This window comes from Mus musculus, chromosome 14 (assembly GCF_000001635.26).
Source record: "Mus musculus strain C57BL/6J chromosome 14, GRCm38.p6 C57BL/6J".
Classification (NCBI taxonomy): domain Eukaryota; kingdom Metazoa; phylum Chordata; class Mammalia; order Rodentia; family Muridae; genus Mus; species Mus musculus.
In genome coordinates this window covers 118002445-118071801 of record NC_000080.6, presented here as the reverse complement: position 1 = coordinate 118071801, position 69357 = coordinate 118002445, and the positions used below count along the sequence as shown (strand labels likewise).

Genomic DNA, 69357 nt, shown 5'->3' with positions numbered 1-69357 from the left:
ATGGTTACAAGTGGCAGGATGATAGGTGTACAAGTTAGATCATTTCCAGTGTCTTAAGATGGATCACCTAGGAGTGGCAGCTTCCCTTTCAGTACTTGGGATGCTGTGTGATGCATCTAGAAAGTTTACTTCTGTGGAAGATGAAGACTACTTAAATCCAATGGGGTTTGGGTGGTGGGCAGTATGTGGTTTTTCTTCTTGATTAATTGCCCTAACACTGTCCTTCAGGCAGCTGAGGGAGTTTCTTTTCTTTAGACATCCTTAAGTGCTTGTCTCTGACTCCTTTCTAGCCCTTGAGTTCTTACGAATGTAAGAAACTGTGAGAGACTTTTTGCTCTAGCATTTGTGGGCCAGTCTCTTCTTCCCTCCCTCTTGTGCTGCCCCCTCCCTCACTCCTTCCCTTTCTCCCTTTCCTCCCTCTCTCCTTCTTTCTTCCCTCCTTGTACATAGTATTTTAAAATGTTATTTAATAACTCTATTAGCTATTGATATCGCCTGGCCAGCCTCCCAATAATCGAGGCAGAGATCTATGGAATTTAAAAATCAGGTTTAGCACAATTACTGAGCAAATTACCCCTAATCTATTCTTCTATATGCTTTACTACGAATTCCTCCTTTGTGCTCCCTCGAGTGAATTTCGCCCAGGGTTTTTTCTGCCCCATCAGTTCATCCTCAGGGGGTATTTTACTTGGCCACGGGCTCTTGGCCTATCATGTCTATTGGACATGTCTCTCTGTCTCCTTCCGTCTCTTCTCTCCTTCCTCTCCTCCTCTCTCTCTCTCCTCTTGGTCCCTACCTTCAACCCCCAGCACAGGAACATAAACTCCACCCACCTCTATTCGACCCAGTAATTGGCTGTAGCCACTTTTATTTAACCAACAGCTTTAAATTGGGAAGCAAGGCTTATACAACATCATTTGCTGTATGTAAGCATCTGCTAGTCATGGCAACCAGATCATGGGGGCCAGCATTTAGCATTTGCATACGCAACACCAGACCAACCTCCGACACCTTCCTCTCTCCTTCCTTTCCTTTTCTCCTTTCTTTCGTTCCTTGCTACATAGTCCAGGCTGGCCTGAAGCTCCCACTTCTCCTTCCCCACCCTCGGTTCTGGGATTACAGCTGTGCACCACCATACCTAGCTTCTACATTTTTTTAAAAAAGGAAATCACATTTAAAGTGAAGGCCAGTGTTCGCCGCATCATTGTTATTCACAATAAACAAGCTGTGCCGGGACAAGGATGTGGAAACTGTAGCATTTATGCACAATGGATGTCATTCAGTCTTTAAACGGGAGAATATCCTGTTGTCAGAAGCAGCTTGGGTAAGCATGGAGAACACGGAGCCCAGGCCAATGTCAGGCGTAGAAAGGGCAGGCCTGTGTGATCTCACTCCTGTGCCAAGTCTATACGTAGTGCTCTTGAGAGCAGAGCGCAGAAGGGTGTTTACTGGAGGGGGAGGAGGGGGAGTGGGGAGATGTTGGTCAAAGCGTACAAGCAACACTGCATCGCTCTCTACTGGAAAGGCCTCACATGCTGTCATTACGGTTATGCAGACAGAACAAACAGCAGACTAGGAACAAGTTGGAGCAGCAGCCTAAGTCCTCGGCTTATAATACCGCAGCTGTCGGTTCCTCTTCCTGTGGGGAAACAAGCCATTGTTTAAGCATCCCGGCAAGGACTCACACGCTGTATTGGTTGTACCAGGTTGAAATGTTCTGATGAGTAAGTTCTAGGGACCCCATGTACAGCATCATGATGATACTTAATGACACTGTATCGTGTACATGAAACTTGCTAAGAAGTAAATCTTAATCGTCCTTTCAAAAAGATATATTAATTAGCTCCATGTTGATACTCATCTCACTTCCCATTAGGTGTGGATTGCACCACTCCATGGCCTAAGGTCCTGGAGAAGTACAAAGAGAGCTGGGCATTCGTATTCACCTCTCTGTGGGTTCCAGACTACAGATGCAATGTGTGCAGCTGCCTCCTGGTCTTGCCTTCGCCACTGTGGCGGACTATGTGGCCCGCAAACAGCAAGCCACAATAAACATTCCTTACGTTGCTTTGTCAGGTAGTCTTTCACAGCAGTAAGAAAAGCAACCAATACAGGGTGTGAGCCCTTGCGTAAACAATGGCTTGTTTCCCTCACAGGAAGAGGATCAGACAGCTGCAGTTATTATAAGCCAAGGACTTAGGCTGCGCTCCAGCTCCATCTTGCTCCTAGAAAGTAGTCTGTTTTGTCCACATTAATATGACAGCATGTGGGGGGATGTTCCAGTAGAGAGCAATGCATTGTTTATCCGAGACCGAGACCCTCATGCTCCACAAAACTAGGATGCCGCCTCCAAAACTATCTGATAGTGTTAGAAATATCCCATAAGCCAGACACGAAAAGCCAAGAATCCCTTAGTGGGAATTTTGCAGAGGGGAACATTCTGCTTCACATAGGTGAGTAGCTTAACGATTTCCCTTGGCTGAACATGGAAAGGCAAAATCAAGTTCGTCGTTGTTGCTTTGAATCTAAATGCACCTATGTCTAGTTTGCGGCTAAGGGAAATAATTTTCCCATACATGAACTTAATGTTCATTTTTGATAGAGCATTGTCAAGTAAACAGATATGTTAGACATAGGAGAAAGCCACAGGCAGGGAAGATGGTGAAACACAGGGAGGTCGCTTTCAGGTGCTTCTCCAGTAAGGGTTAAAGTCACTGACTCATCTGCCCGCAACTGACCCAGACAACAAACAATACTGCAAATGTCACCACAAACACACGTGTCAAACTATGCCATCCCTTATGGTAGATGGTTGCTTTATGAGGTCACTTCCAACCTAGTATCCTTGTAGCTTAGGATACTAGTAAGTATCATGCTAAGATACTTTAGTATCTCACTTTCAAGCAGTTTTAAGTTGACGGAAACCCAGAGTGGCAGGCAGAGACCTCCCACCCACATCCCCAGCAGTCTCCAGCCTCAGCATCCTTTCCTTGCTAGGGATCTAAGTCAGACCTCACATAGGAAGCACTTTTCTACCAAGCTGTGTTCTCAGCCCAGTTTGTCTCCACCATTAACTCTTGGACATGGTTCACTTGCTCCAGCTGATGAGCCAATGCGGGTGCATTACTAAGCACATCTCTTGTGTATATTCTTTATGTTGTAGTCTGTGGGTTTTGACAGCTGTGTAATGCATATCCACTGTTACAATATAGTATAGAATAGTTTTACAGCTGTAACAATGTCCTGTGGGTCACCTCTTTATCCTCCCCTTGTTACTCTGATTCTTGGCGACCGTTGATCTCTTTAATGCCCCATAGTTTTGAACTTTCCTAATGTCACGGAGTTAGAATTGCCCACTAACCACCAGCTTTACCCAAGTTCTTAGAATTTAAACTCAGGTCCTCATGCTGGTAAGCTCTTCCACCCACTGAGCCGTCTCTCTTCAGCCTAGGTTTTCAAACTCTCTCAGATTATGTCTCTTGTTATCAGAACCAATATGAAAAATAGTTAAATTAGATCACAAATTTCAGAAGACGTGGCTCCAATAATTAAGAGTTCTTGCTGTTCCTCTAGAGGGACTGGGTCCATTTCTCAGCATGCAGAGAGAGCCACCTGTAGCTACAGTTCCAAAGGATCTGATGCTCTCTTCTTGCCTCAGTGGGCATCCCCACCCCCCCCCACCCCCCCACCCCCGCCACACACGTACTGTCTCAGTCAGGGTTTCTATTCCTGCACAAACATCATGACTAAGAAGCAAGTTGGGGAGGAAAGGGTTTATTCAGCTTACACGTCCACATTGCTGTTCATCACCAAGGGAAGCCAGGACATAAATTCACACAGGGTAGGAACTTGGAGGCAGGAGCTGATGCAGAAGCCATGAACAAATGCTGCTTACTGGCTTGCTCACCCTGCCTTGCTCAACTTGCTTTCTTATAGAACCCAGAACTACCAGTCCAGGGATGGCACCACCCACAATGGGCCCTCCCACCCTTGATCACTAATTGATAAAATGCCTTACAGCTGGATCCCATGGAGGCATTTCCTCAAGGGAGGCTCCTTTCTCTGTGATAACTCCAAGCTTGTGTCAGGTTGACACACAAAACCAGCCAGTACACATACAAATACACACAGGTAAATATAAATAAAAAATGTTAAATAATACATTTTAGCTTTCAATTAGAAGAAGTAATAAGTCTTGGGGGTGAGCTCTCATCTCCAGCCCTACACAGCTGTACTCCTTGCTTATTGTTCTTCCAGTCACTTACTCTGACAGCACACACTTCCTGCTTTGGTATTACCATTTTACACACTGGCTACAAACAAGTAGCAAGTGGTGTTTCTCTCCCCTAAGGAAGATCATCTCACAACCAGTAGTGCAGTGTGGCATAGTCTCCAGACTTTAATATGGAGAAGAACTAAGAAGTAAATGATAGCTTTAGCTCTGAGCTGTCTCTCACATGTCATCTGACCTTTCCTTGCGAGGATTCTGACTCGATGCCTCTTTCTAACTTTACAGTTTAATAAAGGCCTGTCTCCAAATAGCCTGTTCTTTAGAACTCAAACTTATTTAAACGTGCCTTAAAGGATCGAGTGGCAGTCACCTTAACTGTGGATTGCTTGCTTTCTCACGTGTGATAAATACTTAATAAGAAGGAACAGTCTCCAGTTGTGAAATTGTAATAGAGGAGCCGTGAACCCAAGCTCAGTGCTTGTTTAAGGTGTGTGGGGAAGGCTGCTAGAAGCCATGTTTAACATGTTTTAGGTTTGTCCACTGGAAATTACATCCATATATACCTGTTATGGTGGTATGAATAAGAATGGCCACCATAGGCTCATATACTTGAATACTTAGTCACCGGGGAGTGGAACGGTTTGCAAGATTTGAAAGGATTAGAAAGTGTGACCTTACTGGAGGAAGTGTGTTACTGGGGGTTGGATTTGAGGTCCCCCCAAAACTCACAGCAGCTCCCCACCCTTCTGCTATGGGTCAGGGTGCACCTCTCAGCCACAGGCTCCAGCACTGTGATTGCCAGCGTGCCACCATGCTTCCCGCTGTGTTGAAAGTGGACTAAACCTCTGAAATTGTAAATGAATCCCCAAAAGTCTTAGCATTTTACTGCTGCAAATAGACACCATGACCAAGGCAACTCTTATAAGGACAACATCTAATTGGCCCTGGCTTACAGGTTCAGAAGTTTAGTCCATTATCATCAAGGCAGGAACATGGCCGCATCCAGGCAGGCATGGTGCAGGAGGAGCTGAGAGTTCTACATCTTCATCTGAAGGCTGCTAGCAGAATGCTGGCTTCCGGGCAGCTAGGCAAGGGTCTTAAATCCCACACCCACAGTGGCACTTCTTCTTCAGCAAGGCCACACCTACTCTAACAGAGCCACACCTTCTAATAGCGCCACTCCCTGGGCTGAGCATATAGAAACCATCACACCAATTAAATGGTTTCTCTTGTAAGAGTTGCCTTGGTCGTGGTCAGCAAAAGAGCAGTGACTGATATATATATATAATGTATTTTGATCCTATCCATTTCTTTCTCTCTCTCCACCCTCACCCATGCTGAAGACCTACAGAGCACACCTTCTCCAAGCTTTCTGTTTTCTTTAAATTGTATTATTATTATTATTATTATTATTATTATTAATCTTATAACCCACTAAGTCCACTTAGTGCTGCTTGCACATACCCAGGCATGGAGCCATCCACCAGAGCATGGGCAGTATAACAATAGCTACACTCCCACAGAAAACTGATTCTCCCTCAGTAACTATTGTACTTCTTTAGTGAGGAGTGCAGCCTCATGAGCTGTGCTCCTATCTCTGCTGGGATTTTGACCGTTCTGATCTTGTTAAGGTAGCACAGCTGCTGTGAGCTCATGAGTGCAATGTCATGTCATGCCATGTCCAGAAGATAGCATCCCCCGGCACCTTCTACATCCTCTCCCTCTTCTATGATGCTCTCTAAGCTCTGCAAGGGCAGGGTTGATAGAGACAGCCCATGTAGGACCAAGCACCCTATCAATTATTTGATCTTATTGTGAACCCTAAGATTGTGTTGTTTACTGGAAAAAACTGTTTCTAGTTGTGGTGCAGCTCAGCTCTAGCACACACCTTTAATCCAAGAGCATTCTATTTATTGTAAATGGGATTAAATAAAAGCAATCATAGGACGAGAGGTGGAGCAAGCAACCGGGTGATAGAGAGTGAACATAGGAAAAAAAAAAAAACCACCATAGAGAAATGAGAGGATGTAGGGGGAATGGATAGGGAGATGCACAGGAAGTAGAGAGAAGGGACATTCAGTTTGAGGGTTTTAGAGACAGTGTGGGGAAGGAGAACTTCTGTTTTCCTTTTGGGGTGTTGGCTGTGTAGGAAGGTCAGCTGTGTGCTTTCTCTACCTCTCCGAGTTAGCAGGCTTTCAACCCAGCATCTGGCTCTAAGTCTTCATTGGTAAAATTGAACGGATGAGATTTTATTTAAAAACAACACTTACACTCTTCACTCTCATGAGTTCTGGGTTTCTGCATTAGCTGCTGCCAACTGCAAAAAGAAGCTTTGTTGACCTAGGTTGAAAACAGCACAAATGTATGTGTAAACATAAATATTTAAAAGGCAGTTTAAACAACTTGATTACTTAGCAAAAACAGTAACAGTAGCTTTCCCTAGAGCTTATAACAATTCAGCCATCGGCTTTAGACCACGTCCACAGTCCCAGGCCTGAAATGTCTTCTGTTGTTGTGAGGGATCCACCAGAGACCACTCAGCCATGGGTTTAAGCCAATACAGAGAAAGCTTTTATTAGCCATCTGTTTGCCACCCAAGTGCAGCCCCAAGCCCTTCTCCAGGTGGGGTTTTAAGTACAAAACCCCACATTGTAGATTGACACTCATCAGTTAGTAAGAAGAGTTAGCTAGAAGCAGTACCACAGAAGCGAAGAAACAAGGTTAGTACGTGCACAGACTTTCCCAGAACGACGGACTTTGATGGGTCAGGTCTTTGTTCTTATTTTGGCAGGTGTTGCTGCCTGTGACTTAAATCTCAAGACCTGAATGGTCCTCTCAGCATGGTGTCAGGTGTGCTAAGGGCTGGGGGCCCATTCTCTGTGTCTCAGACTTCAAATTCAAACAGAAAGTTGTTGGTTGCTTCCAGAACAGACATGCCACCATTTTATACTAGTGGGCACTTCTTGCCTGGCAAGTGAACACTGCATATTGTAGCATTTGGGGTCCAGTCCTGGGTAAGACCGTTGATGTGTTTTTCTTTCATAGTCACCTGTACAACTCCTTATGGGACTGCCAAAGCTAGCAGCAGGAAGGAGGAGTGCTTGTCAGTTCCAGATTGATATCTCTGTGTTTCACATCAAAATTATGTGGCTCCTTCAGCAATAGGGTTCTACTGTCTAGTTACACTGGGCAACCAAGAATGATAGCAGCAACCTCTGCATTGTTTTGGGAGCATCTGAGGGAAAATTCCTGATCAGTAACTCATAGGGAAATAAATACCCTATACATTTGCATTGAGATTTTCATTTCATTACCCACATCTCCAATTCACAGTGTTGTCCATCAATGCACAATACCCCTGACAAAGTAATTAGCATACAAAGTAGCAGGTTTCTGTAAAGCTTTCCCACAATCCTTTGTTTTGGTTAACCCACCTCTGCCTCTTATTATATGTGTTCTGCCAGCCCGTCCAATTATTTTCTTGCCTGGGTTGTGAGAGCATAGGTCTATCCTTCATTTCAATGTACCCTCCCCCTTTTCCTGCCCCTGTCTCCTCACTGCCTTCCTGCTTTAATCCCTCTGCCCCTAGTACTTCCTTTCTCTGTTTTTGTTTTTACCTATAATCTACCCGCCTCCCCCATGATGCGTCTCTTTGCTAATGGCCCTTCATTAGTTTCTTGTCTTCCACATGTGCTACAAAGTAAACATTCAAAGCCAAATATTCAAAGCTCAGCTTCACATACCAGAAAGAACACACAGCATCTGTCTTTCTGGACCTTGGTTCCCTCATAAAGTGTAACTTTCTCATTTTAGTATATCCACCTGCAGATCTTTTGATCTGAATTTTCCTTGTAGCGGAGTAAAATGATACCGTGTACAGTTACTATACTTTCCTTCTCCACGTCTCAGCTGATCTAGGTTGGTTCCACATCAGGGTTGTTATGAGTAGAGCGGCAAGGAGCGGCACAGCAACATTGTAGCATTCATTGTCAATTGAATTCTTGTGATGACCATTCTTATTTGGGTAAGATGGAGACTTTAAGTAGTTTCACAGTAGGAGGTATCAGTATCCCCGATTTCAAATCATATTACAGCACTATGGTAATAAAAGCAGCATGGTACTGGCCTAAACACAGACATATAGATCTGTGGAATAGAATGGGGGACCCAGATATAACTGCACACAACTATAGTCACCTGATCCTTGATAAAGATGTAAAAATGTACATATATTAGTAAAAAGACAATATATTCAACAAGTGGTGATAGGAAACATGGATTTAATATGCAGAAAATGAAGCTGAATTATCATCTCTCACCCTGCACAAACCTGGGTTCCAGATGAATCAAGGACTTCAAGAGAAGACCTGGTACCCTGAAGTTGCTAGAGAAAAAAGTGGAAGTATGCTTTAACTTATTATAGGCACAGTTAAAGACTTTCCGAATAGGACTCCAGGGGCACAGAAAGCAAGATCAACAATCATCAAATGACATCTCATCCAACTAAAAAGGTTCTGTCTAGCAAAGGGAACCGCCAATTGAGTCAACTAACTGAAGAGGCAGCCTACAGAACTACATAACTTCTGATTTTTCTGTTTCTGTTTCCTGAATGCTGGGGTTACAGTCATGTGCCATTGTGGGACCCCGACTTAGAATGTTTCTCCCTGGAAGGTAAAGCCCCTGGATGTTCCCCAAGCTTGTTTTCCCTGATCTTTAAAAATACAGCCAGAAAGAAGCTCTTTGTTCTCTATAGTCAGCAAAAAGCCTTTTTGTTTCTGTGCCTTACAGCCAGAGATGCGATAATTGTAGGAAGACCTACAAGGACATGGAGATAGAGAGGAGGCTGCAGCCCACTCCCCCCCCCCCCCCCCCCCCGCCAGAAAGGAGCTGTAGCCAACTCTTCTCCCAACTCCTCCCAACTCTCCCCCAACTCCTCCCAATTCCTCAGCTAGCTGTCAAAAGCCCCCTACTGTCACCGCTCAGGGTTGAACTCCTCTGCCCTGGACTGCGGAGGGACTTCATCCTCAGCTAGCTGATAATAAAACCTCTTGCAGTTTGCATCAGGTGTGGTTTTCTCTCGGGACACTGACACTGGGGTGCTGGCCAGCTCATCTTGGGACTTGAGCGGAGGCCCAGCTTCGGGGGTCTTACACCATCACATCCTATTTTTGAAATGATGAAATGATGGGGATCAAATTCAGGATTCACAAGCGCCAGATAAGCACTCTGTCATCTGAGTTACATCCTCAGGCAGATGGAAGGTCTACACCAGAACATCACACAGTGTGATATCCCCTGCCTCTTTGAAGGCATTGGAAGCAGAAGCCATCATAAAACAAAGCAGCAGTCATGTTGCCATGGGGATAAGGAAGTGGAAGTACCTTTTGTTAAGAAGATGCAGAAGAGAAGCTGCCACATGGAGAGACTGTGAAGATTTCAGTTCAAAGGAGAGGAAGAAGGGAAGGTTTAACTCAGAAGAAAAAAAATCTACCTTCTCCAACTCAGAAGGAAGAAGAGGGGTACCTTGGATTTTGCACACAGACAGGCGGAGCATGTCCAGAGGCCAGCTGGGCATCTCAGTGTGAAAGTCAGCGTTCCAAAGGCACACTGCTTCCCTGCTCTCACTCACTGTATCTGCCTGCTCCTAACTCTTAGTTGGTGGAAAGATGAATTAAGATTGACTTCTACAGAAGATGCCCGAGACAAAGGTAGACAGAGGGAAAAGAGTAAAGATCAGAGAAGAACGTCAGAATCTTCCTTCCTCATCCTGGCTGCCTGGTGTGAGGAAGGAGCATCGATCAGGGGCTCAGAGATGAGATCTCTCCTGAGCTCTGTGCTGTTGTTTTAGACTCCGAAAGGCCATTCGTATTCTGAAATAAGAGTCTAAATGATCTTTAACTTGTCTTCAATGAAACACATATAATGACACAACTCAACGAGGCCGTGAATTGTATGAATTGGTAATACTCATTAGTGCTTCCGGTATTACCACTGGCACTTCCAGTACCGATTACTACTGTTGTCCTCACAGAGTTCCTTTTCCAACCTGGAGTGCCTATGAGATAAGTGGCCATCTGCATGTTGCTGGAAAACAGCTAAAACCTTTCTTTTCTTCTTTACTTCTTTCCAGTTTTTCTTCTTCATTAACATGACCCAAAGTTCTCTGAAGCCCAAAGTTTGAAGGTGTGACGTGGTTGTCAAAATTAAATAGGTTTATGAAATTCCATGTCCAATTGGCCCGAATTGTGCCCCTTCTAGTTTCCATGCTCAAATACAAATCCCCGATGTCACAGAGTGTGATCCATTTTGGATGCGATTTGCTAAGCTGATAATGGAGTAGGCTAGGCCCTTTATCCAATATGTCGATGCTCTTATAAGGGGAACTCTGGATACAGAGACACAAAAATAGAACACTGCATGGTGGATGACTCTGAAAGCCCGCTAACTACCAGAAACTTTGGGAGGGGCCAGGAACAAATCCTTGTGATACCTCATCCCGGGCTCCCAGCTGCTCTGCCTGTGTTTTCAGACTACTTAGTTGATGGATTGTTGCTACTACTGCCATATTCTTCAATTTACATTATTTCTGTGGTCTCAGATTTCCTTAGCAGAAATGTATCTTCTGGATTACCTATGAGCCTCGAGAGTTTATCTGTTATTTTCACTGCCATGCTTGAGTTTCAAGCTTTTTACCTGTGACGGCTCCTGGTCCCCCTGTGTAGCATGGTCTTACTTATTCACTGATTGCTAGGTCTTCAGAAAGGACCAACTGTTCTCACAAGAAGTCCATTTCTCCTCCATTACAACTGTACTCCACTGAGATCGGATCTAGCCTTCAAGTCATTGCACAACGTGAAATCTGTTTCCATGGCACGCAGTGAGCTTTCATAAACTACAGATTTCACGGCTATAAAAATGTTGTGGTACTATACATATCTTTATAAATCAAAGCCTAAGAAATTACCTTGATCTGTACTGCTTTTCTGTTTGCTTTCCTTTTTTTATGGTAGGATGCTTTTAAAAAATGAAAAATTCATAAGAGTAAACTTTGTACATTCTATGCAGTTATCTATAATGATTTATGAGAACATAGCTCTTTTCTATAGCTCATCAAATGAATAGAATGTTTAAGAATTAATTTTCCCCCCACCCCCCAAGAATTACTTTCTTGGTGTGTGTGTGTGTGTGTGTGTGTGTGCGTGCGCATGGGTGTGTGTGTGTGTGCATGGGTGTGTGTGTATGTGTGTGTGTGTGTGTGTGTGTGTGTATGTGTGTGCATGGGTGTGTGTGTATGTGTGTGTGTGTGTGTGTGTGTGTGCGCATGGGTGTGTGTGTATGTGTGTGTGTGTGTGTGTGTGTGTGTGTGTGTAGGTGCATGGGTGTGATTGATTCCTTGAGATTACTGAACTAGTACAGATGCAATGAAATGAAACAGCGCCATTTGCCAAGCGAGTGTCAGGTGGACATTGTGACGTGTTCCTTTCTGACAGCCATGATAAAACAGTGAGTTTTTATCTACATCAGATTTAGGTCAAGAAGTTTGGGGGCACTAATTTTTTTTTCTTGTTTTAAATGATTGCATTCCTTTGTGTCAGTTCTTAAAGTTAGTTATTTCTCACATCTGGTTTACCCCCATGCCTCCATGGCTTATTACAGTTTGTCCTCATATATAGCCATTATAATTAATAATGGAAGGTCTAAAGTTCTTAGGTTGATCAGAACACATCTGTAATAGCATCTAATTCCACAGGATATAAGAAAGAACAGTTGCTTCTATTTCTGGATAGAAATATTGTATTGTGGGCAAAAATATTTTTCACATGTTAGAGTTAAAAATACTGATTTTGTTGCCAGGAGAAAATATTGAAATAAATATTTATAATTAGATTCTAGGGCTAGATGTGTATGAGTGTGAGAGTGTGTTTTTCAGAGAGAGAGAGAGATTGAGATTGAGAGAGAGAGAGAGCAAGTTGGTAACAGAATCAAGATTTTTCTCAGTGGAGATTTTCGGTACTCTACTGTCTTACCCTTCACAGCTGTCCATTGAAATAATAATGAAAATAGTGTGCAATTATCAGGTAACTGTTTCCTAAAAAATAAACAATGGCATAATGCTCAGTGGTTTGCCAGGTTACAGGGTCAAGGCTGATGTGGTTCCAGTTGAATGTTTTTTGGAGATAATAATCGTAGCCACTGTTTGCTGGACACCAACGTTTGCTTCCCTACTCTTGCCAGGCTCTATGTATACAGTGCATGTTGAATCCTTAGCACGAAGCCTTAGCACGAAGTTGGTACTATTCTCTAGGATTTACATCTCAGAAACCCGAGACTGATGTAGAGAGATGGCTCTGTTTAAAGAATATTTGCTGCTCTTGTAGAGGACTAGGGTTTAGTTTCCAGCACTTGAATGTTAGCTCACAACCATCTGTAATTTCAGTTTTAGAGAATCCAACACCTTCTGGCTTCCATGGGCACCAGGCTTGCATGTGGTGCACATACATACATGAAGGCAAATACTCATAAATATAAAATTAAATGTCTCTTTTCATCTTCTCCCTCCCTCCCTCCCTCCCTCCCTCCCTCCCTCCCTCCCTCCCTCCCTCCCCCTTTCTTTCTTTCTTTCTTTCTTTCTTTCTTTCTTTCTTTCTTTCTTTCTTTCTTTCTTTCTTCCTTCCTTCCTTCCTTCCTTCCTTCCTTCCTTCCTTCCTTTCTCTTGAGATAGGTTTTTCTCTGTAACCCTTGATGTCCTGGAACTTGCTGTGTAGACCATGCTGGCTTTGAACTCAGAAACTGGTCTGCCTCTACCTCCTGCGTGTGGGAATAAAGGTGTGTGTGTGCACAGCTGGCTCCCATAACCCTTAGCGCCTGTTTGTTCTTATGCACAAAGTGACTGTGGGAGCTCTGATTGCCGTGCTCACCTTTGACTGCTCCTCTATATTGTGCACCGTCATAATTAGTCACCATTAAAGATTTACAGCTTTGTTTATTAATAACACGAATTTTACATATCCACGGTTCAAAGTCAAAATGTACAGACGCATGGAAAGCAAGCAGGTGGCTGTTTCTTCCTTGTTTCTCAGTCTGTGCAAGTCCTCGTCCCAGAGGCAGCCACACTTCCTGCTCCTTGCTATGCATTAGATTTCCAGAAAGGCAGCAGCAGATAAACAGAGACGCAGAGACCCGCTCTCAGCTCACACACCTTTACCAGAAATCAGAATAAATACAGAGTCCCTGTTGTTATGTTCCCTGACAAATATATACATCACACACACACACACACACACACACACACACACACACACGGATATACTTATCCTTTTGGGACCCCATGTGGATAGTGTGCGTGCGTGCGCGTGTGTGTGTGAGTGTGTGTGTGTGCATGTAGATGTGACTTTGGGCATGCCTATGTGTGCACACACAGGTGGAGGCCAGAGCAGGTTGTCAGCATCTTTGTCTACATTCTTTTCATTACTACCTTGAGTGGGGCGGAGGCTCTCAGTAATCTAGATGCTTGCTATTCCGTCTAGGCTGGCCAGCCGTGAGCCACGAGCTTTCCAGATAACCGCCCGTGTTTGCCTCCCGATGAGTAGGTTTCAAGCCTGGCTTTTTACGTGGGTTCTGGGGATTCAAACTCGGGTACGCATTCCTTCACAGCAAGCACTTATTACGTCATTCCTTCCGCCTTTCCTACGTGTTCTTAAGGGTACATTTATAAGCCAGGAGCCAGTGCTAAAGTTATCTTGATAAGCATAGAGTGTCTTGCAAGTTCATAGGCGTGCTCACTGGGTTCATTTCAGAATGGGTCAAGGGGAGAGTTGTTCTCTCCCTCCCACAGATCTCTATTTTGAAGCAGAGGCCATTTAATTGCTTCTCCAAATCACTCATTAAACTACAGAGGTGCATGTAAGAAACACCCAAAGCAAATTCCCATGGCTCAGGCAAAGGATCAAAACCATGTGACCCATCAAGCACCAGGGGACCCACGAGGGCAGACCCAGGCCCGAGGTGGGTGCCAGCAGCACCATGTGACCCACCAAGCACCAGCGGACCCACGAGGGCCCGAGGTGGATGCCAGAAGCACCACGTGACCCACCAAGCACAGGCGGACCCATGAGGGCAGACCCTGGCCCGAGGTGAGCGCCAGCAGAGGCAGTGCCCAGCCTTCAGGGCAGACTACCAAAGCTGCAGGGAAAGAGAGAAACTGACTTAATAGAAGCCACATAGCCCGTTCCATCCCTGGGGTGGGCGGTGGGGTCTGGTCACACCACCAGGAAAGGAAAAGAGCGTAGACAGAGAAAGCACCGTCATAGGAGGACAGATGCCCAGCATCTAGGAAACAATGTGGACACTGTAGGACAATAAACTAAACACATGTCCCCAAGATGAGCAGTAGAGAAAAGACAGAAGATGTCAGACAGAAGAGTCCACAAGGGGGCTGAAAAATTGAGAGGATTTTCAGTCAGAGAGGCCTGTGAGAAAGGAGCAAGCACCTCACTGAGAGGCAGGAGAGAGACGCACATGTTCTCTCTGTGGTCATATTAGCAAGGAGTCTAAGAACTGACTGTCCCTGTCAGCAGCTCACCCAGCATCAAGCTAGCTTCCTGCTTTCGGCTGGAGGAAGGCCTGCACTGTTTCCTTGCTTGCCAAGGGTCTGCACCCTGCTTTGAACCGTCTGTGTGTGACTATTCTTAGTGTCTAACTCACCTCCCTTGACATGCGTTCAGTCCTTAGGGCAGTGCAGTGCTCGGTGCTGGCAGCAACGGGGATGCCCACAAAATGTCCTTTTAAATGTACTCCTGCCTCTACTGTAAGAAGATTGTGCGATGAATGGCTTCCTAGAGGGGGTTTCTCCTGCTCTCACTTAGCTCTGTGAGGCACGGTGGCCTCTCTCCTCAGGGTTTCTTTATTTTCTTTCTTAAACACTTTTAAAATTAGGAGATGACAGAGTTTGCCAATCTTAGCTTCCAGAGGAAATATATCCAAAGGCACAAAAGGAATCCATGTGCAAACATTGGCAACTTTCAGAACATGTTTTACAGGAACTGTTGCCTTTATACTTCTTGTTGGCAACAAATAGTTTCAGTATACCCGTGCTCCATCCTCCTGGATTTTGCTATTCAAGGCCCTGCAGACTTTCCTTTTTGTGATGATGTGGTGTCAAATGCAATTGTGGTGCTCTGAGATCCCCCTGCCTTACATCTGCACTGTGAGAGAAGCCACACCCACGTCTTAGGGATCGTCTTGAATTCTTTCCTCAGTCCTGTCTCACTAACAAGCCATGCATTCACGGCACCTAGATTTACACAGAAATCTATGTGCGCATATATACATCTTATCTTTCTGCTCCACTTCTCCAAGACTCTGAGGCTGATCCCACAATACACAAATGTACAAAATGACAAAATAAGAAGGTTGGAATAACAGCCTGGGTCATGCCGAGTTAGGTGTGCATTGTGAGGTCTATAGGTGTGGAACTGTCAACCTGGCAAAGGCAAAGACAGAAACGTAATATGGAAGAGTCCCCAGGCTGGAAGGTCCAGGGCAGGCTGGAGCCCCAAGGAAGTGCAGTGTTACTAGGCTGACAGAGAAATTCCTCCAGTGAGAAGCATATTAGATGATTTCATAAGCCTCAGGGCCACATGATACTTCCTTATAACAGACTTTAATGTAGGCTGACATCTTGACACCAAGAGTAATTCAGTTCATGACAAGCTGGAGGGGCTGGATCCCTTATTCTCAAACTCGTGATCCTCCTGCCTCTGCCTCCTTCGGAAAGCCCTATTGGCATGCACCATTACAACAGGCAAAGATCCCTTGTTCTCAATTGCAACGAGCTGCCTCCATTGCGTAGCACTGTTAAAATAATTTCTACTAGAAACACCTAAATTTCAAGGAGACGTTCCTTTAGGTTTGCTTGTTCGTTTAGAGACAGGGCCTCAGGTAGCCCAGGCTGGCTTGACTTGCTGTGTTTCTGAGGATGGCCCTGAGGTCAGCTACCTCCACACCGCAAGTGCTGTGTGACGTGTACTGTCATTCATGCCTGCGTCCTGAGGTGTTGGGATTGAACCCAAGGCTGCACACGTGAGAGGCAAGATCTCTACTAACTGAGCTACACCCCTAGCCCCTCTTTGTGGTTTAAATGAGATGACAGCGGGTAAAGAAGCAAGCCTAGGTCAGTACCTGGCATAGAGTAGGAGATTAAGAAACCTACATTTCCACAGGGCTGAGAAGATGGTTCGGTGGTTAAGATCACGTGCTGTTCTTGCAGAGGACCTAGGTTCCATTCCCAATATCAAGATGGTGACTCCCAACTTCCTGTAACTCCTGTCTCAGGTCATTTGATGCTCTCTTCTGGTCTCTGAGAAGCAGTGCCTATACATTCACCTAGACTCACACACATATACATAAAAAAATCATAAAGAGGAATGTTTTCTTCTTTTCCTTATTTTGAAGTATCACAATGAATTCCTGAGAGACGATGAATGTAGTAACACAGCTTATTGCGAAGATTGGGACCTTGGGGTCAGGGAGATACAGTCCTTCCAATGCCCTGCTATCCGAGGTCCCAGGCTCCCTCTCCTCTCATGTAACATTGGGATAATAACCAGCGACTTGATAGGACTAAGAGGAAAACAAGCCGTGCACTGTGATTGGAAGGTGTCCTGGTTGAGGACACCAAAGTGAATGGCAAAGGACGGCTCCTCTCAGCAGGTGACACTCCAGTGACAGGAAGCCAGGAGGGGATATTTCAGGCAGAAGAAACAGCAGTACAATGGCTGAGAGTTCCCATGACTAGATCTGTCTGGGTAGCAGTGACCATAGTACTCTGCCCAACAAAGACAGACAGAAAGACAGGCAGCAGAAGTTCTGACATGACCTTCTAGTCCAGCTCCTCCCAAACTCTATGGCACAGAAGTTTTGGAAAACAGTTTTAAGGCCAACGTGAGATCTAAATGCGCATGGTGTCAGTGCGAATGACCCTCCAGGCTGGCACCTGACCGATCATGTGCAAGAGTGTATGTCAATGGCCAAGCTTCTAAATGCTATATCCCAGTTTCTGTCTTTACTGTATCCATCCTAATGTAGGTCAGAAGCACACAGGCTGGGATCTGCTGACCACCCTGGGTAGCACATGGAACAATGTTTGTCATCACTCTAAGTGCTTCAGAAATCATTGCCGGGAAAGGAAGAAAGAGAAACCAAAGATTCAAGGACCATGGTGGTGTTTAGTCCTTAGAGCAGAGGATCAATGTGACAAGACAGCAAAATTCTGCTCTGAAGGGTCTAAGCCCTTCTGGGAGGAAGTTGGCTATGAGTCTGAGACTTGCAGGTGAGAGCCGGCCCAGGGAAGGAATCCTGGGGTGAGGTGAGAACTTTTGTGTAAAGCCTCAGATGACCTGGGTTGCATGGCAGGTGCTACAACGAAAAGGAAATGGGTCATTCTGATGTGAGAAATGTCCCTCAATTTCAGGTTCCTAGAAATCTGATGATGGCATCTTCCAAACTTCACTGCTGCTCAGAACAGCAGGTTTCACAGTGGCGACGTGAAGTGGAAGTCAGTAAAAAGACAGAATGAATGGGGTCCCCAAAGCCTCTAAGTCTTTACAACTGTTAGGTATTATGATCCTAGCATAGTCAAGCCTAAGAAAGGAATGCACCTGGTCCCTTAGCCAACGACGGCAAGCATCGTCTACAGCTCTACCTCATTCTCATACCGTGGCTTGCAACTCTGGCTGTGCAGTAGAACCTGGAAGAGAGTTTAGAAAACACTGATGTGAGGCTGGGGAGATGGCTCAGTCAGTAACATGCTTGTAAGTGTGGGGACCTGACTTCAGACCCCCAGTGCCCACATAAGAAGCCAGGAATGGTGGTAGACTCCTGTAGTCCCTGTGCCGGAGAGGCGAAATCCCTGGAGCTTTCTGGTCAGCCACTACCCAAAGGTTCAGTGGGAGACCCTGTCGCAAAAAACAAAGTGGAAAGTGAGTAGGCAAACCATTTATGTTGGTCTTTGTCATCCACCTGCACATGCATATACAAACATGTGGGCATGCATGCCTTCCACAGCACATATACTGTAAATGCACACATCTGCATGCCTGCATGCACACATGCACACACACTTACATCGCTGATGCCTTGAACATATCATTAAGAGTCCCATTCAATGTCCAGAACCCAGAAATACAAACTGATATTGGGTTAGTCACACCTTAATACCACAGGGGTGTAGGGACACCTGTGTATTTTCCTTTCTTCCTTCTCCTTTTCTTTTTAAGATGGGGTCTCTCTACGTAGCCATGGCTATCCTGAGACTCACGATGTAGACTGGGCTGGCTTCCAACTCACATAGATCACCCTGCCTCTGCTTTCTGAATGTTGGGATTAAAGTCATGGGTCTTTAGCAGACAGGCACACACACCTGGCTGCTGTGTACGTTTCTCAACCTTAAGAATTCCTTTGAAACTAACAAGGCACTTGACATTCACGTTCAAGGCACTCTTAGACTCCAACTGGAACAATTCTAAGTCGGCAATTTGTATAGATCTCATGACACCACGACAGTCCTGTTCGCACCAGGAAGGGACTAATGCTCTGGCAAATGGCCGCCACGGTCCATCTGCACAGCCCGTGGTACCTAGAGGAAGCACATAGGGGTACACCTTCCTAAATTAAAGCTTGATTATGCCAAACCTCAATGCAATCGAAAGATTTCCTTGCAAGTCCCACTCCAGTTTGTCCAATTGCAGAGAAATGACAACTGTGAATAATTGGTAGCATACGGTTCCACGCAAATTAAATACAAATCTGCTTCATGGATGTGCTGAACAAGAGAAGAGGGGGCTATTATTTGGAAGCAGGAGGATGCCTAATTGTGCAACAAAACAGCTCCTTGTACACTGGCTTTAAATAAACGTTTCTTTATTGGGGGGGGGGGGGGGTGTGATCTCCTGTGGCGGTCTCTCTCCCATGTCAGCCAGCAGTCATGGGGGAGAAGTACTTAGCAATGCACAGGTCTATAAAGGGCCTTTGACGGAATGCTCCCTCTATCTATTGACGCACTGGGAAGTCTGAGGTCACAAGCTTGGCTGGGACACATGAGCCCAATAAAGAGGCTGATTTTACCCTCCTGACACAAAGCCAGACACTTTATCAGCTTCATTGTGCACTTAGGGTCATGTGCTAACAAAGAGGATTTCTCTGGTTATAATCCCCTTAATGATGGCTTCTCCCATCCCTCCGCCCCCCCCCCCCCCCCCGTGCCCCACCAGGGCCCCGTGGCTTGGCGAGCCAGAGAGAATAAAGGCAACACGGTGCTTGGCTTTTGAACTGAGTTCAAGGCAATTAAGGTCAAGGGCTAGGGAGAGAAGGAGGAGGCTTAGAAACAGCAGCATAATAAGCAGTATGGCTGGAGCACTCTGTAAATTAACTCAATTAGACAGAGCCTGATTTAACAAGGAAGACTGGCGAGAAGCGCTCCCCTCATTAAACCTGATGTTAGAGGAGCTTCGGATGAAATTAAATCAGTGTTAGTTGTTTGAGTCACATAAAATTGCATGTGCGTGTACACATGTGCACACGTGTAGGCTCTGTGATTTAGGTGGGAATTTTGAGAGGAGAGGAAAGGGCTAGAACTAAACCCAAAGAAAAGGAAAGAAGAGAAGAGGAAAGGAAAGAAAAAAGAAAAGGCAATTTGAGTGAGTAAAGGTTCCAGAACTCAGGAGTGGAAGACAAGGAGTAAAGTCAGACAGAAACCAGGTGGGACGCCGGGCCAGGCCTCCCAATTAAGAAGGCATGGGCCTTGTGGGATGGGGGCTTCTGCTGGGTTGTCTGGGCTGCGGAATTCTGCTCAGAGCTCGGGCTCAGTTTCCCCGAGTCTGCATGACCTTGGATGGCGTGCTGAACAAGGAATGCTGCCCGCCTCTGGGTCCCGAGGCAACCAACATCTGTGGATTTCTAGAGGGCAGGGGGCAGTGCGCAGAGGTGCAAACAGACACCAGACCCTGGAGTGGCCCTTATATCCTTCGAAACCAGGATGACCGTGAGCAATGGCCGAGAAAATTCTTCAACCGGACATGCAAATGCACAGGTGAGGGCCCTTGGGCAGACCCAGATGTCACTGCATTTGAGCTTGATGGAGATTCCTAGGGAGGAAAGTGATCCCTTCTGAGGAGAGGCGACACTGGTGACAAACTGTTAGGCTAGCTGCTTCTGGTGGCAAGTCTCTTCACTCAGGAAGGCGGATAGATTGCTTACAAGTTTCACGCCCCGTGTGTGTACTTATGAACACTAAATCAACATTGTGTGGGCCACGCCTGAATTTCTGGACGCATGCCAACATACCTTTGGCTTGTTTGTTGGGAGGGGAGGCTACAGAGATGGGGAGCCTGCTTTGAAACTAGAACAAGTTCTTTCAAGATGGAGCGGGGCCTCTCCTGCAATGGGTCCGCACTTGCTGCGGCGCTGGGTGCGGCTTGGCATGGGGCAGGCGCAGAGGAGGCAGGTGCTATAGAGAGCTGCTCTCAGCATTTCTCAGGGTTTGAATAGACCACAAACAGGGGTCATCCGCCTTGCTCAAGCCAGGACTGGACCGTAACTTTGCTAGAGTTGGACCAAAGAGAACAGTGGGTTCTTCTACTATTATCTGAATTCCAATTGGGCAATATCAGATCTGCTCAATATCCTTCCTTTACAACCAGGGTGTCTCCCAATATTCATTTTTATGAAGTTTCCATTTTTCTGTGTTTCTGGGGTTCTCATGTCCTCCCCATCCCACTTCTTCTGGTTTTCAGAAAACATGCACAACTGTAAAAATCACCGAGTCTGGTAGGGCCTCTGAAAAACAAAACCCTTGCAAGCAGCAGCCCCGGCAGAGCCCTCGGACATGGCTTCTCGTCGGTGGCCATTTGCAAGCTGATTCCCTTCTGCCTCATTCCTGCTTTCCCACGTGCTGCTGAAGCAGAGCATGGGCACTCTGGCTACGTCAGGGTCAGAAACGCTATCGCTGAGGAAGAACGTTTTGCATGCCAAGCAAGTGCTTCAGCCCTGTTAATGATAAATGATTTAAGGAATCATTATAAGGAATTATAATGTTATATTATATATATATATTATATATGTTATAAAGGAATTATAAGGTCTAGTTCTGCTTTAGCTATTGTGACAGAAGTTATGATAGCGTGTTGAATATATATTATCCACTTTTTCCCTGAGGCATTAAATCATTTGCTTCGCTAGCCATTGCTCATAGATTTTCAGCCTCACTGGAGGGTGGGGTGGGGGAAAGCGCTGGATTCTGCACTTGTGGTATCGGGGGCCACACTAACGTGGGTGACCTTTGTCGCAAACCTCCAGAGCCTTCTATGGGAATTATTTCCAGGTCAATAGATGGCAAAATGTTGTGTTTTTCAAGAGTTGAACGTCCGTGTTTTATAGTCCCGGGGCAGAATGCTTTAGTAGGTCAGAGCAAACAGCACACGCGTCCTCCCTCCTCTTTATAGTTCTCCTCGGAGAGTGAAAGCACATTTGCTTTTAGGAAGGGGAAGTGGGAACCGCAGGACGGAGCAGAATACAAGGGGTACTTGCTATATCTCTTTGTAGAGGAAGTATTTTGAATATTCCTCAAGAAGGGACAGGAACGTGTGTCAAAGTGACCTACTTTAGGAGTAAAAAAGGGAATGGGTTAGGAGTAGGATGATCCACAAGTTTTAGATATAAGTCATCACATTTCCAGAGGCCAATACCTTGAAGCAGGGCTTCCCTCCTCAAGGTACAGTCTGCATCTCCAGCTGCCAGTCAGCCATGACTACCCTCGAGGGTCCATCCTCCTGCCGTAGTTCACCTCCTTTCTATGATTTATTTGTCTCTGACTCACTCAGGACCACTGTTCATTCTGTACTGCATATACACATGTGTTAAGGACACTTAATATGTGCTGCTCATAATGCTTAGTTTGACAGTTACTTAGTTACTCCTTTTATCTAGCTTTCCACACAAGATTCTGTGCACAATCAATATATACAATAATAAGTTTGTATACATGCATAGTCTCACAGTCCTGCTCCTCTCACAACGATCAGGGAAATGGACTTGTCCACTACCTCCAATGAGTTTTCTTGTCTCCTCAATTTTCTTTTGTTTCTTCAAGAATAGATTTTGGGGGGGGGTGTTTGAGACAGGGTTTCTCTGTGTAGCCCTGGCTGTCCTGGAACTCACTCTGTACACCAGGCTGGCCTCGAACTCAGAAATCTGCCTGCCTCTGCCTCCCAAGTGCTGAGATTAAAGGCATGCGCCACCACACCAGGCAAGAATACTTTACTTGAACTTTAGCTCGGTAGTACACTCTTAAGTGTACAGTAGCATGCTATAGAGTGGATATCCAAAATTCACTGTCGCTGTAACTCCATACTCATTCAGTGGAGCCTCCACGTCTCCTCCTCTGCCGCCCTTCCCCGAAACAGTGCCTTTGTCCTCTCTGGTTAGCTGACCCCTCTAGATGCCTCGTTGAGGAGGCATTGCTATACAGTGGGGATCTATCTCACTGAGCACAGTGTCTTTCAGGTTCGTCTGCAGGTTGTAGAGGTAGGTGATGATCCCACCTCCTCTTCCTCCTCCTTTTTCAACTCAGTAGTTTTTTAATTCTGGGACTTGAACCCAGGGCTTACACACATTAAGCAGACATTCTACCACTACGCTATATCCTCAGTCTCCTTCCCTGCAAACCCCCCTCCCCGAGTCTTGAGTCTTGAGACACAAATCTTAGAGACTTGCAATGGGAAGTTGCTTCGTGTACATAGTTGCCATCATTTGGTGATGCGCCAACTGTTTCAAAGACAGACACATGTCCTTCTATTTCCTTCCAAAGAGCAAGCAACTTACCTTCCTTGAATAGTGTCTTTATAGTTCTGCCTGACTTGGATCATCTCAAAGGCCCTTGGTTCTGGGCACTGTCTAAAGCAATGGCAAATGGAGCACCTGGGACTCTCCTGGCCGACCTCAAGGTTCTAAGGCAGAGATGGAAATTAAGCTGTGGCCAGCAGAACGCTGATTGCATTGGCTGATTCCTTGAGAAAAATAATTTGACTTAATGCTTTACTACAGGCTGGGGAGAGCAGCTTTAGCCTCATAAAGGAAAACTAAAAAACTAAATTAAACTATTCAAATTTGGTGTCTCAATTCTCTACAGAGAATTTATCTATATATAATTTATCTATAACCGGCTGGGGTAAATTAGGGGAAGCGCTGAGTATATTTGTCAGAGAGAGTCAGACTTCAGGAGATTTGGCCCTGGCCATTTCTTTCCGAGGCTCACCTGACAGTTAGCATTTATGAGGCGATGCCACTTGCAGCTGCATCTTTGGGCTTTTTGAAATCCTTGGGCACTAAATAGTTTTTGAACAGTTGGCTGAGAACTTCTTGTTTGTACAAGTGACTAAGTGCCTCATTTTCCAATCTCTGAAATGGGGATAATGATGAAACCACACTTGTAAAATCTTTTTGAGCTCTGCAGATGAAAGAACCCGTGTGAGCATGAAGTATTGTTATTAAAATAATAGAATCTCTAATTAAAAGGAATAGGCTATTTAGAGTTCCTTGTAAACTCCCTAATCGGTGGTCGTTAAGCTTAGTTAGTCTAATAGCGTTTTTTGAGTTTAAGCCACACAACGCATGTAGGGACTTGTAGTGTGTAGATGTTTTCTTTCTCCCCATCCTGGTTTTAAGTCAGGAGAAGATCTTGACTTTTTAAGTTTAATTTTTGCTCAAGGACGATTTCCCTCAATGTGAGATAGATTGGAATTATCTCATCCCTCCTTTTTCTGTTTCCCACAAACAGCAACGAACAATCTTTTTAATTGTGTTCCACTTGTGTATTTCTTACCACCAAATGCACAAAGAAGGCGCATAGTAAGCTCGTGTAAGATACAACTGGGAAATTTAAAGAGATACAGAGCATGTTGCATTTCGCTAGTTGTTTTCAGTATTTTGATACACTGTTTAGGCCAGGTCTATAAGATAAAAACAGGAGGGACCTCCTGTGTATGTAGAAAAGGAATTTTTTAAATGAGTAAACTTCCAGATTGTAAATGATAAGTAGCAATTATTCAGTGTTGCAAAGCAGTGTGGGTCTTCTCCAGAGTCAGCAGTGTTTGTTTTGTCTTTTGACATCCCACAACACTTTGTTTCTTTCTGTTTCTACTTTTACCTGCAGCTCCAGGTGTGCCACTTCCTCTACTCCCCACTGGTACCTTATCTGTGTCTGTATCTCCAGTGTCTCACACATGCCTCCTCCTCCCTCCAGTTTCCGGTCTTTCCTCCATCACTCTCTCACATGACATTTATCTGTACTAAGTGTGCTGAGCTCATGACATGTGTGTGTGTGGTGGGGAAGGTAGCGTGATGTTTGAAGGTTCACAGTATCAGTATCTGAGGACAAGTCAGAGCTCTGGCACTTGAAAAGCAGAGTTTTCTAAGACTATCAACTGCAACTTGGTGTGGACAGTTGTGCCCTGGCACCTTTCTTTGGGCTCTATAACAGCACACTTATTTTTCGCAAGAACTCTGCAAAACAGAACTCAGAACTCTTATTTTGACATGGTAAGCTTGGAGAGCTTGCGCTCAAAGCCAACAGCAGTGACAACTTGCCTGAAAATATAAAAAATTCTGAGGACAGAGGAAAGCATATTGAAATTAATTTTAAGACTAATTTTTAGAATAGAATATCTTTTATTTATTCTTTGGCAATTTTACACTTGTGAATAATACATTTTAATCTTATGTACCCCAACTGCTAGAGATGTCAACTTTTTCCCTTTTGCTCTCCACAGGAAAGAGTATTTTAAAAAACAATTTTCAGTTCAGATATCATTAAGTCAAGAGTACAGAGATTTCCTAGGTATCCCCTTGCATCTATGCACCTCCCCATTTTCACATGCCCTGTTTAGTTTTGATTGCAGTTAGGTTTTAGATGCTCAGTAAGTTATTTACTACGTAGATCAACAAGGAAGAAAGTTATTGATGATAGTGTTTTTAGCAACCAGAAGAGTCACGACAAGCAGTGCTGTGTAGAGATTATCACAAGCTGTGACTAGCTCACGTTCTACGTTAGGAACTTCAAGAGTTAGAAATACTTCATGAGTTTTAACGTGAGAGTGTATTAAAGTCACTGCTAGAAAATTTAAACGTGTTATTTTTACTATCTAAAAATGTAGGGCTTTTTTAGTCCATAGAAAAGCTAAATAGAAAGGGTTGGGGAGATGGTTTAGCTGGTCTAAGACTTGACATTCCACTATGATCCCCAGCAAGCCACGCAGAGCAGCAGGCTGTGTACCAAAAACAAAACAAAGCAAAGCAAAGCAAAAAACAAAAGACCTTTACTATTCCTTTCTTACATTTGAATGATTTTAATACCTATAGGAAGCATTAGTGAGAGAAACAGAATCAACTGACCTTATTATATGACTTTATCAACTTTATAGAATAGAGTGTTTTATTTAAGACAACATGAAGCCAACGGTCAACTTTAAAGTGTTAAAAGTTTTAAATTTTGATCCTGGTGACCATCACTTGGAATCATTGTAAATGAAGGTCTTCATTAAGGTCCTGCAAGCAAGATGAGCTGGACAGTCACTTCGGATAACGCAGCTAACTGCTTTCCATTTTCCTCTGGTCTCCCCTGTAAAAAACCAAACAACCAAACCAAACCAACCCTCCCCAACACCCCTTTATTATTTAAAAACTATTTATTTATTTTTATTTTGTGTCTATGAGTGTTTGCCTGCATGCATATTGTGTAGATTGTGGGGGGCCAGAAGAGGCTATCAGATCCCCTGGAACTGCCTACTGGTACCTACAGTTGTGAGCTGCCATGTGCATGCTAGGTATTGCAACTGGTTCCTCTGCAAGAGCAGCGGTGATCTTGATCTATAAACCATCTCCCCAGCTCTCCATGTGCTCTTGGGATTCCAATGCTGCAAAAGCAGAGAGAGACAGGTTGGTTCCTAGAGTTGGTGGGCCAGACAGACAGACAGACAGACTAGCTGAATTGGTGAGTCCAGATTCAGTGAGACTGTTTCAAAATAAAGTGGAGAGAGAGAGAGAGAGAGAGAGAGAGAGAGAGAGAGAGAGAGAAGATACTTGATGACTTCTATCATGCACATATGCACACAAACCCACAAAGATGTGTATGGACATGAGAAACAACAACAACAACAACAACAACAACACACACACACACACACACACACACACACACACACGCGCACACACACACAGAGTGAGCAAAAAGCACTCACATCCTTTGCCTGTGTGCATGTCTCCCTGTCTACCGCTGCCAGCAGCCTGCTTCTCTCTGGTCTTGGGCTCTTTCCCACTGAAGAGTGATGACTGAGCAGAGACTTTAAAATCAGCTGCAAGTTTGACTGCGTGCTCAATGGCATAGCAAGTATTCTTCAGACAAACTTTTATTTGATCATTTCTCAAAAAAAAAAAAAAAAAAAAAAAAGAAAAGCAAAGCTATTGGTGTAAAAGCTACCCCAGTGGGTAGTAGGTATTTTCTTTCTTTCTCTTTTTGTCTTGATGATGCTGGACATGGAAACCAAGTGCTTCACCACTGAGTCAAGCCTCCGTGATGAGTATACATAAATAAAATAAACGGGATTCCAAGTGACTGAGGGAACACAGGTCAGGTCATTCTGATGTCTGGGTCCCAGGCTGGGGACGCAGCTCAGTGATTGAAGCACTGGGTATCATACCGTACCCTCAACCAGCTCTGCCAAAACAAGGTCTGCCTTGAACTTAAAAGCAGCGGTGGTACCTGCAGGGAGGGATTTCGGAAGACAAGGAAAAGTGTTCCAGGCACAGGAAAGAACCAGTCATAGTCTCGAGGGCCATGAGGTGGAGGCAGAGGCTGAGCGGGAGCTGGTCCTTCTGCCTTAAATACTTGGAGTCAGCCCTTTAATCTTCTGGAGATGAGACTATTATCTTCTTGTGGGAATAACAGCTAAACTTTCCCTCTAATGTACATGAGGAGTGAGCTGTTGATCATGCCCAAAACAGAAAACCCACAAGGTTGAGTGCAGAGGCAATGAAAGAATTTAGACTTAGTCACCAGTCCTGGGGGGCATTCGAGAGCTTGCTCACTAGTTCTCGTCCTTTGGGTGTGGGAAAGCAGAGATGCTTTTGTGCAGACAGAAAATTCTAAAGGATTTGCACTTCACACGGCAGTTAATTCACCTTCAAGGTTTGCCAGACAACATCAATTTTTGTCTTAATGCTGTCTCCTTTGTGAAAGGAACCCGCGTTTTTAAAGTTAGATGCCACCCAAATTCTGCAAGTCAGCTTGTTTGTCGTCGTCATCGTCATCATCATCATCATCAATTGTTTTCCAGACATGGTCACACTGCGTAGCCCTGGCTGTCTCATCTGGAACTCACTATGTAAACCAGGCTGGCCTCAGTCTTACAGAGGCCCACCTGTCTGTGCCTCCTGAGTGCTGGGATTGCTCACTAAGTCAGCGAAGCAGTCGGGGCCAGCCAAGTAATGTGGGCTGGAATAGACAGTGGAGCTTAGCAAGGTCAGGCCAGGTTGGGGTGTGCAGAGGAGGTTAGAAGAGATAGCTCCGGGACGCCCAAGAGCAGAAGAGTTCCTTTGCTAGGGCCACTGCAACAAACCATTGCAGACAGGGACAGAAGGGACAGAAGTGATTTTCTACTAGCTCTGGAGGTGGAGGCCTCAGGGCTCCTGTCTCCTGCGACCTCTTCCCTGGGCTTCCTGGTAATCACTGTTCTCTTGGAGTCTTCCCTTTTGCGTAGAGTACAATCATACGGGGCAAGGGGCTGCCGCTCCCGTGCCCTTATTTTATCTTAATTGCCACGTTGAAAACATGATTTTCAAAATTAGACCCATGCTGAGGTCCTGAGAACTAAGCCTCCTCCTTCTCTGCCCCTCCCCCCTCCCCTTCGCCTCCTCCTCCTCCTCCTCCTCCTTCCTCTTCTGCTTTAACAATAAAAAATGATTTCCATATTGTAGTAGAGGCTGCAAGCCCAAGAACAAGGCAGCAGCGCGGGGCCTGGGTTCTCGGAGGGTTCTCTGTGCCCTATCGGGTGCTTTCTCTCCGTGGCCTGTCCTGGTCCCGTTTGGGTCAGCTCCCTCCTCCCCGCTTATAATCATCTGTTCTGTTCCATTCTACCTGGAATTCCAACTGAGAATTTTCTTCCAAAGTATATAACCTCATACTTCTTTCTCATCTCCGCCCCTTTTTAAATCAGGAAACTTTGCTGGTTATAATTGTGGAGGCTGCAAGTTCGGCTGGACCGGCCCCGACTGTAATCGGAAGAAGCCGGCCATCCTAAGACGGAATATCCATTCCCTGACTGCCCAGGAGAGGGAGCAGTTCTTGGGCGCCTTAGACCTGGCCAAGAAGAGTATCCATCCAGACTACGTGATCACCACGCAACACTGGCTGGGGCTGCTCGGACCCAACGGGACCCAGCCCCAGATCGCCAACTGCAGCGTGTATGACTTTTTTGTGTGGCTCCATTATTATTCTGTTCGAGACACATTATTAGGTGGGTTTCCCAAATTGGCTTACCGCGCATCATTAGAGGCTTGTGACCCGGGTGGGGGTATGGGATGGGAAGTCATTTGATACAAGTTAATTAACAGGGATGCAACCTCCAGCGAGGTTACATGTAGGTCTGTCAGGATTACCAAACACCGCCTGTAGCTCAAAAGAGGCCGTTTCTTTCTGTTCTGCCATTACTTTAAACCTCTCCAGTTTATATTCCTGCTTCAGAGTCTAATCCTAGCTCTCTGTGAAACTTAATCCTCAAAGGCCTGAGCAAAGTGGAGGCAAATTCCTTCTGATTCCAGGAAAAAAAATCAACTTTGGCTTGAAAGCTGGCTCTGGCCTTTCCTTCAAAGTGGAGAATTAACGGAACATATGCCAGGGAGCGCAGCACTCCCTTGTCTTGCAATGCAGCACTATACTAGAAAGGTGGCGACCCCTTACACTCGCACTTCTTTAGACTTTCAGTTGGAAGTTCCCTTGAGGTTGCTTCCTTGTAGGACAGGGTCGCCGTTCTCTCCTTCCACTCTGATGTGGGTTTCGTGGATAGAACTCAGGTGTCCGAGCTTACGTGTCACGTGTCTTTATGTTCTTGCTGGCCACGAGCATCATCAGCTCATTACACCACTTTTTAAAGCATCCAATTTAGGCCTAATCATCCACACGGCTAAGCAAGAAGAACTCTACGTTGCTATGGCTCGGCTTAATGTTTCCTTGGCAACACAATTCCAAAAATGCTGGGAGGCTTCTCAGATTCCACGAAGATGGCCTTTGACCCCAACACGTGCTGTGGTGCGCATGCTCCCTGCCTCCACAATAATAACAAAATGATGCTTGTGAAATATTGAGGACTCTCCCAGAACCTAAAACGTGGGGTCTGTGTGGGACATGGCACTGGAAGTTGATAGTCACCTCATCAAACAGCTACAGCTTTGTCCCCAGTTACCCGTGGACTGAGGAGAAGCCATTGGTTTGCTCTAGGAGACTTTGAGTCCATTCTAGACTTTTTTCATAACAGTCTGTACACTTGCCTATTTCTGGTGCTGTCTCTACTTCTGGGTCCCCTCCCTAGGTCAGGGTAAACAAAGTGAGCGCCCTGGGCTGGATGCAGCTCTCTCTCTCTCTCTCTCTCTCTCTCTCTCTCTCTCTCTCTCTCTCTCTCCCCCTCTCCCTCTCTCCCTCTCTCTCTCTCTCTCTCTCTCTCTCTCTCTCTCTCTCTCTCCCCCTCTCCCTCTCTCCCTCTCCCCCTCTCTCCCTCTCTCCCTCTCTCCCTCTCTCCCTCTCTCCCTCTCTCCCTCTCTCCCTCTCCCCCTCTCCTTCCCCTCCCCCTCTCCCTCTCCCACTCCCTTTCCGCACCTCCGCACCAGTCCACATCTTTTGGCGTCCCTCTCATCGTCGTTTTGTGTAGAAAACTCGAAACTTTTCTTTAGTCAAAAAGCCATTTTTTAGAAAGGTTGTGTGGCCAGCAGCAGTGACAGAAGTTCTGCTTTTAGTGTGAGTGTTGTTAAAACCTGCCTCACGGGAAGGCATCCATCTTCCTTTATCCATAGATGAAGCTGAAAGCCTTTATCGTTTTCCTGTCATTACTCTGAGGAATTTTTGCTTTATGAGAAGATAGCCTCTCAAGAGGAAAGGAAAACTATAGTTTCTGGTCCTATCTGGGAACTAAATTTATATTCATGTCTGTTCAGCTCTCTGAAGTTATTACAGGTACTTTGAAAGAACTAAAGTGAGCTGAAGTTTCTGCATAACCATCAAGAGCTGCTATGGAAGGCAGAAGACGGATGGCGCAGGCAGCAAGAAGGGCGTTAAATTGCCCAAAGCGCTTCACTGAAATTGGCAGTTCCAGTGGCCAGCTAAATTGGCTCCAGCATATTTTTTTCCTTCTCTGGTCTCAGTGACCATGCTTGTCAGCTGGTGGTTCTAGCTGATTGATGGGTGAGGCAGCATTCTCGAAAAGTTCTTTTTGGATGTACAAAGGCTGCATTAGCACCAAGCATGGTTGAAGTTGCTACATTATTAAGCAATCTCTTCTGTTATAAATTTACCCAATCTTAAAGAGCAAGTCAGAAAATCTTTAAAATGCATTTCATTTAGGTCTTAGGGATTGACACTCTTAGACAGCATTTTATTGTAATGCATTGCCATGTAAAAATTAAAATATGTAACAGGACCCTGGCTGCTGAAATTGACTTGAGTTTCCCAGTTCTCTGCTAAAAAAAAAAAAAAAAAAAAAAAAAAAAAAGGTTTGAGGAGTGAAACTGATGACTTTGTGAAAGTGCCAACTGCTTTCGAAACTCTGTTATCATTATTCTTAAGTTGCTCTTTAAATGGATACATGGTTTTTAAACTAAGAAACTGTGGACCTTTTGGACAGAGACATACCCCTGGTAAGGTTTAACTTCTTAAGAATTCCTTCTCTGATCTCTATTTCCCAACTGTTTTAGGTCCAGGACGCCCCTATAAGGCCATTGATTTCTCTCACCAAGGGCCTGCCTTTGTCACGTGGCACAGGTACCATCTGTTGTGGCTGGAAAGAGAACTCCAGGTTGGTCAAAGCCACATGCTCAGTATATAAAAAGGATTTGCATTTAAGGAGTATGTGATGTTTGATACACTTATTTCAGTGATAACTAGTGGGAAACCCCCCCAGCACTCTCAGTGTTTCAGGAAGCTTTCCTTTCTCTCGGTGTCAGGCATCTAAAGTATGCTCTCTTGACAAATTACCTGTGCATGGTGACCCAGTGTGGATGCTTTTGCCCCCTGCTGTACGTTCTATCTCTAAAAACTTGCATCTTCCAAATTCCTTCTACATTCTATGCATTTGATATTTTTTTCTTTTTCGGATGTTAAATATGAGTGAGATTATGGAACATTTTTTTAGAATCTGGTTTACTTCAGTTAGCCCAATGTCCTCTAGGTTCATCTACATTGTCCCACATTGTTGCACATTGCAGCACATTGTTGCAAATGGTAGGAGTTCCTACTGTATTAAGGCAGAACAATTGCATTGTGCTTATTTATACATGTGAACAAATGCACATGTGACATATATATTTATGTGACTATACACAAAAACATTTTTATATATTGATATTTCTTTGTCAGTCTGATTGGTATTCGTAGTTTTGCTCTAAGTTTGGCTAAGAAGTAAGCCAGTCATTGCCTCCATGCCTTTGTGTAGCATCTGTCACATGCATAAAGTGATGCCCTCCCCCCCCTTTGCTTTTAGAGACTCACTGGCAATGAGTCCTTTGCGTTGCCCTACTGGAACTTTGCAACCGGGAAGAACGAGTGTGACGTGTGCACAGACGAGCTGCTTGGAGCAGCAAGACAAGATGACCCAACGCTGATTAGTCGGAACTCGAGATTCTCTACCTGGGAGATTGTGTGCGACAGGTGATGTGCAGTGTAACTCTTCAGGCTGTTTTCACTTTGTTCTTGTGTTTCTTTATATTTCTCTTTCTGTGGAACCTGGAGTCATGTTTACTTGTTTCTGAAGGCAGTTTTCCTATGGGAGGCAGGAATTTAAACGTTCAACCTCTGAAATTAAAAAGTAGATGTATGGAACTTCTATTTTTGAGTTGAGTGTACTTGGGCATCATTTTGAGACCAGGAGCCCCATTTCACAGCTTGGAGCAGTTCTAGCCCTTGGCTGCCATCTGGCGAGTATCAACCCTACCCTTGGTGATGCAACACTTCTGGGAACACAAGGACAAAGAAGATCCAGCTGCTCTGTGTTCACAGAGATCAATTTGTGGTAAATAAATTACCAAGCAGTCTGAGAAGTTCTGTAATACTTGTGTGTGTGTGAAGCCAAGAAGGGAGTCCAGACAAGTCCTCAAGGGCGTGGAGCTGATGGTTCTGAGACAGAAAAGAGGCACAGACTCTGGCTCGATGAGTGGGAAGGCAAGGAGGGTATGGATAGGTGGCAGGTCCTAGGTGTGGGAGCATCATGCACCACTCCAGAGAAACCTCTGGAAGTAAGGTGGTGTATCTGGGCCACAAGTTCCTGAGGGGTTGTATGGGACACAAGCACCGGCCTTGGATGTGAGAGGATCAACAATAGCTCCCAATCCCTGAAGGTCACATGGGGAAATAAGTGACCCAGAGTCCAGGGACTTGTTTCTCTGCGTATGTGCAGTTCAAAATCCCATCTGGCTTTTGGGAATCTCTTCTAGGCTTCCCAGGACTACCTGGCACCTCAGCACCAAACTCTATGCATTCTGACTTTTCCTACTTATGACAAAATTTAAACTTATGAATTAGGCACACGGAAAGATTAACAACAACAATAATAAAATGGAACAATTATGACAGTGTTCTGAAGAAGACCTGTGTGAGCATAGTCTCTCTTCTTCTTTCAAAAATGCTTCAGTTTCTCAGCGCACTGTTGGAATATTTTTGACCATAGTTGAATGCAGGGAACTAACCATAAAAAACAAAATTGTGCATAAGGGGAAACAATTATGCCTCAGAAGAGGGTTTCTTAAGAGGAGTCTGCCTTCTTTCATTTATTTTTTTCTCTCCAAATTCCCATGTTTTAAGTTGTACTCTGCTTTCCTATCCGACACCATCCAGTGACATCAGGGCCTACCTCCCTGGCCAGCACTGCTTCTAGGCACCTAGTTGTTCTGAGGGGCCTGCCCTGGGTGGATGTGTGTGGTGAGGGGCCTGCCCTGGGTGGATGTGTGTGGTGAGGGGCCTGCCCTCAGGTAGATGTGTGTTGTAAGGGATCTGCCATGGGGTAGATGTATGTTCTAAGGGGTCTGGGCCTGCACTGGGTGGAGGTGTGTTCCCTGCCCTGTGTGTGTGTGTGTGTGTGTGTGTGTGTGTGTGTGTGTGTGTGTGGTGAGAGGTCTGCCCTGGGGTGTATGTGTGTGATGGGGGACCTGCCCTGGGATGCGTGTGTGTTCTGAGGGGTCTAGGCCTCCCAGAGGAACATCTTCTGTGTTCTGCACGTGCCCTTAAGCCCTCCGTCGGAGCCTCAGCTAGAAGGATGTTCTAGATACCCTTGCTCAACTCTACTCAGTTCCACAGAGCACCATTGCCTCCATGCCTTTGTCTATTCGTAAGTGACATGAGAAGAAGTTTCTGTGTTTGCGTAAGTCTAAAGAATACTGAGTTCAAAGTGTCTTTTTAAAAAAAATATTTGGGACATCTTCTAGCCTCCCTAGATGAAGACAAATATATTACTCTTCATCTATGGGAACCAAAACATGTCTGACTCGGGGACTCCTATTTCACAGACCATCTCTCTGGAACACACTCTGGAAATGATGCCTGGAAGGCCTTTGTTGCTGAGGTTGGGGTCCTGGCACTCTCCGTTTTTGCATATTCTCACCTTTTTCTTCTCACCACTCTTTCCTTGCACTCTCCGTATCCCATGCAGTTATGTCTTTCAGATCTACCTCCACCCATGCATCAGTACTCTGATGGTGAGATCCCGGGCTGCCAGCCTCGAGTACCTTGTGGACCCTCCCTCTCAGCCTTGCCCTTACCACCTAACTGTTCATTTCCAACTGTCTTCACACAGTTCCTAATATGGCTTTTTTATTTTTGTACTTTTAAAAATTATTATCTCATAGCACAGAGAGAAGGCTTAGTGGTTAAGAGTACTTGATGAGAAACTGTGAGACTAGCATTTGCATCCCAGCACGCACTGGATAAGCTGGGCATCCCAGGCAGGTCTGTAAGTCCAGCTCCAAGGCCGAGGAGTCGAAGAGGTTTGCTGGTGTTTGCTGGATTCCAGCTAAGGAAACGTGACCCTCAGGTTTTTGTACCCCCACATACATGTGCACAGACATTCACGCAAATAAGCATAGGGACTAATATTATTTTTATTATACAAATTGCAGGGTATAATATTGATAACTGTGTGTGCATGTATGTATTCAATGTAGGACAATCAAATCCAGGTATTTAAGACTTTCATAATATTTTATTACTGCATTTTATTTGTATAATTATAGCTGTTTCTTTGGCTTCCTATGAGTCTCCAGTTGTTCTAAATGCTTTTCCCAGTTCTTCACAGCTATTCCTCCCCAACTGGCTGTGTAATAGAAGCTGCTGTATTACCCCTTTAATCTTCTCAAGCACAATCATAATTACAGTTGTCACCACTTAGCTTGTAAATCCATCACTGTCTTTTGAATGCAATGATAATTACTATTGCATTCACTCCTGTATTCTTGTTTGGGCAACCACGTTTCTGAAATGTCTCTTTCCAAGCTTATTTTTAAGGGTAATGTTTTTTCACACCTAGTTTGGACCTTGTAAGGTAACTAATGACCACACCCCTCATGGGTTTGCTTGGATCAAACTCACGATACCATTCACAAAGTTAAGACATCTCATTGTTAATCTTACAAATCTTAGCTTGGATGACTACAACCGCCGGGTCACACTGTGTAATGGAACCTATGAAGGTTTGCTGAGAAGAAACAAAGTAGGCAGAAATAATGAGAAACTGCCAACCTTAAAAAATGTGCAAGATTGCCTGTCTCTCCAGAAGTTTGACAGCCCTCCCTTCTTCCAGAACTCTACCTTCAGCTTCAGGTAGGCAATGGTCTCTTCCCCCCCTTCACCACCCCCCCAGAGCAGTGCTCTCCACCCTTCCTAACGCTGAGACCCTTTCTCGCAGTTCCTCATGATGAGGAGACGCCCAACCATAAACTTGTTTTCATTGCTACTTTATAACTTTAATTTTCCTACTGTTATGAATTGTAAGGTAAATCATTTTTAGAGCTTTTTTAGAAGTTTGCCAGAGGTCACAACCCACAGGTTAAGAACCATCGCACTGGTGGGACAGAAAGAATCCAGGTTTTGGCAGACACCTCCAAATCTAAATATTCGGGAAAGGCTTAAGAACACAGGAAAGGGAGGTGCTAATGTTGAGAAATACACTCCTACCAAGACTGTAGTTTTGCTAGCTTCTAAATTCAATGCCATCCTAATTTCTGATTTCTGTACACATGCAGGCATTACCTTGGAGCCATGGCATCACACTAACTATCATGCTTTAACAGTGTGCAAACTCTTATTATCCTTTTCTTACTCACTTCCTTAAATCTGACATTAGAAGCTCATCAGATCATAATACTGGGGTCTGACTCTCAGGGGAGCTACTTGGATTTAGCTCAAAATATCGCACAACATAATAACTTGATTCTTGGAACTTGAAGATCAGATATCAAGTTCATCTCACCACACAAGATTGGTGACGAATATGTATGAACATCAGGTTTTCACAAAGATGCATGAGGTGTCCACAGGAAAGAAGGTCACCTTCGTCAAAACTGGATTTGTTCTCTTTCTCTACAAGCCCCCAACTTCCCATACATAAATTGCATAACTTATACTGTGCTGGGGCAGTGTAGGTAGAACTCAATTTCAGGAATTTTACTGAATGTATCAGGGCTTGAACCTGATGCTTGAAGTGGGCATGGCCCTTACAGCGGTGTCAAAAGTAGGAAAGGCAGCAAGATTTTGCTGAAGGGACCCTGATATAGCTGTCTCGTATGAGGCTATGCCAGTGCCTGGCAAATACAGAAGTGGATGCTCACAGTCATCTATAGGATGGAACATAGGGCCCCCGATGGAGAAGCTAGAGAAAATACCCAAGGAGCTGAAGGGGTCTCCAACCCTATAGGTGGAACAACAATATGAACTAACTAGTACCCCCAGAGCTTGTGTCTCTAGCTGCACATGTAGCAGAAGATGGCCTCGTTGGCCATCATTGGGAAGAGAGGCCCCTTGGTATTGCAAACTTTATATGCCCCAGTACAGGGGAACGCCAGGGCCAAGAAGTGGAAGTGGGTGGGTAGGGGAGCAGGACGTGGGGAGGGTATAGGGAACTTTCAGGATAGCATTTGACACGTATATAAAGAAAATATGTGATAAAAAATTTTAAAAAGTAGGCAAAGGGCTGAGCGTGATTGTGCACACCGTTAATCGTAGCACTTGGGAGGTAGAGGCAGGCCAGGTCTCTATGAGTCTGAGGGCAACTTGGCCTGCGTTGTGATTTGCAGGACAGCCAATGAGATTCTGTTTCAAATAATCAAACAAACAAAAAAAAGTAGATAAAGGGTAACATTTTAAGACTGTTTTAAAAAAGAAGCATGCATTCATTTTTCCTTGTGATAAAAATGCTATTAAGTTAGTCTGCATCTCTCTAGGTTTGAGCTGAAAGTGGTCTTATGATTCTTGGATCATAATCACTGTCACCGTTTGAGAGTTGGTTAGGAACATACATAGTTTTGATACATTCAGCAAAATTCCTGAACTTGTAGAGAAAGAGAACAGGTCATGTATGAGGGAGAGAGAAAAAGCCCTGATAGTAACATTATGAAGGAAACATAGTCCTTGTCTTTCAAGGGCACAGAAAATAAGAATAAATATACATAGTTACACTGTGCACAAAGAGAACAATGTAACCCAGCAGGTGCAGGGGCAGCATTGACTGGGTTGCTTCCCTTTGCAAAAGATTAAATGAAAAAGTGGAGGTGAAAGATCCTTAGTCAACTAGTGGCATAGCCTCTGCTTTCCATATCCAGCATTAGAGGAGAAGATGGCTGGGCAATGTTGAGACTTTTGATGATCTTCACTAAAGTCACCACACTCTGGTTTCTCTCAGGAATGCACTGGAAGGGTTTGATAAAGCAGACGGAACACTGGACTCTCAAGTCATGAACCTTCATAACTTGGCTCACTCCTTCCTGAATGGGACCAATGCCTTGCCACACTCAGCAGCCAACGACCCTGTGTTTGTGGTATGTTAGACTCAGAACTTATGAAGCTGTTTCTACATGTTTTGTAGGTTTCGTTGCCTTTGCAGTGAAGTTTTGGTGAAGTTTCACTCTGTAAACAATACCCCCTCTGCCTATATACTTCAATGTTAAGCCACATGGGGCATATGGGTCAGTAGCATATGAAGTCCCTACTCATAAACCAATCCTTTAGGAATGGTTGGATTTAGATAGACTTAACCAGGAGTTTACAGTCCAACGGGGAGTTTACAAGTTAGCAGAATTCTGTCAGTAATCTAACAAACTGTATACCACAAATTAGCATAACTGTAAATGGTGTTCCTTGGTGAACGAACAGAGTTGAAGAGTGTGCATTGCACATAGAATACACTTGTTGGTTGCCTAGAGGAAACAAAGGCTTGGCTAGCAAGAAAGGAGGAGAAAAGGGGATGCCGGCTGCATGGGAAACACAAATGTTCTCAGCCACAGTAGTGATGTGAACCCAGGAGAGGAGACAGGGCAGGAGAGAGCCATGAGAGACAGGACAGGAAACACAGCCATGAGGGACAGGGCAGGGGACAGCCATGAGAGACAGGACAGGAGATAGCCATGAGAGACAGGACAGGAAACACAGCCATGAGAGGCAGAACAGGAGATAACCATGAGAGGCAGAGCAGGAGACAGCCATGAGAGACAGGACAGACTCCTTTTTGGTGGCTTAGTTACTCATGCTCAACCATGATCTGGAAGAAGAGGAAAGATGCATATGATATGAGATATTTTAATAGTTCTCATTTACATCAACTTATTATAGCATGCTATTATTATTATTATTATTATCATCATCATTATTATTTTATAGTATTTTATTAGTTGGTTAACTACTCCTGGTTGATAAGTTAAACTTCATCATAATAGATATGTATGTAGAGGAATCACATAGCATACACGAGGTTTGCTGTTAACTGGAGTTCAGGCATCCAACGAAGGCTTGGAGCATGGGGTGTCTGTTTCCTTCTCCCACAGATGAATACATTGAATTATTATAACTCCTTACAGGGAGGGAATGAGGAGGCTGGAAAAACCCTGGCCAATGGACATTAGAAAAGATGGTTAGGCTTTGGGTTGGTGCCTGCCCGATATTTTGTGGAGAGAAAAGCAGGGGAGTTTTACTCCAGATCAATCCTGTCATGAAGAAAGGTTGTTTCTGTCAGTGACTACTGAAAGTCCATGCCCATAGGAGGGCAGACTAAATATTGTTTATTGGCACATCAGCAACAATCATTGGTAGCAGACAATAATGAGTACTGGGTATTTTGTCTGTGCTCAGACATGCCGGTGGAGTTATAATGGTTTGGTCCTGACCCACCACCATCACAGAGGGCCCTGTCTGTTGCTGATGTTGATGATGTCTGAGAGAGTGCTTCCGGGCCAGGCTGACAGTACCAGGTCAGCTCCTGTATGTTGAGGTTGCTTTTCTTTCTGAAGAACAGCTCATTAGAGTTGCCTTAGAGGACTTATAGAACGACAATACCAGTTTTCAACTGCTGACCTCCCTCGAGGTGTCTGCCCCGGAGGCCCTCAAATCACATCGCTTATTTTCCCGCTCTGTTCAGAGCTGTGTGTCTTTGGTGGATTTAGGATCTGTCATAAGAAGAAATGCCCCCCTTTGTCCTTTAAATCTTTGATAATATTTTGCATTTAGATTCTTCCAGAAATTTCCTTGTTTTCCTTTGTTGAATTTTATTAATGTATCTTAGCTTGCTCAGATTTTTGTAATAACACACTACTGACTTGTTAGTGTGAACAGTTGCTATTGTTCTGGGCAGGGGGTCAGCAGTGTAAGATCAACACATTTAGCATCAGATGAAGGTTCCTGTATTAGCTTTTCTTATTACTGTGACCAATGCACACGTCAAGAAATAACAGGAAGGGAACACATGTTCATTTTTGGCTTGTAGTATAAGGGGACACAGGTGATCGTGGTGGAGAAATCGGGGCAGCAAGCAAGAGAGGGCTCTGGTCCCATCACAACCACAGGCAGGAATCGGAGTAAACAGGAAGTGGGATCTGGCTATAAACCCTCCCACAGTGAGCCACTTCCTCCAGCAAGGCTCCGCCCACAAATGTTCCATCATACCTTCTCGAGGAGTGCTACGAGTTGTGAGCTAGATATTTAAACGCAGCAGTCTGGAGGGGACGTTTCACATTCAATCTCCGACAGTTTTCTTCCTGGACCTCCTCGCTGTGAGCTTGAGTGATGGGAAGTGGCGAGGCGTAAGCTCTCGTATGCTCTTTCTTAGAAGGATGCCAATCCTATCACATCAGGGCCCTACTCTTAAGACCTCAACAAACATTGATACCTCCTTTCAGGTCGCGTCTCTGAATGTAGGCACATCAACTGAGCGTGAGCTTCCACACGGATGTGAGTGAATGAGCTTCTCAACTCACAGCTTCATCAGTTTCTACACGTTTGTCTTGGTGGGCTCCTGGGAGGCAGTGCGGCACCATAAGAAGACACTCAAGCCTACGTCAAGTTGGGGCTAAGCAAGGCAACTTGACATAGACTTGAGTCTCCATCAAAAGAGGAGATGGATGATCATTCCTAACAGAAACTGCTTCTCCTCTCAGGTCTGCACAGTCCTAACACCTGATGGGTTTGTGAGCCGTGTGCATAGTTGGACCCTGCCTCTGACCAGGTGGGGACTCACCTGTGAGGCACCAGCAACCATTCATCCCATTTGCCTCATGCTGGCATTGCCTGGGGTTTCTGACTCCACGTTTCAGATCATTTCCTTGGCTACCACCCCAGCCATGAGCGAATGCCCAGGTTTCTGGTACTTAATCTGCCTTCCCTGAGACTGTATGTCTCTAGGGAGGGCTTGTTCAAGTGCGCAGCATCAACTGTACATTCATGTACACAATCTCTACTCATAAGGGCAATTTTACAGCTTCTCTTGTAAGTAATTCCGGTTACTTCAGTAAAACCATGAGGTCCTCTGACAGATTGAAGATGAGGACAAACCTTCTTCTACTCCTAAAGGACATAATGGCAATGGCACTAGGCGGGTTTTCTGTAGGACTGCTGTCTCTCTGAGGAAGCCCATGAACTCCATTAAAGCCTACAGAGACAGGTCACATTTTTTGTAAGTGACCAGATAGCAAGATTCTGGGGGTTTCAGGCCTGAAAGCCTCAGCTGCAGCTACTCAATAACTCGGCTTCCTTCTCTCTCTGTTCCACCTCCTCTGCTGTCTCGCTCCACCCCTGCCTCCCTCCCTTGCTTTAATTTGTTTTCTAATCAGTACTGGGAACTGAACCTGAGTTCTACTGCATGCTCAACAAACATTGAGCTGTATCCCCGGCTGAAGCATGTAGGCAGCCATAGATAATGCACAGACGACTGAATGTGGCATCCCAATAAAACGCTACATAGAGAGACAGGCAGTAGGTCCATGTGGTATACATTTTGCAGTTGTCTTATTTAACATAGCACTATGATCTCATAGTTTTCCTTTTCTTTTCTTTCCTTTCCTTTTCTTTCTTTCTTTTTTTTTTCTTTTTTTTTTTTTTTTTAACTTTGCTGACTCTTAACCTAAGGGACCAGCATTCTTGGTTTGCAATACAGGGCACTTTCCCCATCTTCTCAGTTTCTCCTTCTGCCTTTCTTATTTTCTGTTCTGCAGTGGGGTCTTACTATGTCACCCACGCTGGCCTTAGACTCATAAACTTTAGTTTCTGGAATATCACTGTTGTCATATGTGTTTCCTGTCCTAGGTGAAAACCCACATGGTAGGTTTGTTAATAAAAACAAAACAAAAGCCCGCAGCTTACATGTACTTCAAGGATACCATGTATTTACTTGTTTGGTCTTCATTCCTTTTAGTATCTTCCATATTGAAAATTTTGGGGAGTAATAATATATTACTATATACATAAAACAAGAACAACAACAATGAAACAGAAAGCCAGAGCCTCTCCCGGAAGGTGGAGGAACAGTGTTTCATCACTATTTTCAACACACACACTTACTGAAGGCTGTTTACAAACAGGTTTATGTTGACACCAAGTCAGCTTTAAATGATTTTACCTCCTGAGATTGAGGGTAAACTATTTTAGTTGACCGAGTTACAGCTTCAGGAACTTCAGATTTGTGAGTCAATTTATGCAACTATGCCGCACACTGCTTTCGTTAAAAATTATTTTGTCAAATTTCTACAAGCAATAAAACTTCAAAGTTGTGTAGGGTCGCAATAAGAAGGAAGAGAAGGCAGAACGTAAGGAAGAGGGGAGGGACCTCTGAAGCGATGTCTGAAATTCTAATAATTCTTACAAGTTGCAGCAAGTCCACACATTTATCATGGAAAATGAGATTAGGCCACAGGGAAGCTAAGCACTGCTCTCTTCTGTATTAAATTTAGATATAGTCCAGAAAATGGGGAAACCAATACACTGTAAAATTCAACAGTTAACTGCTGAAAAAGAAGCTAGGCAAAAACGTGCCATTCTACCCAGAGCCTCAGGACACTTATCCCAGAGGAAGCATCTTAGAGATGGGCTGGGCAGTTAGTCTCTCTTCGCCCAGTTTATCCTACCCCGCAGGTGTGTTTGTTTCTCTCTGCACCCAGCTTATCCCACCCACACATGTGTTGCAGACTCACAGATGTTATCTTTAAGAACTGAACAGAAGTTGAGCATTGCTACACACCTGTAATCTCAGCACTCAGGAGCTAGAGGAATGAGGCTCAGGAACTCTAGGCCATCATTGACTACATGGGAATTTCAGAGCTACCCTGGCCTATAGGAGACCCTATGTTAAAAAAAAAAGTAACAGTCTTCTATTGTACATATACACATATACACCACTATTTAATCTAATTTAATTCTGTTTTTCAAGACACAGCTTATGTGGTTTGGGGAATGAAATCCAGGGCTCATGCAGGCTTAAAGCCTACCAACAGAGCTACACTCTCAGCCCTTGCACCGCCATTTAAGGGCATGTCTTCCATTATGTACGGAAGTTATTTCCCAGTGTTGACTATTGTGAGTAGCATGCTGAGAAACCGCAGGTGCAATTTGATATCCTACCCCCTTTAGATCTAAGTCCTGCGGTGGAGTTCAGGAGCACACAGCAGTCTCACTTCTCGATTTCGCGGACCTACTCTGTCATCTCCCGCCATTGCTTTACTACACCAGCAGTGGGAATGGTCACCTTTCTCCACAGCCTCACCGGCCCTCTTGCATTCATCTTCTCAGTACAAGTCGTCTGGCTGCGAAGTGGCATCTCTTTGTGCTTTAGAGTTATCCTTTTGCAAGGTACACATGATGTGTTCTAAGCACAGCAAGATGGTTGGGAAGACCCCTAGGTGACTAGCCAGTGATAGCTAGCTCATGAGGTTGTTTTCCATGTACAATAACTATAAGTGGACTAAGCCCCCAAAGCCAGTCTTACCATCTCTCTCTACCTCTGCCTCTCTGTCTCTCTCTCTGTCTCTCTCCCTGTCTTTCTGTCTCTGTCTCTCTCTCTCTGTCTCTCTCTCTCTGTCTCTCTCTGTCTCTCTTTCTGTCTCTCTCTCTCTGTCTCTCTCTCTGTCTCTCTCCCTGTCTCTCTCTGTCTCTGTCTCTCTCTGTCTCTCTGTCTCTCTCTGTCTCTCTCCCTGTCTCTCTCTCTCACACACACATACATACATGCACACAACACACACACATGCACACACACTCATACATTTTGTGACCCTACACAAATTAGAATCATCTGAGGAGAAGCAACCTCAACTGAAAAAAAAAAAAGTCTTCTCAAGGTAGGCCTGTGGGCTAGCCTGTGGGGCATTTTCTCCATTGATGATCGATGTGGGAGGACTACGCTCATGAGAGATGGCGTCTCTCTTGGGCAGGGAGTCCTTGGGAGTATAGGAAGACAAAGTGAGCAAGCCAGGAGAAGCAAGCTAGTAAGCAACACTCCTCCGTGGTGGTCTCTGCCTTAGTTGCTGCCTTGAGTTCCTGACCTCGTTTCCTGATGGGTTACAGCTGTGAGCTGAAACAATGTTTCTCCTCAAGTGGTTTTGGGCACAGTCTGTCCTTACTGCAGTAATAGAGACCAGTGTGTATGAGTGTGCATGTGTACTCCAAAGAGTAATATAAAGTGTCTCAACTGTTCTCCACTTATTGTTTGAGACAGCATCTCACACTAAGTCTGGAGCTCACTGATTCAGCTAAATGGGCTGGTTGGTGGAGCCCTGGCATGTGTCTAAGTTTTCCGGAATTTTTGGCATTCACTCATTAGCACCTGGCTTTTAATGTCGACTCTGGGGATCTGAACTCAGGTCCTCACACATATGTGGCAAGTGCTTTACCCACCGAGCCATCTCTCTAGCCTAAAGAAAAGCTTAAAAATCCTCATAATTGCATGTTCAGGTTTTAAATTTTATTTTGTGTGTATATTGTGTGTGCCTGCTGGTTCATATTTGCACCATGTGCATGCAATGTCCACAGAGACCACAAGAGGGTGCTGGAAAGCTGGAGTTTCAGCTTGAGAACACTGTGTGAATGCTAGGAACTGAACCCAGGCCTTCTGAGAGAGTAACAAGCACTTTTAACCACCGAGTCACCTCTTTAGCCACCATTTCAATTTTTATACTTACTTTCTTTCATGTTTTGTTATCTATAGTAACAATTATAATATATTAGGGATATACACTATATTCCTACTTATTTCACTTAATTATAAAGTTGTTACTTTGTTTCTTAGTATTTCAATCTCATCTGGTGCTGGGGATTGAAGCCAGGGCTTCGTGTATGCTAATCACATGCTCTGCCACTAGACTGCACCTCCAACATTAATAAAGTACAGACAAGGTTCACAATGAAAAACGTCTAAATGAAGCCTTGTTGCTATCTTTCAGCCACTTGTTACCATTTTTCTTTAGGTATATTTTATAAACATGGACGCGAACAGGTTATATCCATTCAGCTAATTGAAAATATACTATAGACCCTTTTCTTCCCTCCCCTCCTGGCTCCCCTTTCCCTTTTTCCTCCCCCTCCCCTTCCCTTCCCCATTCCTTTTTTTTTTTTTTTTTTTTTTAGATTTATTTATTTATTATATGTAAGTACACTGTAGTTGTCTGCAGACACGCCAGAAGAGGGAGTCAGATCTTGTTACAGATGGTTGTGAGCCACCATGTGGTTGCTGGGATTTGAACTCCGGACCTTCGGAAGAGCAGTCGGGTGCTCTTACCCACTGAGCCATCTCACCAGCCCCCCCATTCCTTTTCTGTTCCCTTCCATGTCCGCATACATACGTTAGTTAATAAAGGCTAATCTCTTTCCCTTTACTCTGGTTGGTTGGTAATCTATTGTATAGATTTACCATCAGAAATTTAACAGTCACCCATAGATAGGCACTGCTTCAGCCTCTATGTATATGACAATGGCAGGCATCCCTCAGATGTGAGAGGTCTGAGGTTGTGCAGCTATGATCTAGACTGGAAGACCTCGTGTAGCATCGGCTCCTGGTGAAGTCAGACAGCAAGAGAGCATTTCTCCAGAGAGGAAGCCAAGGGCCCAGGAAGCCAAATGTACTTCTACCATAGGAGTTGGACTCTGGCCCTGCTAGGCCTGAGCAACCACTTGCTGACTACCAGAAAGAGAATGCCAGCCACCCAGGAGATAGGTGCCTTAATCACTGAAAATTCCCACTACCTCTCAACACCTTGGGAACTAAATACATTGGGAACTAAAGTTTGTTAAACATGGATTTTGATGGGGACAAATCACATTGAAGTCACAACAGGCATTTAGCAAGTCCTAATCTTTTGAGTTACTGATAATATTAAGGTAAATAATGCAGAGCAGGTGAGGTGAAAAGACAGGATAGAGTCCTTGGACAGGAGGGAGGATAAAGCATTGGACATTTGATAAAAATCCCGAGTTGCCCCTGAAGGCTGAAGAACAACCCCTCCTAACTCCTGCATGGCACATTCACGGTCATTGCTAGCCCCTACTTTTGACATTATACCTTTTGGCCCTATGCTGTCTTGCCTTCTCCTCTTTGCTACTTTGGTAGGAGAAGAAGTTCTAATTTGAATTTCTCCTATAAATGAAACTGAGCACCTTCTCTTTGCATCTAAAAATCTCGCGAACACTTGCTTTTATATGACCCATATATTCATTTCATCATGACTTCTGTGTAATTTTTAAAAAAATATATCAAAAATATCCAAAAGAACCAGAGTTAGTGAGACTAATTTGTTCTCTAAGTGGCCAACAAATCGCAACATCCTTTGTTATTTATGTATTTATTTATTTAATGGGAAAACTGGTAACATGTTCAGGTAATTTTAAAACGATTATCTTATTAATTTATTTTTAGTTTAGGAGACTCTGGTGTCCTCATTGACACCACATGCAGTCTGGCCCAGCCACATGTGCAGTGACTTTTTTTAGGGTCAGACATAGGTTAGTAGACTGTGTGCCTACCAGGTGTGGGTCCTGGGCTCTGCCCTCCAAACCTTATTTTCTGTTAATTTCTGTTATTAAGAAGCTGTTTATTATTAAGCATCTATTCAGGGACAGTTCCTATTCTATAGGTATGGAAATAAACACAATGTTTTAACCTCACGTATCACTCTATGCTAAACGATACTCCTCTTTTGAAATGTGGAGAATATGAGATTCAGAGAAGCCGAGGCATGGGAAACCAGCTCGAAAGGTCTCCCACTGACAGATTTCCTCAGTCGAGACAGTCCTTAGCTTGACTCATCACAATGGCTTTCATTATAGCTGAGCCAGTGTAGTGCTAAGCAGAGACAACACTAATTGGGGAAATGGATGTCTGAATAATTTTTCATGACTTTTGAAAAGATGGGGCCATTGATTTTTACTGCATTTATGCTTTGTAAACACAGTGTTGACTTTTTAAATATGCAGTTCAATGTAGCAGACACACAGTGGCTACCTCTTAAGTAGCATCATGTCTGAATAAGATCGAGAAGAGCTGGAGTATCAGTGAGGATGGGTGACCACCATGGGCAAAGGTCTCTGTGGGTTCCGTTTGGTCTGGGAATGTTACTTTGGCAGATGCTAAAATGTCTTTTCAACACTCGGCTTTATAAGTACAAACACACACTTTTGAGAACTAAGTCAGTCCAAGGACTGAATTAAATGTACCTCCTTATCAGTCAGATAAAATATGACTTTAGCCTCAAGCCATAGTTTATGTGCACATCTAGATGGTCTAGCATCAGCTTCAGTTTCTGTCCCCTAGGTCTTTGCTGATTCTACAACAAAAAAATAGCCTGGAGGTAGCTCTGGGCAGACTGGACCCTCACATTACCACAGAGCTCTCTCTTCAGCTCTCACAGCGGATGCTTGCTGAACTGGCCACATCTCTTAGAAGTTGATGCTTTAATAGCAGTACCCCATTGCACCTAATGTTTGTGTTTGCTCAAAAAATTTAAAATAATAAACATTTTTCCCCTCAAGGAATTAACTACTGAGTTGCCAGGGTTCAGTTTCTTCTACGTGTCATTCATATTATATACAGCATATTCATAGGTATATGTGCATAAATATTTGCATGCATATATTTCATTTTGTCTTAGTTTGGGTTTCATTGTTGTGAAGAGACAACATGACCAAGGTAACTATTGTAAAGGACAACACTTAATTGGGGCTGGCTTACAGATTCAGAGGTTCAATCCATTATCATCATGGCAGGAAACATGGCAAGGTCAAGGCAGACATGGTGCTGGAGAAGGAGCTGAGAGTTCTGCACCTTGGTTAGAAGCAGCCAGGATACTGGCATTGCAAGGTGAATATGAGGAGGCTCTCTTTCACACTGAGAGGAGCCTGAACAAAGGAGTTCAAAGCCCATCCCCACAGTGACACACTTCCTCCAACAAGACCACACTAACTAATAGTGTCACTCCCTGGGCCAAGCATATTTAAACCACCACACATATATAGTACTATTATATCCATTTAAATTAATGACGAATTTTTATTTTATTTGTTTATGTGCATGTGTGAGTACTTGCATGTATATCTATCTGCACACCATATGTACTTTGATGTTCTTTGGGGTCAACAGAGAGGGTCAGATTCTATGGAACTACAGGCACTTGTGGGCCACCACATAACTGCTGTGTAATGAGTCATGGTTCTTTGTAAGAGCAAGATATGCTCTTAACCACTGGACAGTCTCTCCAGTGTGTCTCATCATGATGCAGATTTAACCAGATCACTGTTTTTGTCTGATAAAACTCCAGAATGACAGAGAAATACACCCACTGCCCTGTGTGTGTGTGTATGCTCTTTTCCCTATAATTGCACACTGGTCCATTTAGGATGCTGTAATGAAAAGACCAGAGACCAGGCTCAACCAACCAACATTGATCTCTCAAATCAAAGCTTCTGAAAACCAGGAAGCGCAAGGTGAAAGCATCTGGCGTGGTGAGGCGCTGCTTCATGGTTCATAGATGGCCGTGTTGTTGTTGCTGCTGTTGTTGTTGCTGCTGCTGTTGTGTCTTCACATGGCTGAAAGTGAGAAAACGTTGTCTAGGGTCTCCTCTATAAGGGAATTGATCCTATCCTTAAGTACTCCATCCTTATGGCCTGCCATCATGCAGAGACCTATAGTTTCCACCATCACAGTCAGGCTTAGGGAAGCAGCCGTGAGCTAGGGGAGGACACGGTGCGTTCAGTCTGTACAAAGTTGTCTCTTGTCCCTCGCTGGAGTGTGTTCCTGCGACACAGCTCAGCCACACAGGTAGAAGTCTGGATGCCCCCTAACCGTTTCATGCACGTTCTTGATGGCTTGTTTCAGGAAAATGAAAACAACACCCTTGCTATGCATTGCTTCAGAGCCTTGGTTAAAAAAAAAGGCAAGAATTAAAAAAAAAATCCTCCATGAAAGAACAAGCTGATTAAATACGGTTCTGTTTTTGAGACAGGCTCTTATTATATCATGTACCTTTGACTGGCCTGGAACTAGATATATAGACCAGACTGACCCAGAACGTACAGAGATCTGCCTGCCTCTGCTTCCCTAGGGCGGTGGTTAAAGGCGTGCACCATCACCACCTTAAATATGTTAGAAAAGGACTTTTATTTTTAGACCTTTCGCCTTAAGTTTTAAATCAGGATGTAGTGCCTGTCTGTCTGTCCCGGTTCTGTCATGTGTGCCGTGTGACTTTTAAACAATCACATTTATCCTTACCTCTGAATTCCAAATGTAGAACCCACAGCAGTAACATATCACCGTCATACAAGCCTCTCTGACAATAAGGACTGTTGGGTTGTGAAGGCCGCAGTGTGCTGCTCTTTGATAATGTACGCATCTTTTTGCATATGGACTCAGCTGTGGTTTCTCTTCTCCAGATGCAGAAGTCTCCTCCCTTCCCCTTGCATGGCAGGAATCTGAATTTATAGCCAACTCAGTTCAAGCCCTTTGGCAGTAGCCTTGTCCTTATCTGCATTCTTGTGTGGTATTCTCTCGCCTGTGAGAACAATGTGTGTTGACTGATTGCTTTCTCCCACAAGGATCACATTAAAATGAGTTTTAGCCATGTGCTCCCATTTTCTTCACCAGTGCTTCTGAGCCGAGACTCAGTATTTCCCTCCCCGCTTCCTGTGCCCATCCTTACTTCTGTAGGAGAAAGCACAGTGGAGCTGTGCAAGACTTTGTCCCGTTATTCCGAAATGCTAGATTTCAATACCAAACTGCATTTATGTCTCTGGGTAGTGGATAAAGGTCCATAACAATGTATCTTTATGTGACTTTTGCTCCTCACATCTGACCCTGAAATAGCAGTTGGCCATTAGAGCAATAGTCCCCAAGTTAATTTTCAACCTGACAAAGCTACAATTAGTATCCCAGAAACAACACAAGGTTTCTTGTCAAGGACCTGCATGGTAGCGTGAGCCCATGGCTGGCTGTGTTGGCTACACTGTCTCCCTTTGTGGCTGGCTGTGGGTATGTTATGACTTGCATTCACTTTATTATAGTCTGCATCATTTCAGAGCGCACGGCTCTTCCTCATTTACTGTGCTCTGTAAATTGGGTCTTCTGTATGTTGTTCCTAGCAGAGCATTTATTGTCTGTTTTATGGCCCGTACGAGACCTATTGTCTTCCATTATTTCCCCCCTTTCTTTTATCTCTGCTGATTATATATTGCTTTAGACTTTTGTCTGCCTTGTTAATTATATGCTTTGCACGGGGAGGGCTCACTGTGTCTCTACAAGCTGTCAGCCCCTTGCTGTGCCGGTGCGGTATCTTCCCGGTGGCTTGAGATTCTCTAGCCTTTTTCCTAATCACATTTTTATTTCTGACATGGGCTCAAGAGATCGTGGAAGTTCACAATTGGCTTAGAAACTCCTGAGTTGAACTCCACACTTTCTCCTCCTTGTCAAAGGTGCGGCTACACCTGAAAACTAATTTGCTATTGTGGCTGCTCCTGGAACTTAGCTGAGAGATTGATGCATAGTGTGATTTATTGTATGGGAAAAGAAATACATGCTTTGAGAACTCTGGTTTTAGCATGCCATTAATCCCAGCACTTGGGGAGAGGGGCAGGTAAGTCTCTGTGAGTTTGAGGCCAGTCTGGTCTATAGAGTGAGTTCCAGGACAGCTAGGGTTAAACAGAGAAACCCTGTTTTGAAAACTCAAAAACCAAACCAAACCAAACCAAACCAAACCAAACCAAACCAAACCAAACCAAACCAAACCAAACCAACAAACAGAACTCTGGCTTTGTCTGTGAAGGGATGAGGATGGGTGCAGAGATGCAGAGATGGCTCAACAGCTAGAGTGTAGACTGCTCTTGCAGAAGACCTGAGTTAACACCCATGACAGGTGTCCACAGCTGCCTGAGGACCCCAGCCCCAGGAGGTCTGGCATCTCTGTAGTCATACTAGCACACATGCACACACTTTCCAGCACTCAGACACACATGCATATATTGAATTAAACATGAAAAAAACATTTTATTGTAAAATGAACTCTGGCTTTAGAGTTGGGCTTCCTGGGTTCACACACTCTTGCTCCGTCATAGGCCTGCTGTCTGCTGTTGGACAAATCTCTTACTGCTTCTGTATCTTTCTTACTTTCTGCTTTAGGCTGTGCCTCCCCCTCATTGAAATTCTAAAATCCTAATCCTTGATCACCCAGTCAATGACTTTGTTTGTACATAGTTAGCTCAGATCAGGTCATGTTAGAGGACTGTAGGTCACTCATCCATTATGCAAGGGACCTTAGCCTGTTTCTGGTGCTCTAACAGAATTCTACAGTCTGCATTAATTGTAAACAATAATAGTTTGTTTTGTTTATGGTTTTGAAGGCTAGAAAGGCCAAGAGCACAGCACTGACATCTGGCAAGGGCCTTCATGCTGTATCATGGTGTGGTGGTAGTGGAGGAAGGGCACTATGTGAGTTTCTGACAAAGGAGAGAAAGCAGAAATTGGTTTTTGTTTTTGTTTTTAATGAGAAAATGGCTTCTATTGCAGTCACCCCAATCACAGCATTAGCCCATCCGTGTGTTCAGACTCGTGACTACTTACTAGTGGTGGCCAGGGAATGTCAGCATGACTTTCGGAGTGACACTCAAGCCTTAGTAAGTGATGTTCACAGAGGCAGAAGGAGTCTGGATGTGGCCAGTACGCATGTCTGAAGATGAAGGCAGAGACCCACAACCAAGCAGTGGCAAAGACCACTGGAAGGAACCAGCTCTAGCAACATCTTATTTTGGGTTCCTGCCTTCTAGAACTGGGAGCTGGCAGTGTCTAAGGCACTCAGTCTGTGGTCCTTCCTTACAGTAGCCTGAGCACTGGATGAAAGCAGCAGCCATTAACTCAGGCTATTCTGAGGTCCCAATGCGTTGTTATCCATAAAGCTCTTAGGGTAGCGTTTGACACAGAACAAGCACCAACAATATTAATTATTGTATTTATTACGTGCTAATTATGTACCATATGCCTCCCTAAATGCCCATCTTTTTATTAGCTAGCTCTACAAAGTCATGATGCCAGAGGATAGTAGCCTGCACATACCTGTAAGGTAGGGACTCCTTCATTCTTCTTCTATGAGCCATTGTGTTGAACTAAGCTAGTAACAGCACCGATGCTATACTTGAAGTGACAGTCGCCATTTGCTAACGTTTCTCACACAACAGAAGCTACTATAGGTTCTGCGTTGCCATCTCGCCTCCTCCTGCGCCATGCTGGTGTCCCCTGCTGATGTTGGCAGTACTTCCCTCATGGTCAACACTCATGGGCCATGTCCTCCTCATCTTCTTACTGATTCTTGACAGCTCCTCCTAACCCCCAGTGCCAACACTACGGTTCAAGGAACAGCTTTCTCTATGCGTGGTGGAGCGAGTGTGCACCTGTCCTGAGCTGTTCAGACCTACTGCTTTCCCTGTGGTTATCTATTGCTGTGTTAGAACGACCCCAACACTTCAGCTGGAAGCTGTGTGACCACTTAATTTCTTATGAGCAGAGACTCTGGAACGGCTTTACTGAGAAAGGGTGGGGCAGGATCTTGAGGTGTTTGTAGTCTGTTGGTGGTAGATACTGGAGTGGCTGTGGTCTGACTAGTCTTTGTTCCTTTGGCTTCTCTGTGTGACTGAGTTGGGCTTCCTGTCAAAATGGCTGCCCCCAGAGAGGTGGGGCTCGTAGATTGTGACCCCAAGTTGATCATGTCTAGGACATAGGAGGAAGAACAAACGCTGTCCCTGAGCATCCTGAACTTGCAGCCTAGGAATGAAAGAGGAAGTCATACAATGGAGCCAGATGTGAAGCCTCAAGTGAACTCCTGCTTTTACACCCTGTTAAAAAAATCAGGGCTGTGCGTGCGGTGATTACACTGTGATATTTTGAAATATATAAAGATTGCACTTATATTTGAAAAGGATTTTACAGCTTCTTTGAGAAAATAAAACGAGTGTTCTGTGTATTCAACACTTTTAGACTTTTTATTGCTGTGCAATATGAAGAATTCAAGGGGAAGGGTTGTGTGTGAAATGAATAGGTAAAGGGCATGCAAAATCCGAAAATCCACTTTTGATGTTTTTATTTCTTTTTTTATTGCTCATTTATTTTACAATAATGGTGAATGCTACCTCTACTTCTCTGCTAAACTCAAGCATCTAAATTTTGAGTAGAATATGTGGTTATCATATTTGCCTTTCTCCTGGAAGCAATAATTAGCACAAGATCCAGAAGGTTTTAGATGTTTCCAAACCAGTGTGAAATCTGCAACACGAGTTCTTCTTTATTCACTCAATCAAAGGATTTACAGCCCTCTCTGAGGAGGTATCTCTGCATGCAATTGCAGAGCTCATCTGAGAACGCCAGTCAGTGCGTGTGTCAGCAGGGTGGGGACACACATGCTCCCGTGTTAAGGACTACATTCCACTGCAGAGAAGGCTGGGGTCGGGTGAGTAGCTTGTCACTGCGTTCATCTGTCTTGCAGGTCCTCCACTCTTTTACAGACGCCATCTTTGATGAGTGGCTGAAGAGAAACAACCCTTCCACAGATGCCTGGCCTCAGGAACTGGCACCCATTGGTCACAACCGAATGTATAACATGGTCCCCTTCTTCCCACCGGTGACTAATGAGGAGCTCTTCCTAACCGCAGAGCAACTTGGCTACAATTACGCCGTTGATCTGTCAGGTGAGGAGTACAGCCTCTAAGCGGGTGACTCAGTCAGCTTCTAAGGCAGCTTGCTTGCTCTCTTTTTAATGTAAGCAAGACTGTTAATTGAAGCATTCAGGCCGAGTTAAGTTTATTGGCTATTTTGAGAATACCTTGGATTTAACAAGATAAGTCATTAAGCTACCAATTAAACATCAGACCATTTGGGAAAACTGTAAGTTGTTAAAAGACACTACTCTGCAGAGGCAATGTCAACTCTTCTGCCTGATTTGACAGATTTTTATCTGAACTAACCAAATCTATGAGAACTGTCCCATGTGTAACTGATAAAGTCCAAGTGACTTTACTCCCGTGTGGACAGGGAGGGGCTATTGATCTTATTTGCAGCAGAGTTGAGATTATTGAGACAGACTTCAGATTGTCGCAAGCTACAAAGAACAGGAAGCAGTAAAAAGCTCAGCCATTGTAGAAAGTCATACAATGGAGCATTTTAAAGACCATTACTGGTAATGCAAAACCTTCATGAGATTCCCCACCATGGGGTTGAAGGTCATCTGTTGAGTCAGCCTTGGCTACACTCGTGTTGTAGGGACAGGTCTACCCAAGATGACACTGAACCTCGGAACAGATTGGGCTTCATGGAGATTGTAGCCTGCTTTCGAATCCAGGATATCTTTAATAGCACACGTGAATACATTTTCTTCTTTTGCCCAGACTCAAGTGCTTCACAGAATCTTAAGGGAAGTTTGAGGCAGGAAAAAATGAAACAACAGAAATATCTTAATGTGTGGAGAGCTGCAGGATAAAACCTGCTGGTAGCTTCTTCCCGTCTGTCACTGCCCTTATTCATAGCCCACAGGGTGACTCCAGAGCTCCCTGTGTTGCTCGCTGACATGGAGAATCCTTTAGTATTGGCATCTATCTGTTTTCCCCTCTGTTTGACACTGACTGCTTCCTGTCGGCACTAATTTGGGATGTTGAGGGCATCCTTTTAAAACTTCTTTCTCTTTGCTCTTGGATTAAACATAATGATAATCAAAGATTTGGGTTGGGTACCCTGGACTGTTTTTATTCTCTACAACAAGAATCATTTAGCAGATATCGTCTAAGTCCCAAATATACCTAAAATCTATCAACTTACCAGAGGATAAAAAGCCACGCTGGGTGATAGTTTGATATGAAATATATACTTCTGCTGGGGGATGGGGTGGTGGTGGTGTAAGGAAGGTATACTCTTCTCTGCTAACTTCTAGGCTCATCAGTGTTCAACAACCCAGACTGACAAAAGAAAGATTAATCGGAGAAATATGATGTCCCTCTTTATGAGACAGGGGACTCTTTCTAGAACAGAAGGGAAGGAAGACTCAGAGAAGCCAATGGCCTAGGAGCTTAGATGTCACTTTAAACCAAGAGTGAGAAGTCATGGAGATGTGACCTGACAAAGGCAAACTGTGGGAAGGGAATCCACAGGAAAGCAATGGCAGATGAGGCTATCTTGGCAAGTCTGTGCAGCTTCACGCCTTCATAACTGACAACTTCCCCTGGGGAGCTTGCTGGCAATCCTTGTTTCTTTTGAGTATCTGCGTTTAGTCAGTTAAGGAATCTCTAGGAAGTGACATCTGCTGAATGCCAAATGCCTTTGTCGTCAAATGACCCTCTTACCCATGGGTACAGTGTAGGGGGAGATATTCTGCTCCTCTTCCAACTAAGGGTGAAAAGATGTGAGGGACTTGAGGAAGACTGAGTACAGGATGGATCTGGGAACTCCTGGGTGCCCAGTAGCTGAGCAGGTGGTTTAGACTGCAAAGGGAGAGGACAGACAGGGAACTGCACAGGTGGCTTAATTGAAGGCAGGGAGAGGGGAACTTGGCTTTGCCTGCGTGTGAGATGCTGGCGAGCAGAGTGTTTTCAACTAAAAGAGAGCCAAGAGGTCTCTTATGCTTCCCCCCCTCCCTGCTATCTCTCCTTGCCCTTTCCTTCCCAAAGTGCAGAAAGAGGCTTTCTTTGAAGTCCCTGTTTCCTTAAAAGCTAGACACTCCGGAGGATCGATAGGACAGACTAGAGTTTCACAGCACATTCAGAGCCCAGCCAGCTTGTCCCCAGAATACCATTAACGTTCCCTGGAAAACCACGAAAGCTTTTCCTACAATTTCTCTTCAACGCCAACCAGATGTTGCTTCTCTGTGCTTTACACTGCGTGGAACTCCCATACACTCACGTATTCATGGATTTGGATTTTAATCCTGTTAACATGCCTGTTGTTGGCCTTAACTCAAGTGATTCTATCTTCACAGAGCAAAAAGGAAATCTCTTTGCTTCCATACCTTGCTGTACTGGAAGGGCCTAGGCAGAGCCACTGGGCATCATAGCAGAATAGGATTCACCATATGTTGGTTTCTACATCTCAGTTTTATAAAACAAGAAGTGTTTTATAGACAATGGTGATGGCAGCCACATACAATGTGAAGGTACTTTACTACCACCAGCTGCAGGAGAAAATAGATATGATGGTAAAAGTTTATACTATATGTATGTTGCTACAATTTAAACATTTTTTTTTAAAAAGGCCAACAGGATTTGGACAGTAAGAGGCCATTTTTGGTGTCTCATTAAAGAAACGCCAGAAGAAAAATCTGTCATTTGTTGGTTTGTTTTTTGAGACATGATCTTACCATGTTGATCTCGTGGCCTTCAACTTGCTATGTTCTTTGTAGATCAGGCTGCCTTCAAATTCACAGAGATCTCCCTTTCTCTGTCACCCAAGTTCTGAGATGAAAAGTGTGTGCCAATATGCCTGTTAATACTTCATGCTTTAAGAAGCTATAACCAGCTCACACAAGGCCTTCACAAGATCATACAAGACCTGCAGAGGATCATACAAGAACAGCACATGATCACAGAAGACCAGTACAAAATTACACAAGGCCTCCACAAGGTCACACAAGACTTGTTCAAGATCATATAAAAACTTCACAAGATCAAGCTGTTGACTGTCTATAATTTAAGTTTAGCACTGAGTGGAGTAGCCTCATTTAAGTTCCCACCCAAAACTGAGACACTGTTGACAGTCAATGGATTCTGGTGGAAGAGAGAGAGAGAGTCATTTTTCTTAAGCGTGTGAACCTTGATAGTTCTACCATGCTCTAGTGGATGGTCCATGAGTATGAACACCACAAACTGGACTCAGTGGGATACTTTTTTTTTTTTTAAAAGGAGATGAAGTTAGGGGTGGGTAGATAGGTAAGGTGAGTCTGGAAGGAGTTAAGAGAAAGGGTGGAAGGTAAATACCAAAACACAATGCATGAAATTATCAAAGAATTAATCAAATATTATATTTCATATAAAATTAAATTTCGTATTGCCAAGGATTAGCCTTGGCTTGGTTGATGGTCCTGAGGCAGGGGTGTTTAGGAGTGGTGAGAAGAAAGACTCAAAGTCAAATTGTGGGTACAAGCTGACCCCCTGTGTTCTGCTTGAGATAACTTTCTCTGGAGATCTCCAGACAGCTCAGCTCTTGCAGACCAAAGCCCAGTCTTCTATTTGCATATCAATCTAATCATTTACTCCAGTTCTCCTTTGATTATCCTGTGAATCAGCATTCCATGACCCCAGCCCCATGATTCTTAGAAAACGATAGCAAGTACATTCTCTTTTCTTTTTCTTAACATTGCAAATGAATTCAGAGATCTGTCTGCCTTTGTTTTTTAAAAAGATTTATGTATGTATGTATGTATGTATGTATTTAATGTATTAAAGTACACCATTGCTCTCTTCAGACACACCAGAAGAGGGCATTAGATCCCATTGCAGATGGTTATGAGCCACCATGTGGTTGCTAGGAATTGAACTCAGGACCTCTAGAAGAGCAGTCAGTGTTTTTAACCACTGAGCTATCTCTCCAGCCCCTAAGCACAGACAATAAGTTTAGCTGGATGAGATCCTATCCTGAAATTACCACTCCTATCACACCTGGGCCTAGACCTAAATTTCCTCTGTCCCTGGCTGACCACCATGAACGTAGGAATCTGCCTGCCTTTGTGAGCACAAACAATAGGCTTAGCTGAGTGGGATCTGGCTCTGAGATCACCACTCCCTAAGTATCTTTATCTCCTTCCTTAATATCTTTCTGAGAAGCAGGCTCATAGTTTAGTTGCCTCTCTTCTCTTAGGTCCATGAAGCCCCTCATATAATTCATATTGCATCCTTATATTTTACGTAGTTGAGAAATTATATATTTTTGAACTCATGTTTTCAGAGTTCTTTTCCACAGTCTTAAGGGCTCTCCTGAAGGTCTCAGTGTATACCATTTTGCTGAGACATTAGACACATCCTCGTCTTCTGGACTGGTGCTGCTTCTAATTATCATAGAGTCATTAGCCTTGCCAGGGAGAGCATTCCTTGATAACTTTGGAAGGGAGAATATTTCCTGGAGGAGGGACACACACACACACACACACACACACACACACCCCTCACACCCAGCAACTGTCAGCACCTGTGGACGTCCACATCCTGCTGGCTCTGTTCCAGAGGTAGGAACCATGTCATGCCCTTTCCACGATCACTCTGGACTTAGCATCATATAAAATTAATAAAAATGACAAGAAAAATAAGCTATAAGTAGTAACAAGTTCTGCTGGATCGTACCAAAAAAGGACAAAGAAACTCTTTTTGGGGTCAAGATGGGCCCTGGTCCTTGGGACTGAAGAAGGTTGAGAAGGTATTCTGTCCTTTAGGTGAGGGTCAGGTGTTAAAAGACAGGATGGCTTGGACAGAATGACCTACAGCAGTTGATATGGTTCAAGGAAATGTCACATAGGCATAAACACATTTCAAAAATACATGAACTTCATGGGAGAGTGGTATTAAGTGTGAATATATTAGATATGTCATGGGAGAGGCTTAGATTTTATTCACAGCTATTTAAATGGATACAAAGAGGTCCGCTTCTTCTGGTGAGTTTCTGTCAGGAGAGTACATCTATTTTCTAACACGCCTTTATCCTCTACCACAAGGGGAGAGACAATAACAGAATTTCCTGCCGAGAGTGTCTTTCATTAAGCGGTTCCCCAAAGATTATCTTAGCTCTCATGTCTACAAATGAGTTTCTAACTTACAAAAGCAGTTACACATTTCCTTAGAGGTTTTGTTCTGCATCTAAACATTTATTGTGACAGATTTACGAAATGCAACGAGCCTCATTTAAGTAATGGGATGATGTTTTCTGCTTCCTTGAGAAACAGTTGTGGTTAGGGTAACAGCGAGAAGAAAGAAGATAAAATTCTAGCAAGGGTAGCTTTGTTTTGCAAACAAATGTACGTGAGAAAGGGAAATATTTTCATTTTCTAGCGGTGTTTGGCTGATGGAATTGTAACCACAGAGCTGCCTTGTCTGCTCTCATTGCAGAGGAAGAAGCTCCAGTTTGGTCCACAACTCTCTCAGTGGTCATTGGAATCCTGGGAGCTTTCGTCTTGCTCTTGGGGTTGCTGGCTTTTCTTCAATACAGAAGGCTTCGCAAAGGCTATGCGCCCTTAATGGAGACAGGTCTCAGCAGCAAGAGATACACGGAGGAAGCCTAGCATGCTCCTACCTGGCCTGACCTGGGTAGTAACTAATTACACCGTCGCTCATCTTGAGACAGGTGGAACTCTTCAGCGTGTGCTCTTTAGTAGTGATGATGATGATGCCTTAGCAATGACAATTATCTCTAGTTGCTGCTTTGCTTATTGTACACAGACAAAATGCTTGGGTCATTCACCACGGTCAAAGTAAGGTGTGGCTAGTTATATGTGACCTTTGATTAAAAGTCCTTATATTGAATAAGCCTCTTTCTATTCTATAAGCACAGCCACCACCTCCACCACCACCACCAGAAGTACCACCACCATCACCACCATCACCACCATCACCACCACCAGAAGCACTACCACCATCACCACCCCCATCACAACCATCACAACCATCACCACCACCATCACAGCCCTCACCACCACCACCACCACCACCACCACCACCATCACCACCATCACCACCATCACCACCATCATCACCACCAGAAGCACTACCACCATCACCACCCCCATCACAATCATCACCACCATCACCACCACCACCAACAGCAACAAAAACATTGGGTGTATGCCTTCAAACTTGCAGCTAAGTGTATTTTGAGATAGGGATGCAGACAGTCAAAACATCTGCTAGAAATTCTGTTTGTGGGAGGTGTGCTTGTCAATGTTTCACTATTGTATTGAACCACGGGAAGCAAGCTAACTTCATGAGGAAAAGAAGTTTTGTTTTGTTTTTGTTTTTGTTTTTGTTTTTCATAATCGCTGTTTTATAGCTACAGGGACAAGGTGATTGTGCTCTTGGTAGAATCCCAAGGTGGTATAGAACATCACATGGGTCACCTGGCAAGAATTAAGGATAGTTGTGTGTGTGTGTGTCTGTAGTCAGGGCCTTCATTCTGATGACCTTATTGAATCCTAACAACTTTCCCATATCTAAAGCAATAGTTTAAATTTTGCCTTCTTCATTCTTCACATTGGGGGTTAGATTCTAATCTACGAAGCTGGGATCAAGGGACACATACATGTCCACCCTGGGGTGGAGGGACTCACACTCAGACCATGTCCAGCCTGGAAGTGGAGGGATTCACATTCAAACCATGTCCAGCCTGGGGTAGAGGGACGCACACTCAGACCCTGTCCACTCTGGGGTAGTGGGACTCACACTCAGACCCTGTCCACTCTGGGGTGGTGGGACTCACACTCAGACCCTGTCCACCCTGGGGTAGAGGGATGCACACTCAGACCCTGTCCACCCTGGGGTAGAGGGACTCACACTCAGACCCTGTCCACCCTGGGGTGGTGGGACTCACACTCAGACCCTGTCCACCCTGGGGTGGTGGGACTCACACTCAGACCCTGTCCACCCTGGGGTGGTGGGACTCACACTCAGACTCTGTCCACCCTGGGGTGGTGGGACTCACACTCAGACCCTGTCCACCCTGGGGTGGTGGGACTCACACTCAGACCCTGTCCACCCTGGGGTGGTGGGACTCACATTCAGACTCTGTCCACCCTGGGGTGGTGGGACTCACACTCAGACCCTGTCCACTCTGGGGTGGTGGGACTCACACTCAGACCCTGTCCACCCTGGGGTAGAGGGACGCACACTCAGACCCTGTCCACCCTGGGGTGGTAGGACTCACACTCCGACCATGTCTAGGCAGAGAGGGTAGAGCACCCTCATTGTGTCCAGCCCCAGCAGTGCATCATCACTTCCCATGGGCCACAGTCCCTTTAGTTGGAGACTGGTCCAGGCACCTCATCCTCAGCTGCCTTGAGCTTTGTTTTTCTCATAGTTTTTCCCTCCTGCCCTGATGAATAAGAAAAGTCTTTATTTTCCATGTATGATAAAGAATGAATAAATGAAGCTTTAATTCAGCCCTACTTAATGGGTTGAAGTTTATAAAATTTAGTTTAAAGTTGCCATTCTTGATAGTTCTACAAAACTCAATAGCTGCATAAATATTGACTCCGTAGGACAAACAAGCAGATGAGGGACTGACTCTAGTCATTCCTGATCTAATCCAGGTGTTGATGGGTGTGGGATCATGTGTTTACCTGGAAGGCTGATGGGAGGAGCTGGGTCATGAGACAATTCACTAAGAGTCCCATGACCCTGAGCTCTCATTTCACCGATGCTGGGCCCACTTCTTCACAGTTCACTGGATGGTTTGTAAGAATTGGCTGGAGATGTATTAACGCAATGCTGTAGGGGCAATTATTCAAGAATGCTAGCCAATTAAGTCTTATCGTCCCAAGGCAAACTGTCTATTTAAAGTGTGGTAATTTGGAATTAAATGGTCACATTCTACTAAGAGATTATAAGATCATGAAAGATAAGAATGCTTAATATATTAATCATTAGTACGGTGTTTAGGTTTATCACGATTGGTCCTGGAGAAGTAAATGGCTTGGGGGTTAAGAGCACTGGCTGTCTTCTCGAGGGTCCTTGATCAACTCCCAGCTCTCACAAACCTGGAACTTCAGTCCCAGAAGTGTTGGTACTTTCTTTTAGCCTCTCCAGACATGGCTTGAACATGGTACACATGCATGTTTACGCATGCAGGCAAAAGCCCCAAAAACATAAAAATCAAATGTATCATAGTGGTCCCCACTTCTGAGAGGTTAAATGTTACTGATATTTCAAGTCAGAGACCCGTAAGGTGGGTAAAGCCACTTGCCATGCAAGCCTCGTGACCTGAGTTTGGTCCTGAAAACAACGGGAAATACAGGATGTGGTGTTGCCCCTTCTGTCATGCCAGCACATCTGTGCACAGATGAGATCGGGACACAGAAAAGTCTGTCGGAAGCTGAGGGGTCAGCGAGGCTGTAGTGTGTAGGGCAGAAACAGCAGAGGCCCTGCCTCACTACAAGGGGAGAGGGGAGAGCTGTCTTGCCAAGGGCGTCCTCTAGCCTACACACAAGTAAGTAAATAGATTTTAAAAAGGGTTAAACGAGGTGTCCCGGGGATCATGCCTACAGTTCTCTCTCCTGGGTGGTTGGAACATGACTGTTCCGAATTCCAGGAGAGTCTGTGTACAGTATGTTTTCTCAAAGGAGAAGCAAACAGAAGCAAAGTGTGAGGGAACATCCATCTGATGGACGTGCATCAGGAAACGGTTGGAATTCAGGGCTCCTCTGTGAGCTTGCTTTTCCAGCTCTCTGCTGCCATGGGCGTGGGTAAGAAGATGACTGGTGTTGGGGGGTCTGTGGAGATGCTGTTTGTGGGGGAGAGTGGTGGGAGACAAGCAGGCGCACACTGTATCCAGAACCAGTGCGAGTTCCTCGGCATGACTGCCAAAAGGGATAATGCCAGCTGGAACAGAATTCAAGTCCAAGGCTCATAAAGTCACAGGAGTATCCCGAGAAGACTCTGCAAACACAGCCCAGATAACCGCAGCATCCTTTCTGGAGTGCAGGTCTGCTTGGCACAGCCACAAGCACATATCAGAATTCTGTCACTCGGTTTTCATGGAACCCAAACAATGTGTCAGTCACATGGTCTTTCCTGGAAGGTGTACCTTCTGAGTTCAGGGTTCTTGGCTATATATTTTAATCCTCTACATTTTAAAATGAGAGGAAAATACTAAAAATGAAGATAAAATTGCTCATGGCAGATACGCCATGGAAAAGTTATGTATAAATCAATTATATATTAAAAGTACCATGGGAAATCAGGTTTTAAAAGGTGAACATTTATGAATAATTCCATAAGGCAAATGACCATTACTACCTTACCTTTCAGGCATACATATCGGAATTTTCATATACCACATCATCGTAAGATTTTATTAAAGCAAGTTGTTCAGAAATAGAGATAAATAGAGAACATTTATAGGCAGCTTCTTTTATCTCAAGCACGTGTAACTTTTTATAACTATTATAGTTCATGTTTTTCTAAAAGAAACAATTTTGTAATTCTCTACTCCACATAAAAGGAATACAATTTCCTAACCTCATAATAAATCAATTAGGAATGCTTTTAACCAACTCAAAAGGTTGGATAAATTTACCCAGGAAAGAGTTGGTATTTACTTATATTGAATATTATGCAAATGAACTCAGAAAATGTCACTGAGAATTTCAGGGTATTCTTCTCAATGACAGGGACACATTCAACCTCAAGGAAAAGGAGCAAATCACTTTATATGCTTAGATGCTCAGGGTAAGAAAAGGACTGTGCGTATGAAGTGCAGTTCCCATGGAATGACTTCACGAGGCTGACATTCCAAGGTGAAACTTAGGTCCAGTAACAGGTGCCGTTTGTGCGTCTTCCAGATCCAACATTCTCTGACCTTGATGTGTATCGATTAGGATTTAATAGTTAACTATAATACTTTCAATGAATGATTTTAAATCTTATAGGCTTCATCTTATGTTGACAAACAAGGAGAAAACTTAAGGAGGAAAATAAAATTAATGTTTTCCAGTTCTGCTTTGTGTGTGTGTGTGTGTGTGTGTGTGTGTGTGTGTGTGTTACTGGTTTCTAAAGTTGTGTGCATTTATTTCCATCTTTTGGGTGCTCAATGCAAGTATATTGAAACATGTATACATATAGGTACTTCTGAGAATCTGCCCTTGGGTGAGTTGTAAAACTGGATCTCCACTGTAGAGGTGCAAAGGGAGATTTCAACCTTGTTCATGTACAGCGCTTTTTGGTCATGTCCTCACAGTTCCATCCTTGGTGATGCGCTTCCTTCGTCACTGACCTAGGAGAAGAGATACCTCAGGAGTGAGTGTGCTGGTTCTATGGGCACATCTTCAAGGCCAGGAATCCTAAGGATCCTTCAAGCCTCAAGGCCAGCTGTCCTCTTGAATTCCAGAAGGAAGTCAGAGGCAGTGAAGTGGTGGCTAATCATTTGGACTTGGCTGAGGTCGGTGGTGCACCCTTTAGTACCACTCCATTGGCTTCATAGCTAAGCATCTCTACTTACTCAGAAAACATGGGTTGTTAACTGAGACATGTGTAGAAAGTGCCTTTTCCCCAGGGGGTTTATTGTCTTCATCAACACAATGACAAAGACCAAGGCTAAAGTCTTCTACTTTCTCCAGAGATTTTCACCCTGAGTATGATGTAAGTATGGTTTTTCTGAGTGAATGAACGAATGAATCAACTTCACAGTAGGACTTTTTATGTACAGCATCTGGGGTGTCGGCTTGTATTTTTCAAAACCTACTTTAGTAAAGGCTCTCAAATGCTTCAACCCTCTTTCTAGCCCACTGTCCAAAGGTAGGGGAAAAAGACAGTAAATAGGACAAGGGGATGTGGACCTGTTGAGAAGTAGTTCTTTGGGGCAATTCCAATATCTGTCAGGATACCAGCAGTCTAGTTCAGTAGTGACAGGTTACCAACAGTGTCACCAACAGGTTCAAAAGTGTCACCAAGCGCAAATCAGCAGAGCATGATCCAGCAGAAACCTCCAGCCTCTGCTCAATTTGCATGTGTTGCTGGAAATGACTGGAACCAGCCGGAATGCCAGGAGTTCTCTGCCGTGAACTCGCTTCGTGTCTCAACATGAAGGTCAGCAAAGACTTGAGACCAACAAAGGGTTGCACAGCTAGCTATGCACGCACCCCATCACTGTCCGCTGAGTCCTATTTATACTCTCTCCAAACATCTCATGTGGGTCTGCATCACACGACACAACCAGAAGCTTTCCCTTCACTGGGGTGTGTCTTACCATGAACTAGATCAAACATGATATCCCTACCATGAAGTTTCACCACAGCTTACTACCCTTCAGATTGTGAGTGGTGTCTGCATGGGGTAGAATTTGACTCCATGCTATCTGACACAAGGGGCAGTTTTGGCTTTCTTTGGTTTCTAGATGAGTTTCCTTACTCTTGGCCATGGCTGACAGAGACTAAGTAGAAAATTAAGATTTCTGCTCGTCACTTCTTTAAAACTCCACACACATCACTGTAGAGCCTTCTAATGCCTGCTGTCTGAAGTCTGGCTCCAGTGAAAGGACCCAGAGGGTAAGCTATTCACACAGGCTCAATCCAGTATCATCAAGGCGGGAACATGGCAACATCCAGGCAGGCATAGTACAGGAGGAGCTGAGAATTCTACATCTTTATCTGAAGGCTGCTAGCAGAATACTGGTTCCCAGACAACTAAGATGAGGGTCTTAAAGCCCACACCAACAGTGACACACCTACTCCAACAGGGCCACACCTTCTAATAGTGCCACTCCATGGGCCGAGCATATACAAACCACCACACTAGGGAAAACCCCACAAAGATAACTAGAGTCCCTGGCCAGCTGTGGCAGATCCAGGACCCTGATGCCTCAGGGTACCATGATTCACGGATGCTCAAATCTTTATATAAAAAGGTCTAGTATTGGTATACAATGAGCACATATCCTCATGCCTGCCTTGTCATTTCCAGATGGTTCTTAGCTCAGGATAAATGTCGGCAAACAATTTTGTGGCATGCATTCCTTAGGTAATGATTACAAATAGGAAACAGTCTGTATTTGTTCAGGCCCATTTTTTTTTCCATGTAAAATGTCTACTATTCATTGGTTGACTTTACAGAAGAGTAACCCACAAGAGTGATGACAATACTTTGACTTTGGCTATAATGGCAGTTGGAACAGAAAATAACCCCTGTGAACTTGACTTATGCTTTGGCAGGCCATTAAAGGAGATCTTCAAAATAACACTGGGAGGAACTGTGAGCCAGAGTGCATGTCAAGGTGTCCCAAAGCAAAGCAAAGCAAAGCAAAGCAAAGCAAAGCAAAGCAAAGCAAAGCAAAAGATAAAATGATTTCCAACCCAGATAGGTAATATTGTGTCAGGCTACAGTTTCTGGGGAGAAGCCAGGAATCATTTGTGCTTTTTGCCACAGCAATGCAAGTCTGACCTTTGGGGGTGTAATGTGTAAGCAATGTCAGGTAGGAAGGCATGAGCCTGGCTTTATTATTAATTATTATTATTATTATTATTATTATTATTATTATTATTATTATTATTATTATTATTATTATATTAAAATAATGTCAACTTCACTGCCCAAGTCACTCACCCAATGACTTGCTCAGTTTGTGTGCCGTTGGCTGTTTCTGAATTAGCAATTACTGCAGTGACCATCCATCACTCGGGGACGGAGCCAGGTTTACAGTAAAGCAAAACCTGCCCTCTTGTGTTAGACTTGAAAGTTGCACAACATTCTCCCAATGCTTCTGCAACCCCTGGTCCTTTCCTGTGTAGCTTGCTGGTGAGTGGGTACGGTACGAATGCTGGAAGATGAAACAAGAGCTCAGAAGCCAGAACTGAAGAAGCACACAGTCTTTCAAGGAAAAAGGCTTCCTGGGAAGCTCTCAGAACTTCATTTCTGTTTAAAGATTTCCTTATTTTTGTGTTTCTCTGTAAACCATCCCCAGTGCCTGAGAAGGCCAGAAGAAGGCTTCGGATCCCTGGAACTGAAGTACAGGTGGTTGTGAGCCACCACGTAGGTGCTGGGAACCCAACCAGGTAACTAGAAGTGATCTGAACCCGTGAGTCATTTCTCCAGCCCAGAGCTTCATTTCTCAAAAAAAAAAAGTTTTTATTAAGCCTTTAAGACTTTCATTCAATATTTTATGATCAGAACTTCATTGTCATCTCTTTTGATGTCTGATATTTGCCAGCAAACCATCAAAGTATAGGGAGGATATTTCAGGATACTTTTACTCCTTGAAAATATGTATGTACAAGATATGATTTAGTTATCATGATCTGTGTATTTGTATTTAATCTGAAGATTGGAAAAAGACTGGTTCTTTTTATTTTAAAGATTTATATACTTTTATTTAATATGCACGGGGGTTTTGCCTGTGTGTATGCAGTGCCCGAAGAAGCCAGGAAAGGGTGTTGGGTCTTCAGGGACTGGAGTTACTGATGGTTATGAGCCTCCCCTTGGGTGCTGGGGACTGAAACCTGGTCTGGTCCTCTGTAAGATCAGCAAGTGTACTTACCTACTGAGCCATGGGTCATACCCCAGAAAGTCATTTTTCTATTTAACATTGCCATCTGTTACCTGAGTCCAGGTTATTTGGGGGGGGGGGCTGAGATGAGGAGGGCCACAGGCTCAAGCTTGACTTGTTACAATTTAGAGAGACCCTGTCTCATGATGAACATAGGAAGAGGAGGGGGTATATACAGCCCAGTGCTAAAGGCCACCCTGGCAGGCGCTGCAGCACCAGAGTCCACTCTCTGGCATCTCAAAAGGAACAAATGGAAGCCACTTTCAAGGAAAAACAAAAATGGAAGTTTTCTGACAGATAAGAGAACTGAAACTAGAAACAAGCATTTGAAGTAATCACGCAAGTGCAGCATCAGACAATGCCCTGTCCTGAAACATCCCCTTCTCACGCCTGACCTGTATGACGCCATATGACCTGTATGACGCCGTATGACCTGTATGACGCCAGTGGTAGATGCTGCTTGTTATGCGCCCAGGCGGCTTCAGGCCACATGGTTGGAGAGAGTATTGTCTACACAAAACAGAACTCTCATCTCAAAGGGGATAAGAAATAGTTTATTAAAGAACCAGACAGGAGTGACCATAGCCTGGAAACAGAGATTCGGGTTTTCACAAACTCCATGTTTCAACGTGGTAATAGTTAACTCAAGTTTCTATAGTAACAGAACAGAGTAGATCATAAACCAAGACCCTTTTCAAGGTCGTCATTGGAAATACCAGGTTAGATGTCTCTGAAGCTGGCTAGAGGTGTTCTTAGTGCTCTGGTTGTAGAAGCAAGGGGTCTGTTTGCACATCCAACCTTCACCTAAGGTCACACAGATGTTAGGTGGTGTACAGAGGACTTAGGTGGCAGTAGGTGGCTGATTCAGAAGCCAGAGATGGCCCTAGAAGATTTGGCTATGGACTGGAAACATTCTAACCCTTCCACATCTGTGAAGTTCTGAGGGTCAGTTTTTTAGTCAATGTTTCTTTCCAGGGGAGTCCTGTTATTTGTTCTGAGAGATTTCGTGTAAGCCAAAACATTGGGGATTTCAGTTTTAAACAATTTAAATTCCACCAGAAGATGTAGTCTCCCTTTGAGGAAAGCCATTGCTGCTTTGTTCATACACATGGAATATTATCTGGCACATTTGGTGAAGATTTCATCTCTTTGATTTTTTACCTTTTCAAGATTTTTTTTTTGTACATTTCTTTCTTTTTCTTTTTCTTCTTTTTTCATTGGATATTTTCTTTATTTACATTTCAAATGTTATCCCTTTTCCCAGTCACCCTAAGCCCCCTATCCCTGCTTCCATGAAGGTGTTTGCTCACCCACCCACCCACTTCCACCTCCCCACCCTCTAATTCCTCTACACTGGGGCATCGAGCCTTCACAGGACTAAGGACCTCTCCTCCCATTGATGACCAACAAGGCCATCCTGATGCTGCTGGAGTCATGGGTTCCTCCATGTGTACTCCTCGGTTAGTGGTTTAGACCCTGAGAGCTCAGGAGGGGGGTTCTGGTTGGTTGATATTGTTGTTCTTCCTATGGGGTTGCCAACCCCTTCAGCTCCTTCAGTCCTTCCTCTAACTTCTCCACTGGGGACCTCATTGGAGACCCTGTGCTCAGTCCGATGATTTCCTGTGAGCATCTGCCTCTATGTATGTCAGGCTCTGGCAGAGCCTCTCAGGAGACAGCTATATTAGGCTCCCATCAGCAAGTACTTCTTGGCGTCCACAATAGTGTCTGTATATGGGATGCATCCCCAGGTGGGGTAGTCTCTGAACAGCCTTTCCTTCAGTCTCCGCTCCACACTTCGTCTCCATATTTGCTCCTGTGAGTATTTTGTTCTTCTAAGAAGGACCGAAGCACACACTTTGGTCTTCCTTCTTCTTGAGCGTCATGTGGTCTGTAAATTGTATCTTGGGTATTTCAGGCACTAACAGAGGAATGCATACAGAAAATGTGGTACATTTCCACAAAGGAGTACTACTCAGCTATCAAAAACAATGAATTCATGGAATTCTTAGGCAAATGGATGGAACTAGAAAAATATCATCCTGAGTGAGGTAACCCAGTCACAAAAGAACACACGTGGTATGCACTCACTGATAAGAGGACCTCATTTCTAAAGCAACAATTAGCCATTGACATTTCTAAATGAGATTTTAGTTGTTATTAGCTACCACATCTTGCTCCTCTTCCTCCCTTCTTCCTCTCCCTCCTCCTCCTCCTCCTCCTTGTCCTCTTCCTCCTCTTCTCCCACTCTGTCTCTCTTCCTCTTTCCTTTCTACATTCTCTCCCTTCCCTTCTCTTTGTTCCTTTTATTTGGAACAAAGGTCTGGCTATGCAGCTCAGGCTAGCCCTGAATGCCTGATCTGGTCCTCTTGCCTCAACCTCCTATATGCTGAATTTACATGTGTGTGCATATGTGTGTGTGTGTGTGTGTGTGTGTGTGTGTGTGTGTGTGTGTGTGCTTTTTCCTTGGCATATCTTCCTGATTAGACATCCCTGCATTTCACATCAATGAAAAATGCTCCACTAGAAGAATCCACATCCTGGCGATGTTACCAGAGTCATTAGGTCAGAGGTCGAGCCTTGGCTGCCTAAGCAAGCCATGCTCACCCACGTGCCCTCAATAAG

The 69357-nt window shown here is 44.4% G+C and overlaps 1 protein-coding gene across 2 annotated transcripts; it reads left to right on the top strand.

Annotated features, from left to right (window-relative positions):
* Window positions 1-19555: 19555 nt before the first annotated feature.
* Dct (dopachrome tautomerase) lies at window positions 19556-59012 on the top strand. Of its 2 annotated transcripts, NM_010024.3 has the most exons (8): window positions 19556-20318; window positions 28495-28794; window positions 31241-31341; window positions 32026-32192; window positions 35172-35351; window positions 37429-37564; window positions 53009-53210; window positions 58599-59012. In NM_010024.3, the coding sequence occupies exons 1-8, from the start codon at window positions 20024-20026 to the stop codon at window positions 58769-58771; spliced, it is 1554 nt and encodes a 517-aa protein (NP_034154.2). In that variant the 5' UTR covers window positions 19556-20023; the 3' UTR covers window positions 58772-59012. The 2 variants fall into 2 exon arrangements, with proteins under 2 accessions (NP_034154.2, XP_006518573.1); XM_006518510.3 differs by lacking the exons at window positions 19556-20318; window positions 28495-28794 and adding an exon at window positions 30712-30731.
* Window positions 59013-69357: the final 10345 nt, after the last annotated feature.

What these genes read in the sequence shown, in the direction of transcription:
- Dct (NM_010024.3), top strand. Translation starts at nt 20,024, where the DNA reads ATGGGCCTTGTGGGATGGGGGCTTCTGCTGGGTTGTCTGGGCTGCGGA. An exon ending in AACTCTACCTTCAGCTTCAG is followed by an intron (nt 35,352 to 37,428) that starts GTAGGCAATGGT and finishes GGTTTCTCTCAG; the next exon opens with GAATGCACTGGAAGGGTTTG. An exon ending in TTACGCCGTTGATCTGTCAG is followed by an intron (nt 53,211 to 58,598) that starts GTGAGGAGTACA and finishes CTCTCATTGCAG; the next exon opens with AGGAAGAAGCTCCAGTTTGG.